The sequence below is a fragment of the Nycticebus coucang genome, chromosome 7, assembly GCF_027406575.1.
Source record: "Nycticebus coucang isolate mNycCou1 chromosome 7, mNycCou1.pri, whole genome shotgun sequence".
Lineage (NCBI taxonomy): Eukaryota > Metazoa > Chordata > Mammalia > Primates > Lorisidae > Nycticebus > Nycticebus coucang.
The window spans coordinates 86,375,693-86,447,781 of record NC_069786.1 but is presented as its reverse complement, the minus strand read 5'-3'; the positions used below and the strand labels follow the sequence as shown (position 1 = coordinate 86,447,781).

Here is a 72,089-nt window from a genome sequence, read left to right as displayed (position 1 = left end):
TCTCAGGGTTGTTTTGATTTGCATTTCTCTAATATATAGAGATGATGAACATTTTTTCATGTGTTTGTTAGCCATTTGTCTGTCATCTTTAGAGAAGGTTCTATTCATGTCTCTTGCCCATTTGATATATGGGATTGTTGGCTTTTTTCATGTGGATTAATTTGAGTTCTCTATAGATCCTAGTTATCAAGCTTTTGTCTGATTGAAAATAGGCAAATATCCTTTCCCATTGTGTGGGTTGTCTCTTTGCTTTGGTTATTGTCTCCTTAGCTGTACAGAAGCTTTTCAGTTTAATGAAGTCCCATTTGTTTATTTTTGTTGTTGTTGCAATTGCCATGGCAGTCTTCTTCATGAAGTCTTTCCCCAGGCCAATATCTTCCAGTGTTTTTCCTATGCTTTCTTGGAGGATTTTTATTGTTTCATGCCTTAAATTTAAGTCCTGTATCCATCTTGAATCAATTTTTGTGAGTGGGGAAAAGCGTGGGTCCAGTTTCAGTCTTTTACATGTAGACATCCAGTTCTCCCAACACCATTTGTTGAATAGGGAGTCTTTCCCCCACGGTATGTTCTTGTTTCGTTTATCGAAGATTAGGTGGTTGTAAGATGTTAGTTTCATTTCTTGGTTTTCAATTCGATTTCAAGTGTCTATGTCTCTGTTTTTGTGCCAGTACCATGCTGTCTTGAGCATTATGGCTTTGTAGTACAGACTAAAATCTGGTATGCTGATGCTCCCAGCTTTATTTTTGTTACAGAGGACTGCCTTAGCTATATGGGTTTTTTTCCGGTTCCATACAAAACTCAGAATCATTTTTTCTAAATCTTGAAAGTACGATGTTGGTATTTTGATAGGAATGGCATTGAATAGGTAGATTGCTTTGGGAAGTATAGACATTTTAACAATGTTGATTCTTCCCATCCATGAGCATGGTATGTTCTTCCATTTGTTAATATCCTCTGCTATTTGCTTTCTGAGGATTTCATAGTTTTCTTTATAGACGTCCTTTACCTCCTTCGTTAGGTATATTCCTAGGTATTTCATTTTCTTCGAAATTATGGTGAAGGGAGTTGTGTCCTTAATTAGCTTCTCATCTTGACTGTTATTGGTGTATACAAAGGCTACGGACTTGTGGACATTGATTTTATATCCTGAAACATTACTGTATTTTTTGATGACTTCTAGGAGTCTTGTGGTTAAGTCACAATCTGAAATATTTTCATCAAACCATTCAACGTAGCCTTCATGGCATTTTCTTAGTTGTTGTATGTAGACATTTGTATTCTGCATTTAGTAGGTTTCACCTGTACCCATTCTAAGATGCACCGAAGGTGTGGCCCCACCCATTACCCTTCCTCCACACTGACTTTCCTCCTCCCTTCCCCTCCCTTGGCCCTTTCCCCATATTCTTGTGCTATAGTTGGGTTATAGCCTTCTTATGAAAGCTATAAATTAGCTTCATAGTAGGGCTGAGTGCATTGGATACTTTTTCTTCCATTCTTGAGATACTTTGCTAAGAAGAATATGTTCCAGCTCCATCTATGTAAGCATGAAAGAGGTAAAGTCTCCATCTTTCTTTAAGGCTGCATATTATTCCATGGTATACATATACCACAATTTGCTAGTCCATTTGTGGGTCGATGGGCACTTGGGCTTCTTCCATGACTTAGCAATTATGAATTGGGCTGCAATAAACATTTGGTACAGATGTCTTTGTTATATTGTGATTTTTGGTCTTCTGTGTATATACCTAGTAAAGGAATTATAGGATCGAATGGCAGGTCTATTTTTAGGTCTCTAATTATTCTCCAAACATCCTTCCAAAAGGAACGTATTAGTGTGCATTCCCACCAGCAGTGTAGAAGTGTGCCCTTTTCTCCACATCCATGCCAACATCTCTGGTTTTGGGATTTTGTTCTTTGGGCTACTCTTACTGGGGTTAGGTGATATCTCAAAGTAGTTTTGATTTGCATTTCTCTGATGATTATGGGTGATGAGCTTTTTTTCATGTGTCTGTAGATTGGGTGTCTGTCTTCTTTAGAGAAGTTTCTCTTCAAGTCCTTTGCCCACCCTGAGATGGGATCACTTGTTCATTTGTTGCTAATACGTTTGAGTTCTCTGTGGATTCTGGTTATTAAACCTTTATCGGAGGTTTAACTTGCAAATATTTTCTCGCATTCTGAGGGCTATCTTCTTGCTTTACTTACTATGTTCTTGGCTATGCAGAAGCTTTTTAGTTTGATCAGGTCCAAGTAATGTATTTTTGATACTGCTTCAATTGCCTGGGGAGTCCTCCTCATAAAATATTCACCCAGGCCGATTCCTTCAAGAGTTTTCCCTGCACTTTCTTCAAGTATTTTTATAGTTTCATATCTTAAGTTTAAATCTTTAATCCAGTGAGAGTCTGTCTTAGTTAATGGTGAAAGGTGTGGGTCCAGTTTCAGTCTTTTACAGGTCTCCAGCCAGTTCAACCAGCACCATTTGTTAAATAGGGAATCTTTTCCCCACTTAAAGTTTTTAATTGGTTTGTCAAAGATCAAATAATGGTAAGTACCTGGATTCATCTCTTGGTTCTCTATTCTGTTCCAGACATCTCCTTCTCTGTTTTTGTGCCAGTACCATGCTGTTTTGATCACTATTGATTTATAGTACAGTCTCAGGTCTGGTAGCATGATTCCTCCTGCTTTGTTTTTATTGCTGAGTAATGTTTTTCCTAATCGAGGTTTTTTTCTGATTCCATATAAAACGAAGATTTTTTCAAGATCTTTAAAATATGACAATGGAGGTTTGATAGGAATTGCATTAAAATTATATATTGCTTTGGGTAGTATAGACATTTTAACAATGTTGATTCTTCCCAGCCATGAGCATGGTATGTTTTTCCATTTGTTAACATCTTCAGCTATTTCTTTTCTTAGAGTTTCATAGTTCTCTTTATAGAGATCCTTCATGTCCTTTGTTAGATAAACTCCCAAATATTTCATCTTCTTTGGCATTACTGTGAAAGGAAATTTCCTTGACTGTTTTTTCAGCTTGGCTATTGTTGGTATATATAAAGGCTACAGATTTATGGGTGTTGATTTTGTAGCCTGAAACATTGCTGTATTCCTTGATCACTTCTAAAAGTTTTGTAGTAGAATCCCTAGTGTTTTCCAGATATACGATCATGTCATCTATGAAGAGTGAAAGTTTGATCTCTTCTGACCCTATGTGGATATCCTTGATCGCCTTTTCTTCCCTAATTGCAATGGCCAAAACTTCCATTACAATGTTAAAGAGCAGTGGAGACATGGGCAACCTTGCCTGGTTCCTGATCTAAGTGGAAATGATTTCAATTTAACTCCATTCAATATGATATTGCTTGTGGGTTTGCTGTAGATGGCCTCTATTAGTTTAAGAAATGTCCCTTCTATACCATTTTCTTAAGTGTTCTGATCATGAAGGGTTTTTGCATATTATCAAAAGCTTTTTCTGCATCAATTTGAGAATCATATGGTCTTTATTTTTTAGTTTGTTTATGTGCTGAATTACATTTATAGATTTACATATCTTGAACCAGCCTTGAGACCCTGGGATAAATCCCACTTATTCGTGGTGTATAATTTTTTTGATGTGTTGTTGGGTTCTGTTTGTTAGGATCTTATTGAGTATTTTTGTATCAATATTCATTAGTGATATTGGCCTATAATTTTCTTTTCTTGTTGAGTGTTTCCCTGGTTTTGAGATCATGGTGATGTTTGCATCATGGAATGTGTTGGTAAGTATTCCTTCTTTTTTTGTATTTTGTAATATAATTTTTGTAATATATATTTTGTTTAGTAATATAGGTACTAGTTCTTCTTTAAAGGTTTGGTAGAATTCTGATGTAAAGCCATCTGGTACCGGGCTTTTCTTTTTAGGGAGATTTTGTATAGTTGGTGCTATTTCAGAACTTGATATAGGCCTGTTCAACATTTGCACTTCGTTCAGGGTAAGTTTGGTAGGTGGCGTACTTCCAAGTATTGGTTGATTTCTTTCAGATTTTCATATTTCTGAAAGTAAAGTTTCATGTAATATTTGTTAAGGATTTTTTGAGTTTCTAAGGGGTCTGTTGTTATTTCATTGTTACCATTTGTGATTGATGAAATTTATGATTTTACTCTTTTTTTCCTGGTTAGGTTGTCCAAAGCTTTATCTATTTTATTGATCTTTTCAAAAAACCAACTTTTGGATTTATTGACCTGTTGTATAATTCTTTTGTTTTCAATTTCATTTAATTCTGCTCTGATTTTGGTTATTTATTTTCTCCTGCTGGGTTTGGGGTTGGAGTGTTCTTCCTTCTCCAGTTGCTTGAGATGTCCCATTAAGTTATTAACTTCCTCTCTTTCTGTTTTCTTGAGGAAGGCTTGCAGTGCTATAAATTTCCCTCTTAGGACTGCCTTTGCAGTATCCCAGAGGTTTTGGTAATTCATGTCTTGATTGTTGTTTTGTTCCAAAACTTTGGTGATTTCCTTCTTAATCTTGTCTAGAGGACAATTTACACCATTCTCCTTAATTGAGGATATTGATAAGCCTTTTGAGAGTCTGGTGGACATTTTTAATACTTTTGCAACTTTAATACTTTTGTGAAATTGGAATTTGATCAAAATTTTCTAGGTGGGTTTACATTTATGGTGGAGGATTATGCTGGTCTTTATGGAGGATAGGTCTGAGAATATCCTGGAGAGGTGGTTTAGTTGTGGCAAATTTCTTCAACATGTGAATGTCATTAAAGTATTTAATTTCTCCATTATAAATGAAACTCAATTTAGCTGGGTACAGGATCCTGAGTTGAAAGTTATTTTGTTTTAGGAGATTCGAAGTCGATGACAGGATATCATGTTCTAGCTTGAAGGTTTTAGCAGAGAGATCTGCAGTTATTTTAATATTCTTCTCCTTGAAGGTGATGGTTTTCTTTCATCTGGCTGCTTTCAGAATTTTCTCCTTCATATCAACTTCAGTGAAATTGATTATGACATGTCTAGGGGATGTCTTATTCAGGTTGAGTCGTGCTGGAGTTCTGAAACTGTCAGCTATCTTAAATTCAGAATCTCTTGGCATGTCTGGAAAGTTCTCTTTCATAATCTCATGGAGAAGAGACTCTGTGCCTTGTGAAGCCACTTCATGGCTTTCGGGGATCCCTATAGGATGAATATTGGTTTTCTTCGAATTATTCCAGAGCTCTCTAAGAGAGTGATCTGTTTTTGCCCTTCATTTCTCTTCCTCTTTGAGAGTTTGGGAGCGTTCAAAAGCTTTGTCTTCTATGTCAGAAATCCTTTCTTCTGCTTGCTGCATTGTGTTACTGAGGGATTCTACTGTGCTTTTCAGATCATTGAGGGCTGCAACTTCTTGTCTCAATGTGTCAAAATCTTTGGTCATTTGGTCTTCAAATTCATTGAATTCTTGAGATATCTTTTGGGTTACTGCTTGGAATTCTAATTCGATCTTATTGCTATCCAGATTCTGAATTCGATTTCTGACATCTCAGGTATTTGTTTGTACATGAGATCTTGTGGTGTGTCTGCCCCATTGTTCCTTGGGGGAGTTGATCTACTCTGATTATTCATATTGCCAGAGTTTTTCCTTTGATTTCATCTCATGATTGTTTTTCACCGTTGCCTCTGACCCTCCTCAGAGTTGCAGTGGTGTCTCTCCAAGATTAGACCCCCGGGGGGGATCACTCTATTGTTGCTGGATCTTTGTAGGGAGTGACCCGTGTAGCTCTTCTGGGACTACCCCAGCCAGGGAGTTCTGGTTGTGGGAGCAGCACTGGAGTGTGACACCCCTGGATCCAGAACCAGGGTAGGCGGTGGTACACATGGTTCTGGGAGTGCCTGGCACCCAGTCACTTTGGCACAGAGGGCCCAAGGCTCCAGCAGTCTCTGGCCAGGAGAAGGGTTCCAGGTAGAGGCAGGGAGGGCTCTGGAGGGCACGTGGCCAGACGAACCTGTGGTGTGGAGGCAGGGAGGGTACAGGAGGGAGGGCCCAGGGTTGCGCAGCTCCTGGAGTTCCTAGTCAGGGCGTGGGGAGGCCTTGTAGGTGGGGTAGAAGGTCCCTGCGCAGCTCTTCCGGAGGTCCAGGAGGGTGCCAATCGTGGGTCCCCGCAGCTCTTCCGGAGGTCCAGGAGGGACCCGGCACAGCTCTTATCTTGGTCTGGGAGGTGCCAATTGCGGGTCACGGTGCAGCTCTTCCGGAGGTTGGGGAGGGTGCCAATCCCAGGTCGTGGTGCAGCTCTTACTGGGGTCCAGGAGGGTGCCGATTGCAGGTCGCCGGGTAGCTCTTCTGGAGGTGGGAGGGTGCCGATCACGGTCCTGGCACAGCTCTTCCTGAGGCCTGTGTTTCACTTTTCATATGCAAGTGTGAGTTATTATAAATTGGTTTCACAGTAGTGCTGAGTACATTGGATACTTTTTTCCCCATTCCTGAGATACTTAACTAAGAGGAATATTTTCCAGCTCCATCCATGTAAAGATAAAAGAGGTAAAGTCTCCATTTTTTACTACTGCATATATTCCATGGTATATATATACCACAATTTATTAATCCATTCATGGGTTGATGGGCAATTGGGCTTCTTCCATGACTTGGCAATTATGAACTGAGCTTCAATGAACAATCTGGTGCAAACCATGATGCTTTTAGACTCTGCTATGGTTTGCAAAACAGTCTGAGGAAAATGGCACTTATGAACCAAGCAGTCACTGAAATATGTGAATAGATGAAATCAGCAGAGTTGTCATGTACTCATACTCTAAAAAGTGAACAATCTGAAAAGATAAAATATGCCAGATTTTCCCTGGAGACGGACAGCACAATCAAATTAAGAAAGATAACCAATTTTTTGGAGTTCGTGAGATTTTAGTGAGGGATTATTTTCTAAATATCTAATCACCAGCTCAGTAGAAGCTCAAAATAGGTAAACACATTTGATTTGCTATGATTATAGTCCTGTTTGAGCTGGTCGACTGCTTTTAAAATGGGGCTTTTAGTTAATTAATTAATTAATTATTATTATTTTTTGAGACAGAGTCTCACTATGTTGCCCTCGGTAGAGTGCCATGGCATCAAAACTCACAGCAACCTCATACCCCTGGGCTTAAGCAATTCTCTTGCTTCAGCCTCCCGGCTATTTTTTGTTGCAGTTGTCATTGTTGGTTAGCTGGCCAGAGCTGGGTTTGATCCCGCCAGCCTCAGTTTATGTGGCTGACACTGTAACCACTGTGCTACGAATGCCTAAAGTGGGACTTTTAATGTAAAAATCATTACAGAAGAAGCTCTTGTGATGCACATACAAACTTTTTCTTAGTTATTTTACCCTTGGGGTTTGACTTTAGTTATGGTCTACCCTGTGAAGTGCTGACCCACAATCATCATTCTACGTCAGTCCACATTTACATTAAAGTCAATAGATTACACATAAAGAGGAAAAACAAATTAGAAGCGTCTAAAGTAATTGGTACTAAGAAGAACTAAACTCATTTAATGATACCCTACCATCTTCATAAACTGAAAATTATAGTCTAAGTGTTTTTCATTTGCAGTTTTAAGTTAGTCAAAGCATTAATGTTTTCTAATGTGACTTCATAACGTTGCATTGTTTTTTCTCCAAAGGACAGATCCATGTTAATGCTGAGTAGAATGCAAAGTAGATTATACAGAAAGCACACACCTTGTGACCACAGGAAATGGATATTGAGCTTGCCACAGCATTATAATTGGTCATCACTGCATATTAGAAGGGAAGGGTGAGGATGGAAAAGGGGAACTCACAGTCACTCCTGATAGAGGATCAGGTAAACCTAAGAAAACAATCCTTAGAGAAGTTGACTGGACTTCTAAAATCTAATTAAGCTTAAAAGTTCAAGGATACATTCTTTGAACTCTAACATATATTTTCCAATAAAGTTTAGCAGCCTATTTTGTATATTTTTGGCAACTCTATAGGTGTACATTGAAAATCAATCTTCATACATAAATGCGGTGTTTTTCAGGAAGCAAAACTTCAAATATTTTTTGTTACATTGCAGGTAACATATGGACCAAACAATTCAAAAGTAATTAATTTTAGTGCAGAAACACCAAAAATAGTTACCAAACTAAAGTCCCTTACTGGGTGATATTGTTTTCCAAGTTATGAATATTTGGGTCCAGTAGATAGATACAGTACTCTGAAAATAAATAAGGATTATATGTTGCCTTAATAAGTCACCTCAAAATTCCCTAGAGGTATATAATAATGAAATTAATTCAAGTGAAAAATAAGAATAGAAAACTATCACTCATTTTTCTCTTAAATGAAATAATACCTGTACACAGTAGGAGGATATATTGAGATTGCTTTCAAAACAATGATTGCAATTCAAATTTTTAAAGTTTAATTCTAGTATTTGTGTCCTTGAAGAAAATTTGCAGTTTAGCTCTCTTGAAAGATTGAAGTGGCATAAACTGATACAAGAAGGCCTTCTTGCATTTGAAACATTACAACCTCAGAAAATTTACATTAACCTTTCTGTTTCTGTATATGTAAGTAATAAACACTCATTAAAAATAATACATGCTTATTGGATAGAAATGCATTAAGAGGAAAATAATAACTATTGTTACTGAATCACAGGCAATTTAAATGAATCTGCTCTTAGAGATCAACTAAAGCCTTCAATTACAAATGAGGAAACAGACCTTAGACAGAGCTAAAATAAATTAAATTGCCCAAAGTCACAAAACTGCTTATTAGCAAAGATGGAACTCTGTCTACTGATTTCTAATCTGAGGCTTGTTTCTGATGCACAATGCTGCCCATTCTCTTTCCAAACCTTACTCTTTTGTTCACTTGAAACTTTAGCCACTTAATTTCTCTTTATCAGTTCCCTTTCCAAACCCATAATACCCCTCATTGCTAACCCTGTCACTAAAAACCTTTCCTGTCTCCAGAAGGACACCCACACGGCCCAGGTGTGTGTGTGTGTTTGTGGATGTTTGCACGCTCACAGGCAATGAATCTCGGGTAGTTTCGATGCACAATGTCTGTGTCCAAAGACCTTGCACAGCTACTAGAGGATTAAGTGAGAAAACAGGAAAGCCCATGGAAAACTGGGGAAGCCTATGCAAATATTATTACTCTACTGAGAAGTAGAACATTTTCTAAATATGAAAGATTTTCTCAAAAATACACTTTTTCTGGTGCCATTGTAAAACCTATTGCCTATACCTCATAATAAATCTGTAATTAATGCTGCTGTATAAATAGCTTAAAAATAACCTCTTGGGCCAGGCACTGTGGCTCACACCTGTAATCCTACCACTCTGGGACGCCAGTATTTCAAAACTCTTTTGTTCTATAATAAGACCCTGTCTCTATAAAATATGGAAAAATTAGTTGGGTATCCTGGTGTGCTGTAGTCCCAGCTACTTGGGAGGCTGAGGCAGGAGGATTGCTTGAGCTCCAGAGTTTGACATTGCAGTGAGCTATGATGACACCACTGCATTCTACACAGGGAGAGACACTGTTTCTAAAAACCTTCCAAAAAAAAAAAATACCCTTTAATATTGTAAAATCTACACTGATCATGTCTCCTTTAAAAATTCTATCACTTATTTCCTTCTACAGTGCCAAGAAATTCCTTTTGAGTATTTTTGAGATAACAAAACATTTTCATAAAGCTCAACTCTCATATTTTTAAATGCTGATTACAAAATTCAGTAGTAAGCAGTTTAAAAATAAAAATGGAAAACATCCAAAATATTTTATTTTTACTTAGTCTCTCCTTTTCATATCTGAAAATATAAAATTGGGCTTTTCACAAACCTATCTTATATTATTTTATCTATTTCATAGACATACACTACTCTGAAAGAAGGCTGCACCAGACCCTGGACTTGGGCAGCAGGCTTCATACTGAAATTCTCCAACAGGTCCTAGTACTAAGTTGTTCCCACCTCACCAAAAGGTAGTGATGTCCCACCACACCTCCCAGTTTTATGCCAGCCTCCATATCAGCTTTAAGTTATTTCAAGATCCTACTGGAACCTGAGTTCCTATCATCTTAAGGGCCACAACAGGGAGAGAAAGACGTACATATGCTTCTTAGCGTTACCTGTGTTGTCCCAACCTTATTAGATTCACCAATAAGGTGAGATAACAAAGCAAAAAGAACAAATAAAGACCTTGCAATCAGACAAGGTTAGGCTTGAACCCTGGCTCTGTCCCTCTTTAGTGAGTAGCTTTGAGTGAATTATTTAACCTGAGTCTCAGTTTCTTTACGTGTACAATGGGGATAATAACATATTGCTTCATAGAGGTGTTGTGAAGATGAAGTGAGGCAACATCTGATAAGCACCCTGTTTCGTATCTTCCGCTTGTAGTCTACCATATATATGCCCTTGTTTGTTATACTTAAGTACATATGGTTCCATGTAAATAACACCGCAGTGAAGCATTTCTGACAGACATCCTTCTTACTGTGTTTTTAACTTTTCTTAAATGTTGAAATAATTAACCTGGTTAATATTTCCTGATTGCATTGAAAAAGAGTTCTTTGACCAGGTCACAAGAAAGAGGTCTTCTTTATATTACTAGGATTTCCTTACTATATTACTGGTCTAAGTGAGCACAAATGTAATTACTCAAGATGAGGGATGTTGTCTAAGGATTTTATGGCTGTGAGACACCATTATCTTTTACTACGCTGCATTCATAATCAACAGGTTATGATAATTGGGCATTTTATGAGATAAAGTAAGGGGAAAAAAATCAGTATGGAAGTGGTATTTACTGAAATAAAAAACAAAACAGAAGAGCAGGCATGATGATCACATCACTAAGAAGTTGGAGTTGGGAAGGAAGTGGAAAACAGGGATTCTTGCACTGGACACATGGACTATGACCTAAATGAAACATTAAAGAATGCTCACATTTTTGCCAATAGTGCAAAATGCAAACTTCGTCAGTACAAGTGCATGGCCAGTTTAGTAGGATTCAGCTTCAAGGTACTGCTTAGAAACAGGTATGCAAGCTGGGAGCAGTGGTGGTTTGCCTGTAATCTCAGCTACTCAAGAGGTGGAGGCAGGGGATACTTGAGCCCAGGAGTTTGAGACCAGCCTAGCAATACAGCCAGACTCCATCTTACTAAAAAGAAGAAGAAAAGAAAAAAGAAACAGGTATGCAGCTTGGAGAGTATGAGACAGAAGATGAAAATGTGAGAACACATATCAGGGCCGCTGTTTAGATGAATGAGGTCCTCTGTGCTGTCTTTTGTTAGGAGCTTGCAAGCAAACTGCAATTGAAAAGGGTACCAAGAGACCAATTAAAATGACTGAATACGGTTCGGCATCCGTGGCACAGTGGTTGCAGCACCAACCACATGCACTGAGGCTGGCAGGTTCAAACTCAGACCTGGCGGTTGGACAGAGGTGACAACTGCAACAAAGGAGTGGCCGGGTGTTGTGGTGGACGCCTGCAGTCCTGGCTGCTTGCGGGGCCGGGGCTGAGGCAGGAGAGTAGCCTGGGCCTGGGAGTTTGGGGTTGCTGTGAGCTGTGATGTCATAGCACTCTACTGGGGGCGACACGGTGGGACTCTGTCTCAAAAAAAAAAAAAAGAAAAGAAAAAAAAGAATTCTTAGCCACCGCAATCAGTCAAGAAAAGGCAATCAAGGTGATCCAAATAGGACCAGAGGAGATCAAATTGTCACTCTTCGCAGAAGATATGATCATGTATCTGGAAAACCCCAGGGAATCAACTACAAAACTCCTAGAAGTGATCAAGGAATATAGTAACGTCTCAGGATACAAAATTAACACTCATAAATCTGTAGCCTTTATATACACCAACAATAGTCAAGGGGAAAAAACAATCAAAGATTCTATTCCCTTTACAATAGTGCCAAAGAAGATGAAATATCTGGGAGTGTATCTAACTAAGGACGTGAAAGATCTCTATAAAGAGAACTATGAAACTCTGAGAAAAGAAATAGCTGAAGATGTTAACAAATGGAAAAACATACCATACTCATGGCTGGGAAGAATCAACATTGTTAAAATGTCTATACTACCTAAAGCAGTTTACAGATTTAACACGATCCCTATTAAAGCAACTCTCTCATATTTTAAAGAACTGGAAAAAATAGTACTTTGTTTTATATGGAAACAGAAAAAACCTTGAATAGCCAAAACATTACTCAGAAATAAAAACAAATTGGGAGGAATCACACTTCCAGACTTCAGACTTTATTATAAATAGATAGTGATCAAAACAGCATGGTACTGGCACAAAAACAGAGAGGTAGATGTATGGAACAGAATTGAAGACCAAGAGGTGAACCCAGACACTTATTGTCATTTGATTTTTGATAAGTCTATTAAAAATATAAATTGGGAGAAAGATTCCCTATTCAATAAATGGTGCTGGATGAATTGGCTGGCAACTTGTGGAAGACTGAAACTGGACCCACACCTTTCTCCTCTAACAAAAATTGACTCTTACTGGTTAAAGGACTTAAACTTAAGACATGAAACTATAAATATTCTTAGAGACAGTGCAGGGGAAACACTTGAGAAAATTGGCCTGGGAGAATACTTCATGAGGAAGACGCCCCGGGCAATTGAAGCAACATCAAAAATACATTACTGGGATCTGATCAAATTAAAAAGCTTCTGCACTGCCAAGAACACACTAAGTAAAGCAAATAGACAGCCCTCAGAATGGGAGAGGATTTTTGCAAGTAATGCTACCAACAAAGGTCTAATAACCAGAATCCACAGAGAACTCCAACTTATTACTAAGCAAAAAACAAGTGATCCCATTTCACTGTGGGCAACAGACATGAACAGAAGCTTCTCTGAAGAAGACAGGCACATGGCCTACAGACACATGAAAAAATGCTTATCATCTTTAATCATCAGAGAAATGCAAATCAAAACTACTCTGAGATACCATCTAACTCCAGTAAGAGTAGCCCACATCACAAAATCCCAAAACAACAGATGTTGGCATGGATGTGGAGAAAAGGGAACACTTCTATACTGCCGATGGGAATGCAAGCTAGTACGTTCCTTCTGGAAGGAAGTTTGGAGAACAATCAGGGATCTAAATGTAGACCTGCCGTTTGATCCTGCAATTCCTCTACTAGGTGTATACCCAAAAGACCAAAAATCATTTGGCAATAAAGATATTTGCACCAGATTGTTCATTGCAGCTCAATTCATAATTGCCAAGTCATGGAAGAAGCCCAAGTGCCCATCGACCCATGAATGGATTAATAAATTGTGGTATATGTACACCATGGAATATTATGCAGCAGTAAAAAAAATGGAGACTTTACCTCTTTTATGTTTACATGGATGGAGCTGGAAAATATTCTTCTTAGCAAAGTATCTCAGGAATGGAAAAAAGTATCCAATGTACTCAGCACTACTGTGAAACCAATTTATAATAACTCACACTTGCGTATGAAAAAATGAAACACAACTTTAGTCTATGATGAAGGAGGGAAGGGGAGGAGGAGGGAGGGATAGTAGGGGATAGTAGGGGGACCACAACTATGGAGCACATTGCAAGTACAAGTTGGTTCTATCACGTGTAGAACACAAATGTCCTAATGCTATAATTGGGTAAATGAGATGAAAGCTATGCTGATTAGTATGATGTAAGCACTCCAATCTGTACAAATAATCAACACACTGAAATGGGCATAAATGTATTTATGATCTATGTACAAAAGACTTAATAGAAAAAATAAAATAAAAAAATAAAAATTAGGGTGTTGTTACAATTGGAGCATAAGCTAAATTTTGTTTTATATATATACATATATCTTCAGAAATAAATCATACTTAAATATATAAAAAAAAAAAAGACCAAATAGTCGAGGAACCTATATCCCTGTCTATATAGACCAGGGAAGGCAGAGCTGAGCAACTAGAACGTGAAGGGGATATTGCTGTGGTGGTACCAAGCATCTGCCTTGCGCTTTACTGAATTGAGAATACACAAGAATGGATATTACATTGTATCATGAGGGAGTTAGGTTATATAGCAAAAGAAACCACCTATAGTAAAAGTTGAAGACTGAAACATTTATTAAATGAAAATTATCCATGTTTTAGTTTCCAGTCAATGTGACAGACAAGAATTCTCTTTCCTTCTTTCCACATTCTCTTCCTATTTGGTTAAGATCTCCTGAGACCACCTTTGGTCTACATTTATTTAGTTAATCAACCTATTAACTAAAACATGGCAAACTTTCCTTTCAAGAATGTATTTATTTTTATTTGAGGTAAAATTCACCAAACATGTAATCATTTTAAAGTGACTTTTAGTCCATTGATGATGTTGCATAACCATTGCCACAGTCTAGTTTAAGAACATTTTCAACACCCCCAAAGAAACCCCATACTCATTAAGCAGTCACTACCTGTTCTCCTCTCTGCCCAGCTCCTGAAAACAAATGATATACTTTCCATCTCCATAGATTCACCTGAGGAGTATGTTTCTTTTGGAATCTTCTGAATTCTGCATTTAATTTTTCAACGAGAAATTGTAGACTATGCTCTGCGTGTGAGAGAGAAAGAGGGAGAAAGAGAGGAAAGAGGGAGGGAGAAAAAGACAGAGGGAAGAGTTGGGGCGGCGCCTGTGGCTCAAAGGGGTAAGGCGCCGGCCCCATATGCCGGAGGTGGTGGGTTCAAACCCAGCCCCAGCCAAAAACTGCAAAAAAAAAAAGAGAGAGAAGACAGAGGGAAGAAAGAAAGAGAAATTCTCAGCAGCCAGAGTCAGCATTCATAAACGTTGCAAAGTCAAGTCTATTTGAAATATTGAAACAGATGAAGAACTGGGAGCCCAGACACATCTCTTAACCAGGTGTTTGCAACTTAAAGCCAGTATCTGAAGTTAAATTTCTCAAGGGTTCAGTCTGTCACAGGTTATAGAAATACTGCATAATTTTTGCAATTTGCCTGTAACATTAAGAAGCTTTGAATGGAAATGTGGCTTTATGGCTCCTAAGTTAGGGTAAAAAGTTTCACACTCGACAGAAGCTCTGTCCTGGATGTGAGCTCTTCCTGTAATCATTGGTGATAACTCTATTACTTTTTTCTTCAGAGCAGTGGAATTGTGACCATTCTTTATTCTGCCTTTGTCCTGGTGAGCACATCAGATACGGCAGAGGAAATTGAGGATGCCTGGCGGGTAAGTGAAAAAACAACCTAAAAATAAAGTAATAAAACCCTTTTTATTTCCCAACCATAGACACTTTTTGTCAATTTCAAATTAGAATACACATTTTATTCTGGGTAGAATTGTTAAAAAGTTGGTTAACCTGGTCAAACTTTTAAAAATGTTGAAAATGTATTGGAAAATGGTCTTCAGGCATCTATTTTTTGTTTTGTTTTGTTTTTCCAAACTGATTTAAAACTTGCATGACTTTCTTAGTTATGATTACATTGACAGGAAAGTTGTATATTCTGTATTCTGTAAAAATACATGTGACATTCGGGAAAAAAAATCTTAATTTTCAACTGGTCAAATGTTTTCTTGGAAGGAGGAAGAACCAGTATTAGTGTCTTGTGATTTAAGTGGTGTTTTGTGATCTAGAATTTCAAGGTCAGAAGAGTGCTGTTTTTTGCATTTTGCAACTATTTTAAGAATTTTTATTCTATTTTTCATTTTCAGTTCCTTTCCATTTCATGAGCCCAACTAATATATCTTGACTATACCCATTAATTAGAATTTAGGGTTCCCCTGCCAAAGCCAAACCACCCACTGGTTTTGATGTTATGGATCTTGCTTTGTTTTCTTTCCAAAGTATTTTTCCGACCTGTTCTTTGTAACATTTTTCAGTTTTGGTTTCTGGGAACTCCTTGGTGACAATAGAGACTCTATATCACGTTTTGAGGTATACCCTGCCTTAGCCACTGTTTCCACAAGTATGTTTCAGACAGGGCCAATGGGAAGGAAGTTGTTTTTAACCAACTGAACCTTTTTCAACCGACTGAACCTTTTTCAAGGCACCTGGAAGTTGGGACAGCACAATATACTCCTATGGCATACTATGATTAGTGAAACGCACTTGGTGATTCTTGTAGCTGAGACATACTACATGGCAAGTGAGCAAACTATCATTATTTATCTCTAATAAGTGATCTCCACAATGTGGAAAGGCTTTATTTACCTCCACAGTGCTCCGTCCTACGCCCCTCACCCTAGTGTACTTGGTTTACTTCTCAAGGATATATGAGCCTATTCTCCAACTTTAATAACACAACCTCCCCTGAATGAAGAGAAAAACCTGAAAGTGTGTGAAAGAAATGAAAAAAGGGTTTTAAAGGGACAAAGCAGTTAAGAGCAGTAGTTAAACTGTAAATCCCCTATCTCTACCCTCCAGACCACATCCCAACCGAATCCAGCTGCACCCACCCATAGACCTTGGGGCTCCTGATTGAGAGTCCAGATACAGGGCTTATAATCGTGCGTGGCTCCCTTCACGACTGGGTGTCAGTCCGGCCTGTGCTCAAGGTGTGGAATCTGGTTGGAGTTTCAATGTGTAGGATCCACTCTCGGGGTTTTGGAGAGATTGAGAAGGGTAAGGTAACTGGCTGGCAAAGGGGTCGGCGTGCCCCCGGGGTTTCGGCACAGTGAGACAAAAGTGGCAAAGTTACCCAAGGCTTAAGTCTGGTGTTCTTTGGTCGTTCACCTCCCCCTCCAGGAGGCTTTATTTGGACAAGGACAGACCCAGGGACACGACTGGGATAACCGGTATTCCTGGGCATTTGGAGGCTGGGTGGGGGAGGGCCGCGCGGGGGCGGGGTGAGCAGCGGTGGAGGGAGAAGCTCAGACGCCAAAGGCTTTGCCTGGGCTCCGCCGCGGTCCTGCGTTGTCCAGCACGGATTTGGAGACCCCAGTTTGGGACTGGGGGTGGGTCTCTACGTCACTGCAGAACTTCACCTAAGCCTCCGTTTACTCCTCCGAGGAGGGGTGGACTCTGATCTCTGCGCCCCCTTCCTCCCCTTTGATTCTGGTTCTTTGTGGGAAGCCCAGCTATGTAGTCCTGGGAAGGAAAAACATTCTCTGCCGCAGGCGGGCCGGAACGGGAAGGCCAGGAAAGCAGCTTCTGTGACATGAATTATATTTATTTAGATACATATACTAAGAATTATTTTCGTAAAAAAATCTCCCCACCCTTCGGGCTAGAGCATTTGCACAGTGACTGTTCTGCGCTGCCCCGTCCCCTCGGCAGCCCGGCAGCCGGTGCGAAGCGTCCCCCTCCAGCAACTGCCGCTTCGTTTTGTGCAGAACCTCTCCGCGCCGCCCGCGTCGGTCCGCGCCCTTCCTTCGCCTCCCGGGCCCCGGCCAGCCCGAGCCCCTCGGCGGCTCTCCAGGGGGCTGCAAACCCGGCTGGAGGAATCGGGCCGCGCAGGTCGTTTGCGGCCAGCTGCACTCTGGCGCCCCGGGCGGGCGACGCCTGCAGAGCAGGGCGGGGAGGCGGCGGCGCGCGGCGGGCACGGCCGGGGCTCGCGCCGCGGGCGGCCCCGAAGGAAAGGGAGCTCCGCCCCCGGCGCAGTATAAGAGCTGGGCGGGCCCACCGCGGCGGCGGCGGGGCGGCGGCGGCGAGAGCTGGGGCGTCCGGTCGGTCTCGGACGGCCTGCTGAGCCTCCCAACCCGCTTCCATAAGGCTTTCCTTTCCAACTTCAGCTACAGTGTTAGCTAAGTTTGGAAAGAAGACATAAAGAAGACCCCCGGGCCGTTTTTCTTTTGCTCTTTGCCATCGTGGTTGTAGTCTTTTTGCACAAGGTTGTTGTGTTTTTAGCGGTGCTATCTCCAGTTCCTTGCACTCCTGTTAACGAACACCTCGGAAGGGGCAGCGGCAGCAACAGTAGCAGCAGAAGAGCCAGCAGGGTCGCCTGGTGTCATGACCGGGGCAAGAGATCAAAACCGCCGGGGAGGATGCTGTGGTGAGTTGCGTTGACCCAACGCCTGTGGTGGAAACAGGTTGGGCTTTGGAGACCAACTCTGCGCAGGTTTTGGAGGAATGAAGCTCCACTGTTAAACCATAGTGCTTTGTAAAAGATCTTTTCAGTCGTATTTGGTGGACTTTAAGGAAGAAAGGATGTTCAAGGTGTGGGAAACGAGGCTTGCACTCGCAGGCGCAGATGGAGCAGGGTAGGCAGTTTGGATTGCCTTGTGGAAAAAAAATGTTGAAACAACTGTTTCTTCACTCTATGTGAAGTTAGGCGGTTATTGACCAATAGGTCATGCTGAATTTGAGGGAGTGGTATTAAATGAACTACAGGCGTCGGTTCATAGGTGACTTGATAAAATAGATGTGCACGGTTTATCATGCTTTAATGAACAAATGGATATGCATTCTAATCTCAGCTCATTCAAGCGACTACATTGACTTTTCATCTCCCTTTGTCTTTGCAGGATCTTTAGCGAAGTACATGACCTCTGCAAAGTTCCTCCTGTACCTTGGTCATTCTCTCTCTACTTGGGTAAGTGAGAATGTGTATTCTTACGACATAGTTACAAAATATTTGTTTCTTTTCATTCCGGCCAGTCATATTAAGCCAACTTCCAGTTTTGTCACGCAGTTAAAAAAATAAGCCATCCAAATACACAATCTTTTAAACAAAAAAAGTTATTTTCATGAAAGATATTTTCCCATAAGTATTAGTTAATGATATTTAATTATCAGGTTATAGTACTTTACATGGATTAATTAATTGATAGCTATCCAAAGGCAGGATTAACAAGCAAGGTGTATTTGCTTGGTTTCTAAATTGTATATTGCATTCCTAGGCTTAGTAAATGGCCGTATCTGAGACCAAGAATGGATGATCGCTCATGTGATCTTCTGTGTTCTGGAATTTTAAGATATTTCTCTGTTTTCTTTATTTGTTAAAATTTGGCTTCAGCATGCAGTTGTGTGATAATAAGGTAGAATGATGGGGTGACTGATTTAAGCCTAAATAGCATTCTAAGTTTAAGTTAAATGTAAATGACCCCAAGAACAAATTATCTGACTGACAAAAATTCTGGTCTTTAAAGATGTTTGTTGTCTGAAATTTGATCGTTGTGGGGCATTGCAGGATGTCTTAAAAATCATCATCCAATGAAAATCAGCAACTGATTCAATTTTCTCTCTAACTTTCTATGTGGTCTTAGAATCTCAGAAGAGCCCTTGTGTTTCTGTGGGCCAGGACACCCCTCTCCCCCATAAAAAAATAATCTCAGAAGGATGCTGGGTGTGGGTTTAATTAAAGATGATTAGAATTTTTAAAATCAAACAATTGTTTTATTGTTTTAATTGCAATAAATCTGCTATATTTTGTTCTTGTCACATAAGTGATATTTAATTAAAAAGAACCATAAATTTAGAGAAAGAATTTTGAGAGTGAAGTTTTAGAATGTTATTGTTATTTTTTTTTTAAGTTGAAAGCTTCTATTGCATTATCCTGAAAACATGAATGGAAATTACTGTATACTTTATGCCCTTGGGAAATTATTAAACCATGTATTGAATCTCTAAGAAATAGCAGTTCATAGATGACTTTAGAAAAATGAGCTTCCGTCTCCCCAGAGGCTTACACAGGGATGACTCTGCAAATGCATGTAAACAAAGTAGAACTAATATGAGTTTGTTTCAATTCCAGTAGCCAATGATTCTAACTAGAAACGTAATGAAACAGCCCTTAATAAATCTAAACCAATAGTAATTCCAATTTAATTTAGTAAACTTTAACTCTTAATAATAGGTGATGAAAATAGTGTCTGAAATTCTCAGCTTGGAGAATGGTCTGGACCTAGCTCTTTGAGGAAGAAGGTACCTCACTTCCAAATACTGACTAAAGTTTATGTTACCTTTGGTTAATAGGTTGGGAGGTCATACTTGTATTTATTTCTCTCTCTCTCTCTCTCTCTCTCACACACACACACACACACACACACACACACACACACACACGGAACTGCGGTTGTTCCAGGAGGACTTTTTGTCATGTTAGTTAAAAGTTCCAATAAGAAAGGTGACAGCTACTTTTCCATCTTTACAATAAATGGAGCAATGGGAGTGCTTGTGAGGAAAGTAGATTAAAAAGACAACAGCATTACAAACATTTAAGGTGTAATGGATTTTTTTTTTCTTTTGCAAAGGAATGCAAAAGAAGGATGCTGGCTGGAGGTAATTCTCCTTTTGATATTTGTCTGTCCTATGGCACCCCAATGATTTTATCACAGCAAAACTTTTATGTTTTTGTATGTATATAAGAGGGTGCCAAAAACCGTATACACATTTTAAGAAAGGAAAAAACTGTATTGAAATTATAATGCTCAAAATATACCAGTAACGTTTGTTATCTTGTATGTTATATCTTGTCATTGCAGATGTCAAACACGACTTGAGTATTACAATTTTAATACCTCTGCCAAATTATGATTTCCCCCATATTGAATGTAGGGTCATTAAGGTAGGTTATCTCAGGTTAGCCTTTTGTGGAGTTGAATGCTTTTTATTTGTGACTTCATTTCTATCTGCCAGTGGATTAATCAATTTTACTCAGTATTATCAGAATACAAAGTGTGTAAGTAGTGGGTCCTGTTGTTAAGGAGCTCATAATATGATATACTATGAGTCTTAAAAACTGTATCTAATCGCAAAAAGATAACTAACAGTGTAAAGCAGTGAAAAAGAAGGGCCAGTTGCTTCTTCCTATGTCTTACATCATCATCCTCTGGATTCTCCAGAGGATATACCTTGGTATGTCTGTGTTTCTCTAGCCCTCACTTCCTGGAAGCCTCACTTCTTTGCCCATAGACGTCTTTGTCGCCCCTTCATATAAACAGCCACCTTCCAGCCCCATCCTATTTTATTTTTCCTCGTAGTACACTTACCATCACCTGACCTGGGCTAGATTTGTGTTTGATCTCTGCTCACTGGAATGTGAGCTACATGAGAGTATGGACTGTAATTTTCGTGCACTGCAGAAGCTCTAGTGCCTATTATGGTATCAAGTACTCAAGCTCAGCACATATTAAGTGGATTTGAGACTGTGATCACATTCACTCAGAGATGTTCAGTTGGCCTTCAGCCCCACAGCCAGTGAGGGTAGATGGACATGAAAAGAAATCATCATAGTGAGAGTAGGTGGGAGGGCAGGAAAGGGAAGTGAGGAAGGAATGGGTGGGTACTTGGTCAATGTTTACATACCCAAATTCATGGGCTTTTGTGGCATAGAATCTGTTGCTTCTTGAAGTATAAACTCTTTGAAAATTAGGGTAACTAGAGCAATGTTATAGGAGGTGCCATGCCACGTAGGCATAAGCAGGAGAAAAAAACTTTCATTTAATACTGCTTGTTTTGATGGTCTGCTTTAGAGGACACTAAAATAATTTTGGGGGCAGAGAAAGATAGGAATAAGAAAAAAAGAAAGAAACAACAATATTAAATAGTATTTCTGAATTTGTACGTTAAGAAAGAGAAGATTCACTCATAGAAGCAACCTATCTTGGACATTTGTGTGATTTTGTCTTCCGAGGGATAGAGATTAAGATAAAGTATCTCCCTTTCTCCATTCCATTTTATTCTAATCAAATTGAAATTTGCTTTTGTTGTTAAAAGATTGACAACTCCACCTCCCCACCCCACCCTTGCAGTGTGACGACTCCCTAAAACTCCAGACATTGCCAAATGACTGGGGTGGGGGTGTTGTGGGAGGAAGGGTTGTGGGGGGAATAAAATTATCCCTTTTGAGAATTACTGTTCTACACAAAGTTTATTGTAAATGATTGCTAGCATGCATCAATTTAAATTTTGAATGCATAAAATTGCTGGTTTGGCCTTATTAAAAATTTTAAATCATTTGACATACAAGGATAGTACATTACTTCCAATACATGAAATTTATGATGAGGATGTTAAAAGACTTCGGGAAGAATTAGGAATGTGCTTCCACATAGAGTCAAATCCAGGACGAACCCAACCTGGGAACCTGATTTCCTGTAGTGATTGCCAAAGATAAGTTATGACAGAATCTTGTTGTCCTTAATGTTAACCACAGAAGTCAGGGCTGGAGTCTAAAAAATCTCATAATAAGGTCATTATAGATTTTTTTTTTGTACATTAAATTACCTGACTCACTTACAAGTTTTTGTTAAACTTATACCACACTTCACAGTAATGAATTCTAAAATGTCCTCTACACTCTGGAGTCTGAGTGGAGAAAAGTAGTTTTCTTTCCCTTTCAAAATTCATCTGTACCAAAAATAGTAAAATAACTATTTACTTAGGCATTTATTTCTGATGTCTTCATTTATGTGGTGCCAGAATTTGCCCTTACTGAGTTCATTTTTCTTACTACTCTACTATTTTATGACTGAAATTTGTTTTATGACTTTATGAAATAGATTATTAGAATGTTAGAGGTAGAAAAGACCTTGGCAATCATAGAATGGACTGTCCATTCCTATCATTTTATGAGTTGGGAAGCCGGCTTTTCCTTGATGTTCAGGGTATACTAAGATATGTGATTGCATTATACTGTAATTTAGTTCAGGTTCAGTAGCAAACTATCTTATGCCTCCCTGGACAGGGTAGGCAAATTCCAAGCCTGTGGAGAGATCTGGCAAACGAGAGAACAGGTTTTTTCTCAAAAATCCATCGTAGGTCTGGAAACTGCATGTTTTTCCAAAGTGATAAGGAGTATGTGTGTTTCATTAATATCAAGCTTTTTCAAGTTTACTTAATAATTGGGCAAGAATATTTTCCATTGTGCTGGGATGAATAGTTCTAACATTTGACCAGTATTCAATCCGTAGAGTGATTATTGACTTTGAAAGTCTCATGATGTAGCCAGCAGGTGCCCTTTTGATAAGAAAGCAAATTCCTGAGTGCAATTGACTAATAACTAAAAATATCTCATCAAAACATTTTCTCATCTTTTCTTATTCAAGGGAGATCGGATGTGGCACTTTGCAGTGTCTGTGTTTCTGGTAGAGCTCTATGGAAACAGCCTCCTTTTAACTGCAGTCTACGGGCTGGTGGTGGCAGGGTCTGTTCTTCTCCTGGGAGCCATCATCGGGGATTGGGTAGATAAGAATGCCAGACTGAAAGGTGAGTGTGGTAATATAATTGGTCCATTGTATTCATGAGACTGGTTCCTGAGCTACCTCTGTAACAGAGGAAACAACAAACAAGAGAGAAACCATCGGTGGCAGCCCCTCTGAATTGAAGGTCTTGGAGCTCCTACACACAATTGGGATGCCAGAACATTAACCTAATAGATTTCCTCCCCACCACCCCATCTTTGACTGTTTGTAAATTCATATGTTAATGATTAATCCTGTAGCACTTTTCTAAGAACCATGTTAAACATTAAAAGTTTGCTTAACCCTGGGCCAGTGCAGTGGCTCACACGTGTAATTCCAATGCTTTAGGAGGCCAAACAGGAGGATTGCTTGAAGCCAGGAGGGTGGCGCCTGTGGCTCAAAGGAGTAAGGCGCCAGCCCCATAAGCCAGAGGTGGTGGGTTCAAACCTACCCCCAGCCAAAAACTGCAAAAAAAAAAAAAAAAAAAGAAAAAGTTTGTTTAAATGGTTTCCTTTCTAACCCTTTAGCGTGATATTCCTGGGACAATTTTAATATCTGTCCTGTGGTTGTGGTGTTTCATATGAGAGTATGTGTAAGGGAATTGAAAACTCAATATATATTCAAGGAAGAATAACTGACCCTGGATCACAGAAAGCTGAGTTATACATTTTGGGGTGAAAAAGAAGAAATAATAAGATATTGACATTTATTCTAAGCATTATACTGGAATCATTTCATTTTATGCAAGACGGAAAGCAATTGAACAATTCAGTTTTATTTATTCAAAATATAAGGGCAATGTAGATAATCAGGGTAAAATTTTCTTGAATTGTTCAATTGATAATGCCGAGATCTGACCATGTCTGTCTTAGATGTTAGGTAAAGACTGAGATACCATTAGTTTCTCTCAGTGCAGGAGGACTGCTCCTGGACACAGAGCAAAAGGATTATCAACTTCTCCAACCTGAAACTCCTGGTACAATCATTATGATGAGCATTTTTCTGTTTTGAGAATGACTAGATCAAAGCAAAGATAGAAAAGAGTTCTGTCACCTAGGGAAAAAATTCTAGTTATTTACATCATTAAGCATAGGAACTTAGGACTATTTTGCATAGAAATATTTACCCTTATGATTGTTGAACACTACAGTCATAAGTTAGGAAAGAATAGGTTGGATGAAGAAGAGTGTGGTAGGATAGTGATCTTATCATATATAATCAACTCAGTTATATGTCATCCTTTATGAAAAATCTTCCCTGGCCATGCCTATAATTCCAGCACTTTGGTAGGCTGAGGTGGGAGGATTGCTTGAGCTCAGGAGTTCAAGACCAGCTTGGGCAATATAGCAAGATCCATCTCTACAAAAAATTAATTTAAAAAATTAGCCAGCTGTGTTTGTAGTCTCAACTACTCAGGAAGCTGAGGCAGGAAGATCACTTGAGCCAAGGAGCCGGAGGTTGCAGTGAACTGTGATTGTATTAGTGTACTCCAGCCTGCATGACAGAGCAAGACTATCTCCAGAGAAAAACGTTTTATGATGTCTCTAGCCTGGATTTAACCATGTCTTCCTCTGTGTTCTCATGAGCTTTGTTCATACCTCTCTGCTATTGTACTTACACTGATATAATTATCTGTTCACATCTCATTCCTCCTTCGGGTCTGTGAGGTCCTGAAAGCTAGGAACCTCATTCGGTTGATATTTAATCCTGTATGCATGAATGAGTTATATTAGTATATTGGAACTTTATTTCAGATTGCTTTCAGAAAGCTGTTTGTTTTGTACTGAGTCTTTGCTATGACCTTCCAAGCCAGGATGAGCTTTGTTATGCTTGAAGACAGGAGCTGTAATTAACCCTTACATATAAACTCTCTGTGTTTCTCAAAGTGCTTTCATAAGTGTTTTATTTAAGCATCATTATGACCCCATAAAATAAGGTAGGCAAGTATTACCATCCTCACCTTATAGACAAAGGTGTCAGAGACTTTAGGTATCCTGCCCTCCATCGTCTACTTAGTGAGTGGCAGAGAGATGCCTACCAGGTATCCTTACCTGTCCTCTTTCCGGTACTTTACCTCCATTGCTGCCTCTAGGAGTTTCCATTTTCTGTGATGGAAAGTGTAGCTTAGAATTTTATAACAAAGACAAATAGCATTAGTATGCCAAAAGAAACACATTGTTTCTTTATTCTTCACAAAGTTTGCATGTCTTTCCCGTTTATCTGTATCATCGTATCAAGTTTGGCCTGTTGTGTGGGAGGTTGTGGATCCCATAACTTCCTGCATATCCTTCTTTATAACCACCTACATGTTTTAGTTTAAGCAACAAATAGCTCATAGATCACATCTAAGTAATACTGGAGTTCTGTTAATGACAGTAACTTTTAGGGGAATGAACTAAATGGAAATGTAACCATTCTGAGTCTTCAACTAACAGAAAAAAATTGTCAGTATTTCATTGTTTTATTTGCAAATTTTATTGGTCTGGTGTGACCCATGGGGTCATATTGTAAATAGGTGAGGCAGGATTTACTTCTGGAGGGTTTTCTTTTATCTTGTAGTAATTATGCCTTTGCATTAGTAGTAGACCACTGAAGTATGAATATAGACAGCCGTAGGAAGACATTGTGGTGTGGTGAACACTTTGTTTCTCTCTCTGTGCAGTGGCCCAGACATCACTGGTGACACAGAATGTTTCAGTCATCCTGTGTGGAATCATCCTGATGATGGTTTTCTTACATAAAGAGGAGCTTCTGACCATGTACCATGGATGGATTCTTGTAAGTTCTCAAGAAATTTCTTGATGGAAAAAAACCGACTATCTAGTAGTGGTAAAAGGTGAAAATGCTAGGTAAAAATGCTCTCTAGGTGAAGCCAAAGTGTTGTTTTTGTAGATGTGACCTTTTGATATTGATCTGTCTACTATAATATCCCCTATAGTTTGTCTTGTTGCTATTATTGTTTTTCTCATAACAGGCACTCATTAATTACAATGTGAATTCAAATTTGTCCTATTGATTTTTCATGGTATTTCTAAGTTTATTGTATAATTCAGTTGTGAGTTTTTAGATTTTTAGTAACCAATAATTTGTTTATCCTATATGAGAAATATTACCCATAATTGGATTGATATAATAGAGCATCAAATTTGAAATCTTTGAGTCTATTCCCTTCATTTTGTTGATGAAAAATTAAGACAAAGAGGTTTTCCCATTGTCATGTACCTAGAACGTGTCAGAACCCTGACTTTTATGTGGGTCTTTTCAGTCTCCTTCAGCATCCTGTTTAAAGCAGGTATTTGTGGGAGAAATGTTAAAAACCACCACCATGTTAACATCTTATGATAACTATGTTCATATGATTATTTTAATTTTTACTATAATGTGTACTACAGGTGATACAGATTAGGACAACATTATGCCACTTAACCACTGGTATTTATTATTTCATGTATATATAATAAAATAATTTCTTACAAATTAAATTAAGCTCAAAATTTTATTATTATACCACTAAAGACCATTTTAAACTATAGTGAGGTACGGTAGGTACAGTGTGGTAAGCATATTTTAACTCAGTTTTTTTGATATAATTCTTTAGACTTCCTGCTATATCCTGATCATCACTATTGCAAACATCGCAAATTTGGCCAGTACTGCTACTGCAATCACAATCCAAAGGGACTGGATTGTTGTTGTTGCAGGAGATGACAGAGGCAAACTAGCAGGTAATTTGCTTTCTCTTTCAATTAAATAGGTATGTTGGGATTCACTTTAAATCAGTGATAATAAATGAGAAAGCCTTTCTCTTCTGAGTGTTTTTATGAGCAATAAATTAAAGCACAGTATTTTTTTCTTGCCTTATTTTCAGTTTCAGTGCTAAGATTTTCCTCACTGTTAGGAAGTTGTATGATAGTTTAATTTCTCTTTTATTCTGTGCAAACGTGGCAAATGGAAGAACATCTGTTTTGAACTTTTTTTTTTTGCAGTTTTTGGCCACTGCCGGGTTTAAACCCGCTACCTCCTTTAGACCCTATGTCTAAAATATGGGGCTGGCGCCCTACTCCTTTGAGCCACAGGCGCCGCCCTTTTTGTTTTCTTTTTTAAGAAAATACTGTTAAATGTTTCTAAATGTTTACTTGATATTTAGAATCTGACATGGTTAGTAAAAATCCCATAGATGTTATTTCTGGTATTTAATAATCATATTATGGACATTCGTTTTCTCCAGAGCAAATGGAAACAACTCAATTATAGGAGAGATCCTAGAAGTTAATTTCTTCTACTTTAAACGTACAGTCTATAACTTTTATTACATTATGTCCGACGTAATATAATTTCTGTTACAGATATTGAAGAAATAGAAATAGAGGCACAATACAGTTTTTAAGAAGCTTATACTCTTAGTTGTTCAATGGAAATAAGTATCCAAAGAAAAAGTAAAGAACGCTTACAAAGCAACATGTCCTATGCCATCAGTGTTGCTTCAGATCAGAATAACCCCCTCACTCCATATTTCCTTCTGCCCTCCAATGTGACACCCAGACACAAATTGGATTAATAGTTACACAAGGCAAAGGAGGAGGGTTCATCTACATACCTGTCAGATCACCTGAATCAACTCTGCTAGTTACTGAGATAACAGGTATCACAAACACGTTGCTCAACCATCCTGCCACACAAGAAAACTATTTTTGGTGTTTTAGATGGCTTATCCTAAGACACAGAAGGCAAGATTACATGTTGGGATTAGCAAGCAGTTTTGTTTCACTGGACCATGCGGTTAAAATAAAAAGTTAGAAAGGAGGTGTCAATTGGAAAAGACTAAAGTCTGTGGAAGGTTTGCCTGACTCATCACTTTGTGGTAGAAGTATTTTAACTGAGATATATTCTATAGTGATTTTAGGGGATTGTGTATGTGTGTGTGGGATGAATTTAGCACATGTGAATCTATACTACAGGAAATTCCTTGTGGAGTTAAAGTGGTGATTCTCACTGACTTTTCTTCTTATGATCATTTATAATAAGAAATAACTCCATGTCTCTTCTTGCCATGTTGAACTAGAAGATAAGGCTTCGTCCTTTTGTTGTTTATCTTTTTAATGTGCTATTTTAAGCATGTAAAATATGTCCATGTTTTAAAATTCAAAGAGTGAAAAGGTATATACTGTATTTTGAAAATAGATCATATATATATTTATTAGAGTATATTTGAGGGAGAAAGTTGGCTTTTGAAATTATTTTCTTTCACTTATTTATTTTAACTGAACTTATTTTGACTCTGTGAAGTCTGTAAAATATAAAAGAGAAAGTCATTCAGAATCTTAACTTGTCCAAAAGTATGAGGGCTGTTTGGAAAGTATCCAGCCATGTATGTCTCTATTTTTCATGTTAGTTGGTTGAATACTTTTTGGACAGCCCCTGTATATAAATAAGTAATAAATACACAGATTTCAAATAACTTGTGAAATCTTTTCTTTCAAAAAAAAATTTTTTTTTGGCAGGTACAGTGACTCATGCATGTAATCCTAGCACTCGGGGACCATGGTAGGTGGATCACCTGAGCTCATAGGTTAGAAACCAGCCCAAGCAAGAGCAAGACCCATGTCTAAAAATAGCCAGGTGTTGTGGCAGGTGCCTGTAGTCCCAGCTACTTGGGAGACTGAGGCGAGGGAATAGCTTAAGCCCAAGACTTTGAGGTTTATGTGAGCTATGATGCCACAACATTCTACTGAGGGTAACAAAGTGAGACTGTCTCAAAAAAAAAAAAAAAAAAGAAAAAGGAAAAAAATTTTTTTTCCCCTCCAAGAAAAATGCTGATTGATGAGGACTCTTTCTGACTATGAAGTGGTGTCCAAGAACAATAATAAAAATATGACTTGTCATATCTCAGCTGTCCCTCTTTAAAATAGTTTTACATTGTAAATAGCACACAAACTTTATGGACATCCTGTATTATGAATTATTGCAGAGTGGAAAAATCTAGTCTATTTTCTAGCCTTCTGGAGTTTCTCAAGTGTAAGAAAGGAAGTAAGCTGGCTGTCAAATTCTTGTCTACTCTAAGTTATCTTTTAGTATGTGGTGCTCCTGCAGTGTGAGTTAGTAGACTAGTGAAGGGAAACCTACTATATGTTTCAAAACAGGACACGTAGGCGGTGCCTGTAGCTCAGTGGGTAGGGCAAGGCTGGTGGGTTTGAACCCAGCCCAGACCAGCTAAAACAGCAATGATGACTGCAACAACAACAAAATAGCCAGGCGTTGTGGCGGGCGCCTGTAGTCCCAGCTACTTGGGAGGCTGAGGGAAGAGAATCACGTAAGCTCAAGAGTTTGAGGTTGCTGTGAGCTGTGACGCCATGGCACTCTATCCAGGGCCACAGCTTGAAACTCTGTCTCAAAAACAAAAACCAAACAAAGAAACAAAATACAGGACACATAAACTTCACTAGTTCTGAAGGTCAGCAAGTATCTAACCATGGATTTTTGTTGCTATTTCTGCCATGGCAGAGTTAAAGGAGAACAGAGGAAAAGGAAGAGGATAGAGGAAAAATGGAAGAGAGAGGGGAGAAAGTACACTTAGAGGGGCCTCCCGCTGCTGGCCTGGGTTCCTGGGAGGTCGTGTCTCTGTACATACAGACATGCCTACTCCAGTCAGGAATAATTTGTGTTTATGCAGGTTGAGTTTTGAGATTGCTGGCAAAGGCTGTTACAAACGCAGGTTGGGGACTGGGCTGAGAAGGCGTCATCTGAGTGCACTGTGTGTACGTTCATGTATGTGTGTGGACAGTGCAGGGGAGGGGTGTGCATGTGAAAAGGGAAGGCTGGGAGCTGGATGCTCGCTGCGCTCATTTCCTCATCCCAGTGTAACAGGCAAAATATAAGTGTTGCCATATCTAGTTTAGAAAGGTCCAGAAAAGGCATTGTTTTTCATGTAGATATTATTAACTAATTTGTTAACTAATTTCCAGGTAACACTGTACTAAAACATTCTCTCTATCATGATCCTTAGCCTATCTAACCTGTTTGAAATTCACATCCATTTTCCAGACCTTTTACTATATCTATTGCTTTATTTCTTTCCTTATTTCCTTTGTGGGTCACTCTTTATTAATATCTTATGAGATTTTTCTTGCCCATCATTCTAAAAAACTAAAATCTACTGGCTAGCTCAATCAAGTATGGCAGATACATTTTCAAGTTTGAGCTCTATTGACTAAACATTGATTTCATATTTGAGGTTGACAAACCTGCTAGTTGCTCAGCAAATTTTTTTAAAAAGTTGTCTTTTCATGAGATGTAATGTACCATTTAAAATAAAAGAAGTTGTTTAATGCCATGTGCTGTGTGCCAGCTATTGCTGAAAAGTTAAATTAGAATCAAGTACACCTAAGTTTATATAAGAATAAACATAAATTTGTAAAGAGTGTATGTTTGCATGTTCAGAAAACTGATTCTTCTCTAGCCTGTTACTGGTAAAATGATAAAAATGATTAGGTGTTTAAAAAAATGTTTAATTCATTTTGCTTCAGAAAAATAAAAGCTTTTTTCTGACATCTAAATATTATTAACTTCCAAAGTGTAATATGAAAGAATTTGATGACACTGGGAAATTCTATGAGCACTTGAAAACTGAAGTAGTGAAACAGTAAAAATTTTAACCAAAATAATTTTTTCTTGTTCTGGGGCTTTTAGATGTATATTTTCTCTAGTTATTTGGGTTTTGGATTCAGATTATTGGGTGATTTGGATTGGTTCCATAATTCTCTGTTGGCATATTAGTTGGGGATTTTCTAGTGAGGGACAGATGGGAGTTAGTGAAGTTTCTGAAAATAAGGTTGACTACAAGCTCAATGAAAGCTGCCTTTGCCTCTCAAGTGCAGGGTGACAGATATCAAAGTTCTCCTGTTATCATTAAGTATTATACACCCATAGGACTAACTGGAAAATAATGGAAGACCAAGAAGCATTAGAGAAGGAAGAAAGGCAATTTTCTGTTCATTAGCTTATCAGTCACATATTGCTTTTACCTTGAGGTGACCCAAGTAATTGTTAAAGACTTGTCTCATTAATTTTCTCTTTGTTCTGTGCAATGGGGAATGAGAAAATAGGTCATTCTCTTTCTTTTTAAAAAAGTTTGGGTTTTATTTATTTTTTATTGACTCATAATAATTGTACATATTTATAGGGTACATAGTGATGTTATAATACTAATACAGTGTGTAACAGATGGGGGTAGCATATCATTATTTCAAACATTTATTATTTCTTTGTGTTGGCCATTTTCTTAACTTCTTCTCTTATCCATCTTGTCCTCCACTCTGACTCTGGTTTATATTTCCATGGTCAAACACTAGACCTTGTCATCATCACTAAAGACTCCCCTTCCATAATCTCAATCTTAGGCATCTGTATTTTGAACAACCACCTTCTGTCTTCCAGCCACTGTCTCACTATTGCGGCCTCAATAATCCTCCAACCTGTTTGGTACCTACAAGTCATTAATTCCACTGCCTTTTCACTGTCCATGACTCCTCTTTTGTGTCTGTTTTTCTTTTTCTTTCTTTCTTTTTTTTTTTTTTTATGGAACAGAATAAAGAACCTGTTTAAGGTTGGGCCGGGTGGCTCACACCTGTAATCCTAGCACTCTGGGAGGCCAAGGCGGGTGGATTGCTTGAGCTCATGAGTTAGAGACCAGCCTGAGCAAAAGCGAGATCCATTTTTTGGATCTCTACCAAAAATAGAAAAACTGAGGCAAGAGGAACACTTGAGCCCAAGAGTTGGAGGCTGCTGTGAGCTGTAATGCCACCGCACTTTACCCAGGGCGACAGCTTGAGACTCTGTCTCAAAAAAAAAAAAAAAATTATACATGAGAAGTTGTTTTATAGTAGAGCTTGACATTATAAGTCAGTGGGATAAAGATATGCCATTTATTTATTTATTTAATTTTTTTTGTCTCTGTTTTTCACTCAGCTTAAATTCCAAGGTCAGTCACGTTTATGGGATCCCTCCTAGCATATATCCCCAGCTCACTTGGCTCCCTTTCCTTTCTCCACCTTTCCTTGGTTAGACTATGGCTGCATAAAACCACATGACCTTGCTCCATGTTGTTGCTTAAGGTCCAGGACCACTGGACTCAAGTTGACCCTTTCATGTGGTCAAATGATTGTGCTGTTTTCTTCTGATTCCTTCCTTCTTTTCCTCTCTTCTCACACATTCAACCCCCTGCCCTCATCTTGACACTTACCAGTGGCCTTGCTTTGTATTTTACTGAGAAAGTGGAAGCAATGAGAGGAGAATGGCCATGTGATCCCACCATCACATCTCTGTTCCTACCTGTACCATTAGTAGTAATTGATGAATTGCTTGCTCCTGTTTGAAAGCAACTATTCCAGTTATGCAGTAAATTCAGATCCTACCCCGTCAACTGCTTCATCATTGCACGCAGCACAAACACATGCTCTAGTTTTGCTGTTCTTAAAAATCCCTGTCTCTATCACCCTTCACTCTCTGCCACTCCATTTCCTTGTTCCTCATTTTAGCAAAATGTATCAAAAAGAGTTGCCCATTTTTAATTCCTTTCCGTGGTTAAGACCTTGATTCCAGGAGGCCATGGAACAAGGGGGAGAGACTCAAAAAATACCGTAAATGGTATCCCTTGAAGTCTCTTACACCAGCTTTAATCAGGCATGGCCTGCGCTGCTCTCGTCTCTTCAAGGTCCCCAGCATCTTTCGTGTGGACCCATCTGGTGTTTCTTCTCAAGGCTCCTCTCTCTTGACCTGTTGGCAGCACTTGACGTAGTTGACTGCTCTCACCTCTTTGAAACACTGTCACCTCTTGGCTTCAAGGAGGTGCTAGTTTCTTCTTACCTTCTTGACCTCTAAACATTTGTGTGCTCATGCTCAGTTCTCAGACCTGTCCCTTCTCAATCTACACACACCCCCTTGGTGATCTTATCTAGTCTCAATGCTTTAAAAAACCAACCAGCTGATAACCCCCAAGTCTGGCATGCTTGATGTGGTATCTTAAATTTCAGTAAGTCTATAGGAATCAGCATCTTAGAAACCAAACACTTGTTCTTTTTTGCTAAATCTGATTCTTCTGCTTTGCAATAAATGATAACTTCCTTTTCCAAATCAGTTGCTCATGGGGAAAAAAAAAAACAAAACACTTTGGAGTCTCTTACAACTCATATCTAATGTTACAAGTCCTCCACACTCTACATTTAAAGTATACACAGTATCTGTTTCTCCCATCACTATTACTGTCCTGGTTATGCCTCTGGTTTTGACTGTGAACTCCCTTACTCTCACTCTATAGTCTCTGCTCAACAGAGCAGCCAAAAGGAACCTTTACAAGTATGTCAGAGTATGCAGTCTCTGTGTTTAAAACCTTCCAAAGTCAAAGTCCATCATTACAAGACCTTACGTGGTTGGACCAGAATCCCCTCACTGTCGGACCTCATCTCTTCTGTCCTTTCCCTCCAGCTCTGCTCCAGCCCTGCTCATCTCTTTGCTGTTCCTCTAACCCCCGGGGCCTGCTCTTGCCACCCTGGGACATGCACATTACCTTGGTCTGGCATTCTCTTTTCACTGGCACCCACATGGCCCACTCTTTGCCTTCTTCCACTGTAGGTCTTTGCTGTGGTACTCTTTTTTTTCTCAGTGAGTCCTTCTCTGATCTCCTTAATTTAGAACGTCCCCTGAGCATTTTCTGTGTTTTCTTCTGCATTGTTTTTCACCATAGTATTTAATGAACATATAATATATGCTGTACACACATACACTTGTTGATGCATTGTCTTTTTTTGTGTGTGTGAGACAGAGTATCACTATGTCACCCTTGGTAGAGTGCTGTGGCATCACAGCTCACAGCAACCTCAAACTCTTGGGCTTAAGCGATTCTCTTGCCTTACCCTCCCTAGTAGCTGGACTACAGGCACCTGCCACAACACCTGGCTACTTTTGGTTGCAGTTGTCGTTGTTGTTTAGCAGGCCCAGGTCAGGCTCGAGCCCACCAGCTTTGGTGTATGAGGCTGGTGCCCTACTCACTGAGCTACAGGTGCCAAGCCACATTGTTTTTTTTTTTATATACGAGAATGTAAACTCCATGAAGACAGGGAAGGGTATTACTTATCTTCTTTATAGTGTTAAGAATGGTGCCTAGCTTATAATAGGCATTTAACAAATATTTGTTAAAAAAATGAATATAGCATTACTAATATTCATTTTAAAATCTGATGTTAGACTAAATTATATAATACCAAGGAAATTAGGATTTTGGGGGTAACTTTAGTGTGATTTGATCCAAACAAGAAGTATTTTTCTAATAGAATGGTTTGCTCACAGGTTGGTTTTAGAAATTCACTTCGTAGGAATCTGTACTCTTGGTTTATGACTTTGTTTTACATAAACGGGTGGTCTCTCTTTGATGGATATGTACACTTATCTGCCTCTTTTACCCATCTGTGTAGACATGAATGCTACAATTCGAAGGATTGACCAGTTAACCAACATCTTGGCCCCCATGGTTGTTGGCCAGATCATGACCTTTGGCTCCCCAGTTATTGGCTGTGGTTTCATTTCGGGATGGAATTTGGTATCCATGTGTGTGGAGTACTTTCTGCTCTGGAAGGTTTACCAGAAAACCCCTGCTCTAGCTGTGAAAGCTGCTCCTAAAGTAGAGGAGTCTGAATTGAAACAGCTGAATTTACGCAAAGGTAAACTGAACACAATGATTAGTACTTTCGTTCTGATGTTCAGACCGTAAATGTTGGTGATCAAGACAAGACTATTTTGAATTTATATCAGGTTTTGTTAGCGGTGAAGGCCTGTATGAGGTTAAATGTATCACTTGGTAGATGAGGCAAAATTGGCTTTTGGGGGTCTGAGGAACAACTCTGGTTGTATCTAATGGGACTGGAACAGAGGTCCCTGGCCCTTTTCCTTGATGTGAGCAGTAGACCCAGAGAGACAATTAACTGAGAGATGACTGGGCATAGCTGAGTTATAGGAGTGGTAAAAAAGAGAGTAAGAGAATCCCTTAGAGTCGATAAAGAGGGAATTGCCTGGCTGTTTGTAGGAGAATGGAGGGAAGTGAGAACATAAAGATGGGCCTATCTCAGGAGCAGATCAAGTTGGGCTTCTGGGTATATGGAATCTTAACAGGGTTCCACGAAATAAAATGATGTGTTTTCCTGGACAATTTTTATATTTTATCTGATGAGTTTTCCTCATATTTACTTTGGTGGGAGTACAATTTCTAAGAGAAAGAGCAAAAAGAGACAGATCAATAGTATTTCATTTAACAAAAATGGTCCTTGGAGATTGTTCCTTGGCTGGAATTCTTAGATTATTAGTAAAAGAAAATACATATCATAAAGTGGTAATAACCAAGATGTAAAGTAGAAGAAACCATGGGGGAGGGGACTAGGAAAAGAAAAAGGTAATCAGCTTTTGTCCACTCATGCCCTCTCCTCAAAATGATCATGTTCTATTAACAGATACTGAGCCAAAATACCTGGAGGGAACTCATCTCATGGATGAGAAAGACCGTAATGTCCACGAGCTTGAACATGAGCAAGAGCCCTCCTGTGCCTCCCAGATGGCTGAGCCCTTCCGCACCTTCCGAGATGGATGGGTCTCCTACTACAACCAGCCCGTGTTCTTGGCTGGCCTGGGTCTTGCTTTCCTTTACATGACTGTCCTGGGCTTTGACTGCATCACTACAGGGTACGCCTACACTCAGGGGCTGAGTGGTTCTGTCCTCAGCATTTTGATGGGAGCATCAGCTATAACTGGAATAATGGGAACTGTGGCTTTTACCTGGCTACGTCGAAAATGTGGTCTGGTTCGGACTGGTCTGATCTCAGGATGGGCACAGCTTTCTTGTCTAATCTTGTGCGTGATCTCTGTGTTCATGCCTGGAAGCCCCTTGGACTTGTCTGTTTCTCCTTTTGAAGATATCCGCTCAAGGTTCATTCAAGGAGAGCCAATCATACCTGCCAAAATACCTGAAACCAACCTTACAACTGAAATACACAAGGCAAATGTGTCTGATCCTGCTAATGTCATTCCAGAGATCAATCCTGAACCTGTGCCTATAATCTCTGTCAGTCTGCTCTTTGCAGGCGTCATTGCTGCTAGAGTGGGTAAGAAATATCTTTTTGTATATTAATAAAGTATCTTTTTGTAGTGTGGGTACAAAGAATCTATCAATAAATGGTCTGAGATATTTCTGAAATATTAATTTAAGCAAAATTCATGATTTATCTTTATGTATATAACCTGGTCTTTTATTATGAATTTTTTATTTTATAGTTTAAAGACATTTGTGTATTTGTGTATGCATATACATATACTTAAAACATGAGTTGGGCTAGAAAATTTTTTTCTAAGTGAATATTTTAAGTGTTACTCCTTTAATGTATTTTAATTTTTAAAAGATATTAGCTATAATAATTATCAAATAATTTAGGATCTTTATAATAACTCTAACCAAAAGAACTATAATTTAGAGAATATTTCCATGGAACAAAATAAAAAAGGTAGTTTTTTTTTTTTTCTTTAAAGGTGTGGTAGTTAAAAAAAAAAAAAAATCCTTCAGAAGTCCTCCCCTAGCTGATATATATTTATTATATACTTGACTATACAAATGGATTTTATCACCCTAGAAAGAAACACAGTGTGAAGACTTCTTACAAAGCAAAATTGAAGTAATCATTAATAGGGTACCAATGAATTATCTCTGAATTCATTCTAGAAATGAAACCATATTTATCTTGTGGTACAAAGAAGTTCATTAATTTATTGAAGACATTAATATTCAAGCAAGACAGCTTTATTGTAGGGGTGTTACATCTCAAGCAATAAATGTAACAATGGTTTAAAGTTTCCTTATACTTTAATCTAACCAGGTATTAGGTCATTATAAACTTTAAAAATACTAGTACTTACACTGTAATAGGATTTATGATGTATCTGATTTAAAAGTTTTGCTTTTTAGTATGAATAATCACAGAAAAACAGAACTAATAAGTTTGTAGATTGGACTTGTTTTTATTTGGTGACTATAAAAGTTATCTCTCAGATCTACTAATATTTATTAATGAAAAATAATTCTCTATGGCCAAGCTATGATAAATTTACAGTAAGTAGGTGACTTAGAGGTAGTAGAGCTAAATGTGGATTCTGCATAGGTCAACAAATTTGTATCTATAATTCTGAAATATATGGCTATCAACTAAAATCCTCAAAAAATCTTTTATTATAGGTCTTTGGTCCTTTGATTTAACTGTGACGCAGTTGCTGCAAGAAAATGTAATTGAATCTGAAAGAGGCATTATAAATGGTGTACAGAACTCCATGAACTATCTTCTTGATCTTCTGCACTTCATCATGGTCATTCTGGCTCCAAATCCTGAAGCTTTTGGCTTACTCGTATTGATCTCCGTCTCTTTCGTGGCCATGGGCCACATCATGTATTTCCGATTCGCCCAAAAAACTCTGGGGAACCAGTTCTTTGTTTGTTGCCGGGATGAAGTTAGGAACGAAAATCAAATGGATACGTCTGTTGTTTAAAACAGTTTTAACTGTTGCTGTCCCTGTTACTAGATGATACAGAACACACATGCTCATTTCATACTGCAGAATTCCAATAAATGGCTGGGTTTTTCGCTCTGTTTTTACCACAGCTGTGCCTTGAGGACTAAAAGCTATTTAGGAAACCTATGTCAGCAGAAATGAGCTGGTTACTTTCCCTTATGTTTAGACATGGAAAAAAAAAATAGAAAAAGAAAAACCCAGTTATGGAGATTATAACACTGAATTCATAAAATTTGCATGAGAGAGTGGTTAGTCGTGTGCACTAAGTTGTTCTTTTGAAGATGCTTATTGCTTGTGCTAGACTTCAGATATTCAGTTTTCCTTAAAACTCACTCAGGTCTGTTAAAATCTGGGTAATTTACTTTTTTCATATCTTATTGTCGGTTATATTATAAAAACAAATTCCTCTCCAGGTCTGAAGATTAAAGCTTGACAAGCAGTGTTATCCTTATTGATCATTTTGATCTTAAGGGATTTACATGTATGTGGAAAAAGAAAACACTTAACTATACTTCTCTAATAAGGTTCATGGTTTAACTCGAAAGAGCACCTTTGTATTTTTATTAACAGATAGGGCAACATATTGTATTCAGCATATGTAGCACGGCATAAAATGGCTCTCATGTAAGCTACAGATAGAAGCAAAGCTATAAAGTAGATTTACAACACAGTGAATGCACAAGGTCTTTAACTATGTCAAACGTTTGGCCACAGCAAGTAGAAGCCAGAGGTGACATGGAAAGACGAGTCCTAATTTAACTCATGCCACTAGCATTAACAAGCTCTGTTATAGAATATGAGGGACTAAGCCGTCAACCTGGCAAGTTACATATAGAAAGAAAGCCCGCACTCGTAAAGGTTTTGTTTTAGAAATCAATTGATTCACTTGTAACACACTCAGGTAGAACATTTTTACTTTTACTCTACATTATTATCAGGAGTTATCTCTACATTGTTCTGGACAGAGCAAGAATGTTCATAAAAGTATCAATTTCAAATGTGTTTGATAAGAATAGAGGAAAAAAAGTTCGTATGTATTTTTAAAAACTGTTTTACAAGTCCTTTTGCAACATGTCAGTACCAACAGAATACTTTGCCTTACCTGTCTATGCACTTTCATGGAGACTGCAATATGTTGCCATGAGCACTTTCTTTATCCTTGGGGTTTAATCTTTTTTCTTCATCTTTCTACAGTATGACATAATGATTTGCTATGTTGTAAAATCTTTGTAAAAATATTTCTATATAAAAATATTTTTAAAATCTTCATTTTTTTCTGAATTGTGTTTCCTAATTATTTAACATCCCTTTCGTTTCAAAATATGTTTTGAATAATGTGTTTTTCTCTATAAAAGAGCTACAGTTTCATCATCTCCAGTGTTATCTCCCTATTCATATTTCTAGCTTACGGTGGCCTGGATAAAAATGTGGTAATCATGAGGCCCAGGACTCATGTTTTGAGCTTGAATATGTCACATTAAGCACTTTAAGTTCTAGTTTCTCTTTTGTGAAATGGGGATACTGTTAAACCAGTCCTACCCACCTTGCAACTTTCATGATTGAATCAAAAAGAGAAGCCATGTGGAAGCACCTTTTGGACTATACAGTGAGATAGTATTAATACTGAAGGTTGGACCTAAGTAATGACATGGGAGTCGAGGATAAATGCCTATTGATACTCCAGGGAGAACAGAGCCACATCCTGTATTAAGCAAACATTTACTGAGGAATTTCTCTATGCCTCAAGACTTTGATCATTCCCTAAAATTGGGAGCTTGAGAACTTCTGACATCACCCTGTAGCTACTCATCTGCTTCTGGCATTCGTGCTGATTAGGGGTTTGGCGGCTGTCTTGAACAGGTTCTCTGTTGCTTCCCATGGGGTTGAGCTGATGTTGGAGAACTGCCCTGAGTGTTTGCAGCTGTAACTCTAGGCCTAGGACCTGGTGAAATGAATAGAGCCATGTTAGCTGAAAGGCCTCAGGACTGAATATGAGCATGTTGCCAGTAGGGCCCTAGAGAGGCCTAGTGAGAAGGAAGGAGCATGGATTTAGAGAGTTAATAGAAATTTTTATAGCTGCCACCCTTATCTTTGCAGCCTAGGAAGAGGGAAGTAGAGGAAATCACTGCTGGTCTGGACAGCCTTTGCTGTTTACTGTCCCAGGGTGTAGAAGTAGGACAGGAGTAGCTAACGTGTGTGACTGTGTCTGGGTGTGTTTCTAAATAGGTGGTCAAACTCAGATACCTTCAGGGTCAACTGGCTCGTATGAGTATAAATAAGTGAAGTGGATTAGAACTAGGGAAATATTCTTCTATTTATTTATTATTAAATCATAGCTGTGCACATTAATGCAATCATGGGGTACAAGGTGCTGGTTTTATATACGATTTGAACTGTTTTCATCAAACTGGTTACCATAGCCTTCACGGCATTTTCTTATTGTGTTAAGACATTTATATTCTACACTTAGTAAATTTAGCATGTACCCTTGTAAAATGCACTGTAGGTGTGGTCCCACCAATCACCCTCTCTCCACCCATTCCTCCTCCCCTTCCCTCTCTCTCCTTCCCTTCTTCTTGGACTATAGTTGGGTTATAGCAACTTGGTTTCATAGTAGGGCTGAGTACATTGCATACTTCTTCCATTCCTGAGATACTTTACTAAGAAGAATATGTTCCAGCTCCATCCATGTAAACATGAAAGGGGTAAAGTCTCCATCTTTTTTAAGGCTGCATAATATTCCATGGTGTACATATACCACAATTATTAATTCATTCATGGGTGGATGGACACTTGGGCTTCTTCCATGACTTAGCAATTATGAATTGGGCTGCAATAAACATTTTGGTGCAAATAATCTTTGTTATAAAGTGATTTTTGGTCTTCTGGATATATACCTGGTAGAGGAATTGAAGGATAGAATGGCAGGTTTATTTTTAGATCCCTAAGTGATCTAGAAACATCTTTCCAAAAGGAACGTATTAGTGTTTTCTTCTATTTAATATGTAATTGCATTTTATGAAAGTATTATTTATTTTGTTTCCTCTTGAAAACAAATTTCTTACATTTTTTTCACTTTTCTCTATGCACACAGGCTTTTATTGAGGTTCTTTCAGCAAAATGCATACTCAACAATAAAAAAGTCATCTTCGTTTCCACAAAGAAATATGCCAATTCTCCCCCTTTTTGAAAATACCTGGTTTGCTTGATACTTTTTTCATTGTCCCCCAGCCTTTAAGAAAAAAAAAGTATAAAATAAGAGTATAAGCAGACAAGAAATTACTTTCCTATTTCCTATAAGACGAAAAACAGCACAAGGCATGCTAAATGGTGCAGGGCTTTGGAGAGGTAACAGGGTGTGAGCAGGGCTCTGATGAGCTGGAGAGGGAGCTCAGTGTGAGCAGTCCCAGGTGCCATGCAAGAATGGGGCCCTGTATTGTCAGATCTTATGATCTTTCAAGAGAAGCTGGGAATCTGGAATTTTATGTGAAATCTCCACATTCTTGAATACTGAGAATTTATTTGGAAGGGCTAAAAATATTTTGCTAGTCAAATGAAATATATCTGTGGGGTACATATGAACCATCCGTGGGCTGCCATTTTTTAAGTCTTTCTCTTAGGGGATGATTTGTGAGCAAGAATGTGGTGTTTAAATAAAACTAGTAAGTCTGAGAAGAGAGACAATACGTGTACAAGAATCGCAATATAAGGAGAATAAGAAAGAGCTGGGTTAATATTTATGGTAAATAATATTAAGTGTTTAGGTATCCTTTACTGGAGATAACTTAAAGTCAAATAATCTATCCATTTATTGCCGCCATATTGATGTCAGTTAGAATTCTGCCATATAGTTCCTTTATTTCATGTACTGTTTCCACTGCTGGGTTATAGGATAATGATGATTAAAAAAGAAAAAAAAAAAAACTTCTAAAGTTTGCCTGAATTTAAACATAGTACACTCCTGTTTAAAAAAAAAAAAAAAATAAAATCACAGAATTTTAAAGAGTAAATGTCCCCTCTTCCCCACCCTACTATCTCTGAATCCTCAGAAGTAAAGTTTAGGGCTTATTCTTATAATTTCTCTTTAATGAAGTTAAAAAACCTTTTTATATCATTTGGTTTATTTACCAAGACTATATCTCTAGCAGTTGACTTTATGTATTTTTTCCTCAAAATTTTAAAGAAGGTTAAAATAAAAGTCATGCTTGCATTAAGACTGATAGAGTAATTAAAAACTAAAGAGGGAAGTAGGTGTGTGAATTATCTAGTCTAATATATTTATTGTGATTAAGAAATAAATTTAGTGCAGCGTTCTTTCCAGCCAAGACACAAGAGCACTGAGTTTTACTTTTCTTCATCAAATGATACTTCAAACTCTATAACTTCAGTTAAACATTGCTCCTTTTTATAATGTCTTCTTTTTTCCTTTTGATCCACCTTTCAGAATGATCTTTGCTATCAGAACATTTTTGTTTTACCAGACAGCAATTCAAGAAAAGAGTTGAAACAAAGGACTTTGTGAAGGCACCTGCACATTCAGCATGTGGCTACATTTAGTCACACTTTGAAAGTTAAATAACTTCTTTCCTTATTTGGAGACTTGTTTACATTTTCTAAGTACAAAAGGGAGCAAGTATTTTATCTAAAGAATAGACAAATGGGAGATCAAAGTACAAGTTAGTGCTTTTTTCCATGTTCTTCACCTTGGCCTCTGTGATTTAGTACATACTTATTTCAACATTTTCCTTACTGCATTTTTACTAGGAGAAAAGTACACTGCAAAATTTCTTAAGTAAATATGTTCAAAATTGTCTTAGATGGGGGCTGTCCTTAATTAATGTATACAGTTGTAATAATAATAGAACTAAGTGAATAGATACATTTTATAGTAACTAAAACACTTCAAGAGAAACCCATGTTTTGAAGAACTACTTTGTGAAGACTTTATAATAAATGATAGCTAGTAAGCAGGATATGGTCACATATTAAATAACACCTAAGGTAATATTTGAGCCTAATGTGTATATAATCAAGAAAGAACTGTCCAATGAAAGATTTAACTTTTTATTTGGTACTATCTGTTGACCAAATAGATGCATATCTTCTTACCTATGAAATCTAAGCTATTTAGGTAAAAGACATTATGTGGAAAGGAGCTACCATTTGAATATACTTTGTCAGCACTTTATTCATTTAATTCTCACAGCAACTCTGTAGAAAAGATAGTATCTGTGCATTATAGATGAGAAAACAGTCTTCGAATAAATGTCATGTACTTACACTGCTAATAGGTAGCACAACAGAATCTAAAACCATTTCTTTAAAGGCTGTTTTCTTTCCTTCATACTATACAACCCTAGCATGTGCTTTTTCTAATGAGAAGTGCCAGAAAATCTTTAATATCCCAAGGAATCTGTTTATGGCAAATGATTCCTAGAGTGAACTAAATTACTTATCTGTCATAATGATCATTGGGAGATAATTGTTATGGTTTGCTAAATCAAGAAATAAGATATATTAGTAGTACTGAGAATTAGATGTGGCCACTCTAGCAGATTCTAATCTTTACCTAAGTCTTTTGTCTATACATTTATAAACAAGCTTTTTCTTCTCAAATGCAAATTTTAATGTTCCCAAAGGTTGAATTATACAAGAGAACAACTTATACTGTTCATTTGGAATTATAGATTTAGGAAGGTATGAGCAGATTTTTTCAAAAGTCTGTTACTGTCTTGTGTTAATGGTCATTGAAATGACTAAAAATGTAACAAATTTCCTTCTTTATCAGAGTGAAAAGTATACTGGCTCAGCTAATTGCTTACGTCCAAGAGTTGGAAGTTGTGAGCTGTGATGCCAATGGCACTCTACTCAGGGCGACATAGTGAGACTCTGTCTGAAAAAAAAAAAAAAAGTGAAAAGTATATTTGTGTAAAGAGAAAGGAAGAGATGATGTGGTCTTAGAACTATGTCTGTATTAATTGAAGTACAGTATAAATATGTCATGGTGCATTATAAATTGTTTTATTATTATCATGTGCAAATACATTGCCTATAGCTTATAAGTTATTTGCATCTATACATCTTTTTCACAATTCTAATGATTTTTTTTCTCTTTTCTGGCAGTATTTTCATATTCTCCAATGTTTTGTATTTCTTAAAACTTTAAGAACTTTGATTTTAAGCAAATAAATGCATAGCAATGTACACAGGTCTTATACACAGTTTTATGCAATATGATAATTTTGAAATGGTGACATGTGTTTAATGTAACACATTGTAGCAATCCTAAGCTTAATTTCCAAAAGATTAAACACTCAGACACAAACTGATCCATCAGTGTTAATATTTGTCAAGCAAGAGAAAGAGTCAAGCCAATGAAAGAGTGTGTGAAAATCACACCCACCCAAACACAGGGAAACAAACTAATAATCAGATAACGAACTGAAAACCTAAGGATGGAAATAATGCCAAGTGCTTATCCTTCGTTGGTATGATGAGGGTTGATGCTGTGATTTTCATTTAATACCAGTCTGTCCTCTGCAGCATTAGAATCATCCACGCCACAAAACCAACACTATCTCCTAAAATATGTTCACATTACTAGGGCTACTAACTAGTTAGAGACCATCTCTACCTACAATTTATGTCTGTTACTATAATGGGACAGCATCAACCCCCAGAATATAATTTGTGATCTAGCTATAAGGAAAACATCACATGGTGAACTGATAAGAAGAGCTTATTGTGAAACATTCTGAGTATAGCTTAGTGCCAAAATGTTGTTTTTCTATGTCAAAATACAGAGGTCACCGGAAAATTTGGAGCTGAAGTGAAGCATAGCTAAAGTAGACCCCTTAGTCGAACACTCTTAGGTTTCCCTCCTCACCAGTGTTACTGGAGGTAAACTGTTGCTGGATGAATTATTCTCGCTTATAGTCTGCAGGTGCAGGAAGTGAGAGTTCCAGAAACATAGACAAATTCCTAGTAATAGATCAGTGTTATTTTTCAAGACCAGACTTAAGCAGCAGTAATCCCAAGAAGGATTCTGAGGGACATTAATTTAATGAGACCTTGTATCTTGCTTAAAGGCAAACACAGACATAAAGAGGTCATTACTTTGTGTTTCTACACAATCATCTTACAAAAATCATTGGGGGAGAAAAAAAAACACATTGCAATCTTATAAAGATCTTACTCTCATAAAAAAAAAAAATACCTCACATCTACTTCCCCCTACAATATATCATTTTAGAGGACATTAGGTTGAATTCCCAACCACTTTGAATCATTGGTTGCCTGCTATGTGTCAGTCACTAAGCTTGGCACAGGAAAAACCAAATTAATAGGGTAACAGAGATACTCACTGATGTTGAAGAAGGGCAAAAAAAATACTGATAGATATCTTTATTTTTATAATGTGGAATTGCTGTGGCTGGAATGAGTATAAGGTGCCGTGGGAGATCAGAGGGAATTACTTAGACCAACCTGGAGTTAGAGAAGGTTTCCTGAATAAAACAATGCTTCAACTGTGTCTGTTCTGAAAAGTCCAAATATACATGAAAATATAAAGGAGAGAGTCAGGCTCACCCAAAATATCTTCAGAGATACTTGCAGCTGACCTTTTGGTGGAGACCTTTCCAGGCATGCATGTGTATGTGTGTGTTTGCACACACCAGCGGTTCTCAGCCTGTGGGTCGCAACCCACAGGAACTGTATGAAAGGGCTATGGTGTTAGGAAGGTTGAGAACCACTGGAATACACTAAAAGTGTGGCCTTACTCCACATGCCATTCAATATCTCAATTATGTTTCATTCAACAATATAACCCGGACAAAACTCCACATCAATGTATTTAAAATTATTTAGAAATTTTTCATGACCACATACTATTTTATTTTATTCTGTGCCTTTATTTAACTAGTCCCTTGTCAGAGAGGATAGTTAACTTGTTTCTTGTTTTCCTTTGATTTTTTTTCTGTTTTAAATAATGCTGTAATTATCATCATTGTGTACATAGCTTCAGGTACTTGAGCAATGATATCCACAGATAAGATCTAGCAATTCTTCCTGGAACTTAAATTATACACATTTGAAATTTGGATTTATAAATGCTGAACTGCTCTCCAGAAAAGCTGTGCCAATTCAAATCCCCATATTTTCCTACACTTTTGTCAACATTGGATTTTGTCACTTCATCATCCTTGCCAATATGATAAATGAATTTTTTTTATTTCAATGTGTATTTCTTTAATCAACAGTTAAGTTCAAACATCTTTTTATAGTTTTTTGCCTATTTTTCTTAATTTTATAATTAATTATACATTGTTTTCATCGACATGTTTGTCTTCATCTGATTGATTTATTAAAGACCTCTGTGTGCTGGGGATGTTAATGTCTGCCTGTCATGTGTCCTATGATTATTTCACCTCTTTGTACTTTTAAAATTATTATGAGTCAGGTCTATTGGTCTGTTCTACTTTGACTCTGACTTTTGAGTGGGCTTTACAGAAGTCTTTCTACACAGAGATTGTTTTTAAGTTTATATTTTTTCCAGTACTTTTATATCACAGGGAAAGTACTTTTACTTTTAAAGCCAATCTTTTGTAGGCATGTGCCAAGCATAACTGACTACTGACAGCTAGAGATGCAATTTTTTTTCTCCCTCTGGCTTATTCTCATTCATCTTTCAAGACTTAGCTCAGAATATTTGGTATCAAGAAAAGAAGGCCTATGAATAAAACCATAAATGTTTTTTTTCCCTTTGAGACAGGGTCATGCTGTGTTGCCAGGTTGGAGTTCAGTGGCATGGTCATAGCTCACTGCAGCCTTGAACTTCTGGGCTCAAGAGATCCTCCTGACTCAGACTCATGAGTAGCTGGGACAGTTTATTATTTAAGCCATCTAGAATTAGCTGTGATATATTAGTAAAAAAGCAAGGCAGGGTTTCCATTAGTCATTTATGGTGAATAATCTTTTCCCTTGTTGATTTTTAAAAATACTATATAGTATCTTTAAAAGTTCTTGGAGTTAGGCTCCTGGTATCTTTAAAAGTTCTTGGAGTTAGGCTTCCTGTATCCAAATTCTGGCTCCATTGCTTCCTAACTGATTAAATCTGTTTTCTTATACATAAAATGGAACTAATAACAGTACCTATCTCTTGGAGTTTTCCGGAGCTATATGTTAGTGTGTGTAAAAGGGCTTTAGAAAAATATATAGCACATAAAAGTTCACTCAATGGTAGTTGTTATCAAATTCATATTCATATGGACTATTTATAGACAATTATTGTACTCACTGGAGTCTAGAAATTCATAGCTCAATACCATTCTAATTTTATAAAATGTGTGGACAAGTTCTCATGTTTTCAGAATTTTCCTTATTCTTCCAGCATTTATTTTTCTAGATGAACATTAGAGTCATTATTTTAACTCCTGACAAGCTCATTCACGTTTTGATTGGCATTACAGATGACGCTTGTGATCCTGTTAGAAAAATTGACTTTTCCATAACTTTGATTTTCCTTTCCATTAAACAGTATATCACCCAATTATTAAACCTTTGAATCACTTAAGGTCTTATATTTTTGGCTGTGTGTGGTGCCTCATGCCTGTAATCTCAGCACCGTGGAAGGCCGAGGCAGGAGGATTTCTTGGGGCCAGGAGTTTGAGAGAAGCCTGGGCAACACAGGGAGACTCCATTTCTACAAATAATTAAAAACTTACCTGGCCATGGTGGCATGTGCCTGTAGTCCCAGCTACTCAAGAGGCTGAGCCAGGAGTTCAAGGCTACAGTGAGCTATTATCATGCCTCTGACCTCTGACCCAGAGCAAGACCCTGACTCAGAAGGAACAAAAAAAGTTTATGGTTTTATTTATAGGTCCGTTTGCTTGATTCTGAATGTTCTAGCTAAGTATTGAAGGCTGAATGGGAATAAGCCAGACAGAAGAGAAAAATAATGTCTCTAGCTGCCAGAAGTCATAGTTATGCTTGGAGCATTTCTAGTTTTAGAAATAATATTCTTCAGTCAAACCACATGAGATACAAGCAGTGAACTAAACTGGAAAAAAAATGTGGTCTTTTCTGCAAAGAAGTGGAGTGGAACAGTCAGCCAACGCAAGAAATATTTATGCAGCTGTTGCCTGAACTAGTCCAAAGAATCTTCTGGTGACTGTTAATAATAAGCATGTTTAGCTTGTCATGAGCCTATTGACTTATAGAAGAAAAAGCCAAAGTCCAGTATGTTTTCAATCTGTGTCTAGGAACCAAGACATTTGAATGTGGGTGGACATATGTTGGTGGGTGGTTAGGACAGGATTGGATCTGGGCATATTTGTGAAGTTTTCCTTTGTTTGCCATTTGATTTCATTTTCACTTTATTCTGCCTCAAGTTCAGAACTATGGCCTTGGAAAACCATCCTAGGGTTTAATTTCCTGCCCAGGTACTCAAATTCTGTGTCCTGTCCTAGCTAACACTAAGTGGAACCTTTTTCCTTAAATACTGAGTCATACATTAGTAAATCTATGCTTATCCAGGGATGAATAAACATCAATATACACCTCTATCCTCATAAAATTTATCTTAAAGCACTTTTAATTTTTTTTTTTTGGCCAGGGCTGGGTTTGAACCCGCAACCTCCAGCATATAGGGCTGGCGCCCTACCCTTTGAGCCACAGGTACTGCCCCACTTTTAATTTTTTTAACCTTAAAACACTTTTTAATTTAGAGTTCTCCTTCAGATGTCCAAATTTTAAAGATATTCATGATCTCCCAAATTTAGGGAATGGAGGAACCAATTGTGTTTTCAGTTGAACTTTTGGAAAGTTGAAGTGGATGAATAAAGGTATAATTTAGAATGCAACAGATGGAGGCTCAGATGACAGGGAGCAGTTTCAGCCACCGAGGTGAAAAGTAATGAGGCCTTTGGACTAGGAAAAGCCAGGAAAAGGTGATTTACACACTAGAACTGGAGACAACAGGATTTCCATGGAGACTGGCTCAAAGAGGAATGAAACGTGTGATGAGCACAAGATTCCAAGCCTGGCTGAATATAGGAATAAGTTAGCAGAAACAATGGAATGGAGAGGAGATGGCTCAGGGAGGATGATGCACTTTCAGTTTTAGTCGTACTGCAGTTCCGGTACAAACAACTGGAAACATGAGTTTGTAGAAACGCCAAGCCTAGGAATAGCAACTTACAGTCAGCTGCCTAATGGTGATCATTGGAGCCAAGGATTAAATTTAGTCACAAGGGATAGAGCAGGGAAAATGGACAGGGTTAGAGCAGAATATGGAGGAAAGTCAACATGTAGTAGCTGAAAAGAGAAGATTGGGTGACATAGCCAAAGCCAGAGAATGCCCATGGCTGTCGGCAAGTCCCTGGAAGCCAGGAGAGAGGCATGGAACTAATCTACTTTGCTTCCAGAGCCCCCCTCCATGCTGGTCCAGGGGACCAGCATGCCCACACCTTGACCTTGAACTTCTAGCCTCCAGAATTGAGAGATAATCGGTTTCTTTAATAAGCTACTCCGTTTGTGGGACTTCTTTATGGCAGCCCTAACAAACTGATACAGGTCCCAGACTAAATAGGTTAACGGTGTGTTTCCCCAGATGGTGCACATTGTAACTTTATGTGTCACAGAGAGAACAGAATGACTTCGTTCACGCTTCGAAAAAATGTATTCACATAAGCAGTTTAGGATGACTCCATTTTCCAAACACACTTCATTTCCCCGAGAGGGCAGTTCTTTGACTAGAGCTTACATTGCAAGAGAACAGCCAATTTTGGAGCATAAATCTCTGTCACCATTCTGGACTGCTTACTCTTATAAACCAACCTAATAATAGAACTGGCCTGCTCACTGTGATTGGTCCATTACGGTGTTAAATCGTCAGAGGTGTTATAAAAACAAAGCAAAGACAGGTGAGGTTGCCTATTAACAAGTGAAGGCTCTGAGTAGGTGTTTTTAACCGAGGAAGCGATTATGATTTCTGGAAATGTACTGGTGGCGCTGTCTTTAATATTCAGTTATTCAACTCTGATATTCAGAGTTATTGAGGGAAAAGAAAATACCAACTACCATTTCATAAAGTGGTCTTTTGTATAACGGCAGATGTTTATAGCTCACCACTGGTGTTCCTGGCTTGGCAAAAGATTCTGTCTATATAGTGGAAATATTTTTTTAGTGATCAAGTTGCTGAGTGGGTGGCTTCCTTGGCAGAAATACTTCACTTTGGGCATTCTTTAAGTATATTCAGCATTATGTATTTCTATTTTCAAGACTTTTAGAAGGTCGTTCTGTGGTCAAAACTTTTTTCCCCCAGATAAAACAACCCAGATTCTACCTAACATCCACATGATTTAAAATATGATTTTATAAGATACACAATAAATTAATCAAATACCAAATACTGCTAAAATCGAATTTAGGTTCCTCTTCTCTCAAATTAAAAAGAAAAAAAAAGTCCAGGATTTCAAATAATAGCAACAACCTGTGGAATCCTCCCCTTTCCCGAGGACACATGTCCATCTCTGTGGTTCATTCCAGTTCTCTGTCCAGGGTTTTTCAGATCTGAAGATAATAGTAGAAACCTTCCATCGGCAGAGTTTTAAACTTGAAATGGTTGGCCATTTGGGCTACTGTTTGTCTAGGTAGACTGTACAGGAAAAAATGGTGTGATCGCTTGTAATAACAAACTTTGGGTGGAGCAGGCCAGCCACAACTGCACAGGTCAAGTTGATAATAATCCTTACCTGGCTCCGAGCCCCCAGGATTTGGGAACACATGGAAGGTGGGAACAGAGATCTGTAAACCCCGTTCTTTTTCTAAAAGAGGCAGATGTTCCTCAGCCAATTTCTGCCCTGGAATGTGAGCCAAGCGTGGACAGATTTCCTGATTTTCAAGAGAGGTCTGAAAGCTTTTTCTTAAAAAGTTAAACCTGCTGACTTTTAAATGTTGCAAGCTATATCAACTTCCTATTGCTGCTATGACACATTACCACAGACAGTGGCTCAAGCAATACAAATGCACGATCTTACGGTTCTGGAGGTCAGGTGTCTGTAATGGGTTTCCCCTGTGCTGAAGGCAGGGTCGGTAGGGCCTTGCTCCTCTTAGAGCCTCTAGTGGAGAATCCGTTTCCTTACCGTTTCTATTTTTTAGATGCTGCCTGCATTCTTGGTCACCTTCACAAGCCAGCAGGATGGCATCTTCAAATCTCTCTGACTCTGATCTGCTGCTGGTTTGGTCACCTCTCCTCTCACTCTGATGCTCCTGTCACCTTCTTTCCCTTGTAAGGACCTTTGGGATAATGTTGGGCTCACCGTAATAAGCCAGGATACTCTCCCCATCTCAAGACCCTTAACTTAATCACATCTGCAAAGTCTCTTTTGCTTTGGAAATTAATATAATCATGAGTTCTGGGGATTAGAATATGGATATCTTGGGAAGCTGTTATTCTGTTTACTCCAGAAATTGATTCCTTTATTTTTTTCTAAAGTACAGGGCCAAATACAATGTGCTGTGGCCACCGTTTTGTGGTTATCTCTGGCTATACCATCTCTGAGAGTGGATGTTTATCTTTTAGACATACATGTATCTGAGCCAACAGTTATTCACTGGATATCTGAAGAAAGAGGAATGTTTGTAGCTTATGGTGATAGAAAATTCCCATGACATGAGCAGGATGGCATTGCGTGATGGAGAATTCGTGTTTTTTTGTTTGTTTGTTTTTGTTTTTGTTTTTTTTGATACAGAGTCTCACTCTGTTGCCCTGGGTAGAATGCCCTGGCATCATAGTTCACAGAAATGTCAAGCAATCATCTTGCCTCAGTTTTCCGAATAGCTGGGACTACAGGCACCTGCCACAATGCCCAGCTAGTTTTTCTGTTTTTACTAGACACAGGTTCTCACTCTTGCTCAGGCTGGTGTCAAGCTCCTGAACTCAGGCAATCTACCTGCCTCAGCCTCTCAGAGTGTTAGGATTACAGGCGTGAGCCACGGTAACTTGATGGAGAATTCGACAAACCATTCTTAACTGTCCAGCTGGAGGACCTGAGGGATTTATTCCATGTAGGGAGTTTGCTGCAGGCCCTGACCTGGATTGGAAGTCAACAGGGGAGACTACACTGGGGGAAATAAGGAGAGTCCACAGGAGCTTACTCTGTAGAGCCTGAAAGCTGGAGAAGGGCTTCCACTGACTCGCAGGCCCCTGGCCAGATTGAGACAATGCAGCAACTTTCTGACTTCTCAGAAAACTTGTACCGACCTCTAACACCAAGCGTATATGCAAAATGTAAAGGTGACAAATCCTTTAATAGGATTAGAAGAACCTCAACCCTCCAGGAAGACTGGGTAAAGAGGAAACGCTGGGTTATCAGAAGTACAGGGTAGTGAGTTGTCAGCAATGGCTGACAACATATGTAAGAAAAGGGGGAGGGGAAACAGGCTTCCTTCCCGCAGGGCAAGCCGGCCAGGTTCCCTAAACTGCTGATCAGGAGTTCAAGGGATTCAGCCCTGCGAATGGGCTTAGTCCCGCCAGCCTGCTGACTCATTGCCCAGGGATGGTCTCAGCAACTTTGCCCGTCTGGGGCACCTCTGGGCTCCTTTCATCTTCGGTGGTCTTGACAGGTCCCCAGGGGTGTGTGCCTGCATGGACTGAGGTGAGGCACCCCACTGAGGAATCAGTCTATCCACCTCCCACAATTCCAGATGGAATGACTTGAGGGGACTAAACCGTGAGAAAAAGGCAACCACTGTGGTTAAGGGTGAAGGTTCTCGAAGGTGGAGATTTGCATGTCAGAGATGCCCGAAAGTGCAGAGATTACACCAGAAAGGGGGCAGACAGGGCAGCAGGGATAGGAGTCAGGGAGGGTGGCTGTAGGAACTGCTTTAAGGGCTTCCACTTGGCAGGTGCTTTGCTCCCAGACTACTTCTCTTGAACTAATCTATTCCTTTCTCTGCCAGTTCCTCAGCAACCATAACCACTTTGTGGGGTGGCACTGTGGGAAAAATGGTGTCCAAAAAAAAAAAAAGAACAGCTTGTCCTGTATGCTGGTCTGAGGTGAAGGAGGGGCTGTTTCCATCAAAAAGAACTCTGGCTGCAAGTTCTATGATTCCCAGTTGTAAAGTGAGCCATGCCTATGCCCGAGCCCAAAGAGTTGGAAGGAGCAATTCCTTGGGTATAAAATTTAGGAAAGATATGTGGACAAAGATATGTGGACAAAGATATGTTGCCACATGTGTTAGAGGGAGGTGTCTCAGTACAGAGAGACGGACAGGGATGGAGCAGACACAGGTTGGAGTCATTTCTAGCAGTTTACATGCCTGCTAAGATAACTCTCCACTCACCAGACCATTACCATTTGCCTTTGGTCAACAGTTTGAAAGATTTACCTAGTGATTTTCTGACAATGTATCAGTGGAATTTAGAGGACATCAGAGTAACACTAGCCCATGTCATCAGGCTCCATTTCGTGTATCAGCAGAATAATTTTTTGCTCAGATCTAACTGATCTGTGGTCACAGGTGACCTCTTTTGGGTCACAGTTTTCTCTTATTTACTGCAACTTCAAGAATTGCCTCTGCATTTTCCCAGGGAGGAGGTTGGGTGTGGATGCAACTTGGCACAATGAATGCAACATTAGCTATCCTTCTAACAATAATCTGATAAATCAGTTCTTGGGCAACTCGTCTAAGTCTGGCAGAGAGGGAATTGGCACAATGACTGGGCAATCTTTTCACCATGATTTGTGATTTTCCCAGGTCTAAGCCAAAGAAGGTCAGGTAGACTGAACTGAAATCATGCCTGGCTGGAGGTTTCTTGTCTGCTGGCAAAGAAACAGCTCTCCAGCTCATTTCAATGAGTATTAGACATTTTACTGGGAACATGTATGCACACTGCAAACACAATGTGAAGAAAGACACTGTCTTATTCATTGTTGTAATCCCAGAAACTCATTTAGAAGGAGCACCAAGTTTTCCCTCTGTGAAGGAATACATAAATGGAGTTGGCTTCAGTCCGTCGTAAACGGAGTTGGCTTTAACTCAACCTGTTAAATAATAAGATAACATCTATCTTGCAAGAATCTCATAAGGACGAAATGCAGCCATGGACATGACGGTGTTCTGTGATTCTTGTGTGTCATATCAATGTCATGAGCTTTCATTTTAAATTTGTGCACTTTTTTTTTTTAGGCGAAAACACTAATAATCTCATTCATTACCTGGCCTACGTGCTTTTTAAATGATTGTAATTCTTATCTAAGGGCATCTCAGCTAACTAAGATGCACAGGTCCCAAATACAGTTTTAAAAACATTGTTTTGAACTTTTTTCTTGGAAAAAAAGTACAGAATGGAGTCCACATCTGTATCAAATACATTTGTGATATACAGTAAGAAAAACTCTAAGTATCTGTTGGAATCCCAGGCAGAGGATAGGAATTAAAAATTTTTTAAATACATTGTTGATATTATAGATGGATAGATTTTATTAAACTCATTAAAGAAATTATGCATAAGCCTCCCCTTAGTAAAACAGAGTTAATTGGTTTGAAGGAAACATGTTGAGATATTTTGGAAGGGGAAGCAGATTCAGTCATTGACTAAATATTGCCCATACACAAAGGCACTGATTTACTGGTTGTTGAAAGCAGTGGGAATGCTTCAAGTTTCCTTTGATTATGAACCAGAACAATAGAGTTGGATAAAAACCTCTCTAACTTAGTACGAAGCTGGTGAACCATGGGCTTCTTGAGTCCTCGACTTGATCTGAGTTTGACAGAACTTAGACTATTGTTTCTTAACTCAATTTTGGTTTATTTGTCAAATTGTTATAATTAATTCATGTTCTCTCCAGGTCACACATCTCTACTTATTATAAAATTGAATGATTCAGTTGAGTGATTTGTGTTTACTCCTCTCATGCTGTTGGTTGTCAGGAGGAAATTAGCTTTGTAACAAAGCCTCATTGTCACTAGACTGACCTTGGAGGAATCCTCCAACATCCTGAAACATTCTCCACTGCTAGGAGAGGTGCACCCTCCCAGGTGGGGCCTCAGATTTGTGGACCTTCCATCCCCAGCCTTAGAGGAAGTTCAGTAGATAAGACAAGGAAGAACATGAATTTTCGAGACCAGAGAAATGGTCTTAAATCCCAGTTTGCCCTGTTTTTCCTGGGTGAACATTGTTATGTCACTTAATCTTTAAATTATAATAGACCTTGAAATAATTGACAGCTAGTCTTGAGACATGGAAATGCTTAAATGTGAGAACTGGAGCATTTCTGGAGAGCTACAATAGAGAAGCAAGAACAATAAACTCAAACTGAAATAGGGATGCTCAGAATCCTTCTATCTTGCTCACTGATTCTTCTTCTTCTTCTTCTTCTTTTTTTTTGAGACAAGGTCTCAAGCTGTTACCTGGGTAGAGTGCTGTGGTGTCACAGCTCACAGCAACCTCAAACTCTTCGGCTTAAGCAGTTCTGTTGCCTCAGCCTCCCAAGTAGCTGGGACTATAGGCGCCCACCAACAATGACCAGCTATTTTTTTTTGTTGTTGTTGCAGTTGTATTATTATTATTATTTTTTGCATTGTTGTGTTTAGCTGGCTGGGGCTGGGTTTGAACCCGTCACCCTAGGTGTATGTGGCCAGCGCCCTGCTGATGAGCTATGTATGGGTGCTGCCTTGCTCGCTGATTCTTGATTTGCTTAACATTAGTCTCTAAATCAGCATCAGCCTCAAATGAATACTTTTGAAAAATTACAAGTCTTATACTTTGGGGGTCACCGGCAAATAGCCCAAATCTCCAATACATTCAAATGACAATAGTCTACTGGAATACCCATATCTTAGATTTGTTGTAACTATTAGAAAATGTAACGTAGGTAGAAAAGTTAGAATATGGTATAATCAGTAAATGCGAGACTGCTTTCTTCTAAAATAATGCTTGTAGGGTGAGTGAATATTGGTAAATGGATTTCTTCTCTTCAGGTAGAAGTGTGATAAGTGTAGGTGGTCTTTGGGCATTTTATCTAGAATTTTTTAGTCTCCTTTCCTTTGGAACATATTGGTTTGATCAATACATTGGCTGTACGGCCATGTACGGAGGAAGCCAGGTCACAGATACCCATCCATGCCTCTTCCTTCTCCCCTCTTCTTGATTCTCTATGAGGTAGACTTTGTGCTCTTCCATAGAATGTGTATGTGGAAGGGAGGGCAGTTTTATTTTTAACATGTAATTGCTTATTTTTAACTGCATTTTGGTAAAATAAACAATTTAATGTGGCTTAAAAGATGCATCACAAAATTAACATAAAGCTCAGAAATAAATCAAAAATAACAAAGGTTAAGAGAATTAACACTAACATATTGAATACAGTTGACCCTTGAACAACTCAGGGATTAAAAGTGCCAAATTCCATGCATAACTTTCAACTCCTCCCCAACTGAACTACCAATAACATAAACTGTCCATTAACACGTATTGTGTATGTCGTATGTATTCTGTGCTGCATTCTTACGATAATAAAGTAAGCTAGAGAAAACTTTAAAACATAATTTTATTAAGAAAATCTTAAGGGAGAGACAATGTATTTACTATCCATTAAATGGAAGTGGATTATCGTAAAGGTCTTCATCCTCACTGTCTCCCCCTGGGGCCTACTAAGAAAGAGGAAGATGAAGAGGGGCTGGTCTGGCCGTCTCAGGGATGGCAGAGACGGAAGTGGTGAAGAGGTGGAAGGGGAGCAGGAGAGGCAGGCGCCCTCAGTGTAACTTTTATTGAAAAAAATCCATGTAGAAATGGATACAAACAGTTCAAGCTTGGGTTATTTGGGGGTCAGCTGTATCTTACAGTTCATGTGGGAAGTCATGGTCAGAGAAAGAAAGGCAAGAAGTTGTCTGTAACAAATCACCTGTATCTCATAATTTCTTTCCATACACACAAATTAAATAAAGCATTTAAAAAATTGTTTCTAACGCTTTGATTCCAGACATCAGATTAAGCACAACCTTTCATTTTAATATATACTAAAATAAAAGTAGAGAAACGCAAGGAAAAATAAACTAATAGCATTAGTTATGAGATTGGAAATGAACAAAATCAATAAATGATTTTAATATACTTCTGGAAGATTAAAAATTAATGGGAATATCTTGGTGAATGAAACTGGTTAAGGAAGTCATAGATTTGTAGATGATAAGAAGCTACAGGATATAAGAGCCAATCTGCTCTGCAGAGTCCCAGAAAGTCTCCAGCCTCAGAGTCCATAACAAAGGAATGAGAACTGGAGTTGAAATCAGGGGATTTGCTTGAGATCTGCAATGAAGCTGCTGCAACCAGTGAGTACCTCAGTCCCTCTCCCCCAAACCAACATAGAGCCAGAACAGCAGATGGCTCTTGCCTAAAACTGAACGATGTTTGGGAAAAGCAAAGACTTTTAGCCCTAAGTCACCTATACACAAAATATAGAAGATTTTGCTGCGCTTACAGGACAATATGTAAATATGAGTCAACTTACACTGTGAAAAAGTGTAGCGGACAGGAGTAGAAAGAGAACCTGCCAAAGAAAGGGTAAGGATGCTAACACACTGATATCATTAAGGTAAGGATTCGTTAATTTACCCAATGGAGAACCTGCTGGATGCAAGCACTGGTCTAGGACTTGGGATACAAAAAAAGGAAAAGAAATGAGAAAACCTCTTCCTCATGGAGCTTGTGTTGCATTATGCTTTTAGTAAGTGGGGCTGCAAGAGATAGTGAAAAAGCTGGTGAAATAAGAAACAGAGATTTGAATACATTATTTAAAGATATAAAGAGAACCAATACAACTATTAATGATGATAAACATACAATGAAAATATATGGGATTCATTAGATACCATCTAAAGTGAGCAAATCAAAACAGAGATAAAATCATAATATCTAAAATTAGAGACGTAACCACCAAAACTAAAAACAGGAACAGTAGAAAGAGCTTGCCTCTGGGATATGGGATTGAGGGTAAGAAGACCAGAGTGAATGTTATTTTTGCTTTTCATCGTAAGTGCTATTTGCTTTGTTACCATGTATGTGTATATTGATTGAAATATATATTTAAACTAGGTCACTTCTAAGAACACTTGCTATCAAAGAAGGAGACCAATTTTTCATCTGCCAAATATCCTGGATTAGACATGAAATCATTAGAAATGGATTTTCCTTTCTGCATCTTTTACTAAGTGTTTGAAAGTAGATACCATTTCAGTGTCTTAGCAGTAGAGAATGGTGGGGTCAAAATAGTGAGTTTGAAGGCAAGTGCTAAAAATAAAAGATAGTAAGGAGTTTGTAGAGTGTATCATCAGAACAGCTGGGATGCAGGTCACTTGGACAAAATGCTGCTGTTATTTTCCCATTGTTTACTTGTGCTTAGCCAGCACGGTTTAAGAAAGTGAAGCTAACATTTGTTGAATGCTTATTTCGCATAAATTATTTTGCATAGGGTAAGTCAATTAGCCTACTCAACAACCTTATGAAATTAGCATTAATTTTCACATTGAATAGATGAGGAAACTGAAAATCAGACACGTGACAAAGCTTGCTAAAGGCAACCTAGTTTTTAAGGAGAAAGCTAGATTTATAACCTAGGTCTATTTGACTCCAAAAGCTGTGATTTTCTTCTCTTTCTCTTGGTTTTTCTAATGCAGACTTTCTTAGAGAAAGATCAAATTTTGGTAAAATCCCATTAGAAGTTTTCTGTCAATGTTTTCTATGATATAAATGTCCCATAAGTATCCTTTTCTCCAAGATGCCTGAGATTTTAGCTAATATGGCAAATATTTCAGTATCAAATTGATAGTAAAAGTACATGTTTATTAGTTTGCTCATACTTGAACAACAACAAAAACTTTGTAAAGTTCTATTATTTTTACTCTCGACCAAGAAGAGTGTTCTTATTGCCTTATGCTGTACTAAAAAATATTCCTCCAAGTTTGTCCCTGAGAAACTGTTTTGGTTCATCTTATGACCAATTTTATATACATGCTCTTACTTGTGTTGCTTTTATGACTGGCAACAGTCCTTCTTTGTGCCATGATTTATCAAAAGAGATACACAGTAAGATAACAAGTTAGATGAACATAGATTTTGGAAAAACAAAAAATAAGTTAGTTCTTGTTTTGCAGGGGTATTAGGTGCCAGAAGCTTCTGATGTGTCATTTCAATTAATTCTTCCTACAGTTATATGGGGCAGATACTATGATCAATGTTTTGCAAATGAGAACTATACCCCAGAGAGCCTAAGCAACTTGCCCAAGATTACCAAACTAGGAGGTGCTAGAAGTAGGATTTGAACACTAGGTTTAAGAGTATGGTTGCCAAGTGGAACACATTATTCTTAGTAAAGCATCACAAGAGTGAAGAAGCATGAATCCTATGTACTCAATTTTGATATGAGGACAATTAAGGACATAGTGGGGGTGGGGGAAGGGGAGAGCAGAGTGAGAAAGAAGGAGGGAGGGATGGGGGAAAGGAAGAGCAGAGAGAGGGAAGGAGGGAGGGGGTGGGGTCTTGGTGTGTGCCACAACTTTTGGGGGCAAGACCTGATTGTAAGAGGGACTTTACCTAACAAATGCAATCAGTGTAGCCTGGTTTCTTGTACCCTCAATGAATTTCCAACCACAACAACAAAAAAAAAAAAAAAAAGAAAAGAAAGAAACTTCTCTAAAGAAGACAGATGAATGGCTAGCAAACATGTGAAAAAAATGCTCATTGTCCCTAATTATCGGAGAAAAACAAATCAAAACCACCCTAAGCTGCAGATGCTGGCATGGATGTGGAGAGACGGGAACACTCTTACGCTGCTGGTGGGACTACAAACTAATACAACCTTTTTGGAAGGAAGTATGGAGAATCCTCAAAGTACTCAAATTAGACCTCACATTTGATCCTGCAATCCCATTACTAGGTATCTACCCAGAAGAAAAAAATCCTTTTGTCATAAGGACATTTGCCCTGGACTGTTTATTGCAGCTCGATTTACAATCACCAGAATGTGGAAACTGCCTAAATGCCCACCAATCCATTACTAGGATTAACAAGCTGTGGTATACATATACCATGGAATACTATTCAGCCACTAAAAAAGATGGAGACTTTATATCTTTTGTATTAATCTGGATGGAGTTGAAACACATTCTTCTTAGTAAAGCATCATAAGAATGGAGAAGCAAGAATCCTATGTACTCAATCCTGATATGAGGACAATTGATGACCTAGGACATGGTGGGGGGCAGGAGAATGTGGGAATGGAGAGAGGATAGGAGGGAGAGGGCTTGGGGGTCACAGTGCATGGCATACCTCTTGGAGGCATGATGCGATTACAAGAGACTTCACCTAACAAATGCAATCAGTGCAACCTGGTTCTCTGTATCCTCACCGAATCCTAAACAGTTAAAAAAAAAAAAAAAAAAGAGTATGGTTGCTGTGTCTCTGAAGTTGCCTGACATAAATCATCTTACAAGTTCCCCTGTGCTATTCTTATCAGACAACAGGGACTGCTGAATAGTAAAATTGGACATACTTTTAACTGTTGCTATAACTGATCTGAAGTGGGCTTGCCTCTATCAATGCCACCCTGGAGAGGGGTCCCAAGTAGGGCATTGCAATGCAGTGATCCGATCTGGACAGGCTGAAGAGGAACTTAGGAACTGAGGGCAGGTGCAACATGTCTTTCTTCAGTTCGTGGTGGCAGATGAGCAAGCACGGGGAAATTCACCCACATGGAAGGTCCTGTACAATTATATACCGAAGGGACCAATAGTGGCAAAGTGACAAGCAGAAGGCACATAATCATGACATCACTGTGTACAGTTATGGGCATCTAAGAAAAATGTAGCGTCTTCCCGTGGAACTGTGGCTGAGAAAGCCTGGACAACTTTGTCTTGCCCCATAGGCACTAAGAGCACCATTCTCTACCTTGCCCTATAGGCACTAAGCGTCCCAGGTTGTTCTTTTTTTTTTTTTAGACAGGGTCTTACCATGTCACCCTTGGTAGAGGGCTGTGGTGTCACAGCTCACAGCAACCTCCAACTCTTGGGTTTAAGTGATTCTCTTGCCTTAGCCTCACAAGTAGCTGGGACTACAGGCGCCCGCCACAATGCCCGGCTATGTATTTTTGTTGTTGTTGTCGTCATTGTTGTTCAGCAGGCCCATGTGGGTTCTTAATGGTTTGGTTACAGACATTGATGCCAAGCTGATAATTTTTCTCCCCAGATCATACAAAGCCAGAAAGAGGAAAAGGAAAATAGATGATAATAAACATCTAAATTTGCAACAGATGTCAGTAATCATCTGACTCTCTAATATGAAAAAGGAACAAAATTATATTCATGTGTTTTTTTTTTTTTAAGAGAGAGTCTTACTTTGTCACCCTCGGTAGAGTGCTGTGGCATCACAGCTCACAGCAACCTCCAACTCTTGGACTTAGGTGATTCTATTGCCTCAGCCTCCCAAGTAGTGGGGACTACAGGCGCCTGCCATAATACCTGGTATTCATGTATTCTCATCATAAAAGTTACCTGTGTGAGTACAGAATTGGAAAATGTGGCTTAGCAGGAACCCATGCAAAAATTTGCCTGTCTCAGCTGTCTCAAGGTTTCATATCATCTTTCCAATCATAGACTGCGCATACACGTTTCCAGTCTAAGTGCCTACTCATAGCTTCAGTTCTATGTGAACAACAGCTCAACCAACTCCTCTTTTTAAAGTTGGATATCTGAAAGGCTCCTCTGACTCAACATGTCCAGAATTAAACTCTTAAATCATCTCTTCTAAGCTTGGTCATCTTCCAATTTCCCCCAGTTAGGAAACATTATTACCAGCTGTTGTGTTAGCAAATTTAGGTATCATTGTTGACACCTCTTTCTCCCTTCCCTCACTACCATCATCTCTAATCCTGCTCCAGACCCTCCAGATCCATTTTAACTCCTAGAATCTGAGAATTTGCCACTCTTTATCTCCTCCATGACGTCATCAGCCTGTAGAAACTGTACTGTTGCTGTGGTCTCACTGGTCTCAATATTTCCACCATGGCCCTCTTCAACCCAATGCACATACAGAATGAGTGATATTTTCAAAACACAAACATGGTTGGGTTATACACACATCCACCCCCAGATTACATTCCTTCTAATATTTTTCGATTCCTCTCACTGTATAGATCAAAATCACGTCTCTGTGTCCCTCCCCTACCTTGTCCCTTAGCTATCTCTTCCTTTCTTTCTGTACTGAGCAATCTCCTCCTTTCTTTCATGTGGGCTTCCTTTCAGTTTCTCGAACACACTGCAGGTCTCTCACTGCAAAGCCTTTCTGTGTGTTGTTCCTTCTGTCTGAAATGTTCTTCCCACCTCTTCATCTGGTTATTGCCTACTCATCCTTCAGGTCCTGTTAAAATGTCATTTCCAGGGAAAAGCCTTTGTTAACTCTGCAGATTAAGTTATATGTGATTATAGAAACCTGTTCCTTCCTTTTGGAGCTATCTCAGTTTATAACTCATTCATTGGTTTATGTAATAAGTATTTGTAGAATATTGATGATGTGTTAGGCTGTCTTCAAAGTGCAGGGATATAGTGATGAATAAAACAATAACATTTCCCTTCTGAGGGTCAGTGATGAAGGAGATGGAGAATAATCAAATGAAAAATATATGGTGTGTCTGTTGGTGGTCATTGCTACAGAGAAAAGCACATCAGGGCCAGAGGTTAGGGAGTGCCTGTGCACATGCTCATGCATGTGCTATTTCAAATAGTCAGGGAAGAACTGGTAAGGTAACATTGGAACTAGATGAGAAGGTGAATGCTGCAGATCCCTGAGGGGAGATTGCTCCAGGGAAGGGGAAGTGTGAGGGCAAGAGCTGGAGCTAGAAGTATGTTCCCCATGTTTAAAGAGCAACTAGAAGGGCAGAATGCTTGGAGCAGAGTAAATGGGAAGGAAAATAGCGGGAGGTGAGGACAGAAAGGGGGCTCAGGTCGGGCAGGGTCTGGAAGAGCCATGTAAGAGGCTTTAAGTCCAAGTGATGGGAAACGAATGTGCAATTTAAGGAAAGGATGTGATCTGACTTAAGCTTTTAAAAGAATTGCACTGGTTGATCTGTGGGGAATAAACTCTGTGTGAATGTGTGTGAGGGTAGAAGCAGGACTATCGTAAGAGCTCATCTGCACAAATCCAGCGAAGACTCAATGGTGTCTGGATCGGTGTGGTGACAGCAGAAATGGGAAGAAGTGGTCAGACTGTGGATATTTTTGAAGGATTGCCAACAGAATATACTGATAGATTGGGTATGTATTGCAAAAGAAAGAAACAGATCAAGTATTATATCAAGGTTAATGGCATGTGTAACTGGAAGAATGGCATTTTCATTTACTGAAATGGGCAAGTCCATGAGAGAAGTCTATTTGGAAGGAAAGATGAGGGGTCAGTCTAAGGGTTATATGCTAAGCAGAGTTAGAGCAGACAGTTGGATTTACTTATCTGGAGTTTAGAGGAGAGGTTAGGGTAGGATGACAAATGATCTTGATTTTTCCAGAACAGAGGAGGTTCCTAGGACGTGCTAACACCAAGACAGTCCCAGGCAAACTGGGACGAGTTGATCATCTCATGGGTTTGAGCTACAGCTATACATTTGTGAGTCTTTGGTGCACAAATATCATTTAAAGTCATGATATCAGGTGAGATCACCCCGAGTGATTGAATTAGGGAAGGAAATTTGTTCAAGATGACTAAACATTTAGAGATGAGGAAGTTCAGGAAGAATCAGTGGAAGAGAGCAGGAGTTCAGTGAAGTAAGAGGAAAACCAGGACAGTATGACACCCTGGAAATGAAGGGAATAAAGTATTTCAAGTAGGAGGTAGGATCAACCATGCCAAACATCCATGATAAGTAAAATGAGATGAGGACTACCCTGACCATCAAATTTAGCAATGTGAACATTGGACTAGTTTCAAAAAGGAGAACAACTAGATAAGAGTATGTATAGCACACAGGAAGGTGGAGAAAGGGGAAGTGTCTCGGTGGGGAAGGAGAGTCCACAGGGTTTTAAGATGGTAAAAAGTATAACCTTTAGAACAGGCGTCCTCAAACTTTTTAAACATGGGGCCAGTTCACTGTCTCTCACACCGTTGGAGGCCGGACTATAGTTAAAAAAAAAACAACAACAATACTATGAACAAATTCCTGTGCACACTGCACATATCTTATTTTGAAGTAAAAAAGCAAAATGGAAACAAATACAATCACACCGCCTCATGTGGCCTGCGGGCCGCACTTTGAGAACCCCTGCTTTAGAAGCTGCTGGGAAATAGCCCCAGAATGAATGCTGTGGGAGAGCAACGAAAGAATTGCTGAAGCAAAGCACCTGAGCAGACATTTAAGTAGCTTTAGGGAAGGAGCACACGAATCATTCATCAGCTGTCAAAAAACATACAGATCCTGGCTTAGATGTGATTAGGCAAGTAGACATGAAAAGCTTATTTCACTTTTCTTCTGATTGCTCTCATTTTCTTAGTGAAAAGGGGAACTGTGGCATATTCCAGGGGTGGCAGGTGAGGGGTGGTGGTGAAGGTGTTGGCAGAAGTTTACAGGGGAGAGGAAAAGGTTGGATGAGCAGATACTCCTATAAGAGGGGTAATGGATAGTGTGGTCCGATGACATGAGATTCAAAGCTGGTGTGTGTGTGTGTGTGTGTGTGTGTGTGTGTGTGTGTGTGTGTATGTAGGGTTAGGAGGAGAGAGGAGGACAGAGACCTAGAAAAGAAGCAAGGAAAACACATTTCCCACCTCTGAGATCAAAGAAGTGGGATGCTCAATACCTGAGAGGGCTGGAGTAGATATAGTCTTCAGGGAGGAAGCAGCTTCCAGCTGGAGCCCAAGGTGACAGCAGCATTCGTGGACATTTTGAGGACATAGAGAACTTCGGTGATGATGCACTGAGATTCTTCAGGGGACAGCAGAAGGGTTGCAGGAGTTGGAGATGGGGTGGGAGCTGAAGTCATGGCCTCATGGCGATTGGGGTTTTGGTATGTGGGATCTCCGGAGAGGCCTGGGCTTTTGCGGTGACTGAAGTAAACAGGGATAAAGTGTAGAAAGTGGTAGAGGGACTGAGTCTCTCTTGGGAGGGATCTTGGAGCCTTCTCTTCTTTCCTACCAGTGGAGCAGTGGAGGAAGAGGGAGGTAGTTGTGGCAAGCATGGGTGGTTCTGGGACCATCTTCTTTCTCACGTGCAATGAATCAAAACTTTCATGAGTGTGATTATTTGCTCAATGTACATTTCCCCCACTAGATGTAAGCTCCAGGAGGGCAGGGACTGTGTCTACTTTTGCTCACTTTTGCATCTCCAGTGCCTGAAACATTTGAGGAACCCAACAAATAGATGCTGAATGAACAAAAGGTATTGAATTTTAGCTGACAAAATGGTAAGCAGCAGTGTGGCAGGCTGCCCATAAGAGGGAACAATGTCCAGAATGGAGAGTGTGATAATCTCTCTGTCCTCTTCAGCAGGCAGCACATACCTGTAGAATGTCATCCACGTATGGCCACTAAACTGTGAGAAGGAAATAACACACGAAGGTGTGTTAGGCAGTTTGGGCTGCCAGAAAAAAGAGGTAACAGTTTATGTCAGACTCCCACAAGTACAGAAAGATTTATAATTGTAAAGATAATTTGTAGAAATAAGGCCCTATGAATTTCATGGAAACACAGGAATAAGCCTTTGTGGGGCCACATGGGGTATGAAACACACTTGAGTAACTGGGTTATTTCATGGCTGTCTCAGTCTCAGAAGATTGAGATTCAATGCTCCATGTTAACGTGACTCAGCTCCTATGGCTTTCCTCTGACCAACTGACCAACTATGTTACCCTTTACCCTAAATGGCTTTTTTGTACTTCATGCTTGCCAAGAGTTTCTGCTTAGTCATTGTTTCTGCTTAGTTGCCCAATATGCTCTGAGCACTTGAGGCTGATCTTCCTCATCTTCCCCTATCGCATTCGTCCAGATATTCTGTAAATACTTTATATACCTCTCTCAATATTTATAAATACCCAATTGATTTGAACTATATTAGTAGCTTTAAAAAAATGTTTCTCTCCCCAACAATAATAAAAAAAAATGTTTCTCGATAGTTTTCTTCCTTCCCAGATCATGTCTCTTCTCCTCTCTTACAAGAGGTCACAATTTCTTATTTGGCAGTAACTGACCCATCTTCCTCTTTTCTAAAACAAACAGAAAGTGCAGGTGGACTTGGGGATTTTTCCTTTCATGTCAGTGTCTGCTGGCCTTTAAGATCACTCACTTGTCCATTAAGATCTCAATCTTTTGTATTGCAAAATTTCTCTCATTCCTTAGGTCAATCAGCCTGTCTTCTCCAATTTTGTTTCCAATCTTCTTCTGGTCCTCTTTTGATAAGATGGAAATATATTTTGTAAACCCTACTGTGCCTACCTGTTTTCCAAAGCAAATCTGACTTTTAGAGACAGAGAATGCTATGCACAATTTTTTTATTGCCTTCTTAGCATTCAGGTTCATATTGATCTTTCTCAGTTCTTTCTTTCCTTCAGCTTAAGATCCATGTGCTTACCTAAGTATGTATTGGATAGCAGCAAGTTGGTTTCCTATAGGAAGCTCAAAATAATCGTCCCCCTTGTGTGCTTCCATGTTTCTACTTCAGCTAATATCCCCACCACCTACCAAGGAGCTAAGGCCCCAAGCTGGTATTTCTCTCCACTACTTCTTGCTTGTCCTTATTCTAAATACTTGATAAGTTGTCCAATGTTAAATATTTCTCAATTATGCCTTTTCTCCCCCATGCCCATTGCCACCTTCACTCACTTGAACTAACGCAGTGACCTGCTCACGAGAAATCCTGCACCCCTTAATCCCCTCTCCTGACTGTTAAATAAAATACCTTTTATTAATTTTAATTATGTCAAAATGTTATAGGGGTACAAAAGGTTTTGGTTACCTGGATCACTTTTGTCACATTTGAACCAGCATTGTAAGTGTTCATGGTCCTCACTAGGTAGGTTTCTGCCCATTCCCCTTCTCCCTTCCCCTCCCTGATTTCCACTGAGTTTTACTTCCCTCTGCACATATGTACTAGTCAGTTAGTCCCAACCTAGTAGCAAATACTTGTGGTGTTTGTGTTTGCATTCTTTAGGTACTTAGGAGAATGGTCCCCAGTTCTGTCCAAATTGTTGTAAAAGGCCTTAATTAATTCATCCTTCCTCATGGCTGTGTAGTATTCCATAAATATACATATACTATATTTTGTTAATCCATTCATGAATTCATGGGCACTTGGGTTGATTCCACATCTTAGCTATTGGAGGATGACCTTTCAAAAGTGTAAGTCTAATTATTCACTTCATGGATTAATACCTTTCTGTGGCTCTATCTTCAGGATAAAGTTAAAACCCTTTATCATGGCATATAAAACTCTTCATAATTTAGCCTAGGACCTCTTCTCTGGTCTCCTCTCCCAGGTCCTTCTCTATTGGATCCTCACTTTATCTACAGAAAGAGATTAGCAGATGCAAAATTCATCACATCCTTTCTTACTCCTTGTGTTTGCCCTGTTTTTACACCTGCCATTATGCTTTTTTCTCTGTGGTTACCTGGAAAAATCTTGTTCCTCCATCTTGACTCAGTTTAAAATAGCTCTCATTCATAAATGTTTTCTTGGTCTGTGTCTAGGTGGAGCAAGACCCTTTTAACCCATGCTTGCTGTTTTATTGCACTTGTCACATTGCAGTGCAATGACTAGTGCTCACGTCATGTCTGTCTCCCTGCTGGGCTCAGAGAACCCTGCGGGCAAAACTCTATGTCTTACTATCTTTGTGACTCATGTACCTAGCAAAGCACCTGACCCATGGTAGGTGTGCAATAAATGGTCGAAAAGTGAGTGAAAGTCAACTGTATTTCCTCATTTCTTCTCATAAAATTCTCTTAAACAGAAAAAGGCAGATGGAGTTTAAGAGTGATTTCATTTTGGCCTCATATAGCCTATGATACGAGGGCTTAGAAGATTGTAGAATGGGAAAGGTGAAGAGAAAGGAGCTTACTCTGCCTGTTTTTGATTTGCCGATTCAGTGGAAAGTATGCGTGTTAGCAAATGCCCAGGGCAGAGAAGTTAGCAGATTTCAGGGAAGGAAAGAAGCAAAATGAAACATGGCTCAAAAGCCTCATGTACACCTGCCGATGGCTTATTCTGTCAAGACCCCTGCTTTCTGCACCAGAGAGTTAAATATACCAAGTCATGTGAAGATTACAGAACTAGTTCCATGGCTACTTCAAATCTATCTTTATGCTTTCTTCCTTAAAGGTCATGTGGTTAAAGAAAAGTGCTTAGTCATTCTGTCTTTTCATGTTAGAGTGAGCTCAAAATAGTTTTCAAGTGACAGCTGTTAATAATTACAGAGAAAGCATTTTATGTCTGCCCAGTCAAAGCATTTTTATGTTCAAAATGATTCCTTGGTGGACAGTTTCTTTCCCTACTTCACCAAATTTTAATTTTCTTACCTTCAGTTGCATTTATTTCTATGACAAATGCCACACCTGCCTCATAAACTCATCACATGTCCCTTTCTTGTTAGCTAAAGGCACTGCCAAGTCCAGTTCAGACTCTGATCTTTGCACTATTGACCAATCTGACATTAGCTGTCTAGGACTTACTATATCAGTCTGGAATCCCGAAGACACTGGCCTATATAATAGTTTACTGTCCACTTCTGGGTTCTCTGGGGTGTCTTGAGAATAAATTATCTGGGTGTATGTCAGTAAGCATACCCAACTTGGGTCTGTGGTGGTCTGCCCTGTATTTTAGAAAGGATAAAAAAAAGTTTAGGTGCCTCCTGTGTGTAGGGTAATATGTTAGGTGTGCTCATATGTTCACATACGCTAATTATTGGCATTTTAGAAGTCAGTAAGGCATTGTTTTCAGATTTTGCTGATACAGAAAATAGCTGACTCAAGTCACACGACTAGTAAATGGCAGGACAGGGATGTGAACCTGGCCTGGATTCTGTCAAAACCACCCCTTTTGCAACATCCTGTAAACATACCACACTGTGAGCCCACGTGATTCGTACCAGGAGAAAAGTGGTATCTGGAGGTATAGCCGCCATATCTCACCTCTTGTTGTTCATCATTAGAAAATGGCATTTTTACTGGTCCTTTGACATTGAACAACCTATTCTCTGCTTGCTTTTCACTTTTTGGTTGCTTCAGCCTTTTATTTAACTCCCAGAAGAAAGTAACATCAGATAATAGAACTTAGTTTTGCTCTAGATACTACTGCTTCTTCGAGGTATGAGTTTGGGTAAATGATCAGTTTCCTTGGGATTCAGTTTCCTTGTATGCAGAATGACTAGGTTGGATGAAACTGTCCCAGGATGCTTCCTGTTCTGATATGTATATATATTTTTTCAGAGACAGAGTCTGACTTTATTGCCCTCGGTAGAGTTATTGAGGAAACTGAAGCTCAGGAAGTTTAAATCACTCAAAGTGACAGCTAACACTGGTTGATCTTGTATTTGAACCCAGGTAGTTAAGTAAAATGTCATATCCTTCTAACATGGCACACAAATTCTCCATGCGCTTGGTCTTTCTACCTCTTCAGACTTAACTCTTGTACTCCAGCTATACAGTCTAGTAACCTGTGTGTTTGTAGATTCCCTGAGCAAATCATGGGCAAAGTATACAAGGATTTTAATTTTGTTTCATGTCTCTTGGCTTTTCCCTATGCCTTCAAGTTCCCTTCATAGTGCATCTTTACTTGATATCTCCCCCTGGGTAAGTCTTATTTGTTCTTTTACAGCTTAGTTCATCTGTCTTTTCCTAAGATCTTACAAACTTCCTGGCTGGGGTAAATGCCCTCTCCATTGCTCCCTTAGCATAGCATATGTACTTTCATTTTTTAAATTGCCATATTTTCTTAAATTTCATAATTTCTTAAATTCTATCTTTCTTATTAAATTTTAAGCTGTTGGAAAGAATGCACCTTGTCCCAGTTACCTTTTTGTTATAGGATCTAACACGTGCACAATAAATCTTATTCAAACTTAACTGAATGGAATAATGCCAAGAACAGGGCTTTACCCTTGTATTTCTCAAGTTATTTTCTGAGTAGGGTTGTATTCACATCCTCATTTCACAAATGGAGAAATGTGGGCTACATAACCCAGGATAGACCCTCAAATCTTGCCCATGATTGAGCTTCTAGAAAGAGTTGTCAGTGCACATTTCCCCTCTCATAGTGAAGCCCTATTTAGTCCAGCATGACATGCTAAATGTTCTGGCTAAGGTCTTAATGGTGGCTGCTCTGCAAAATTTAATATGTGCCCTCTACCGACGCCTTAGTTGATTTCTCCAGTGATTATTCTCTCTATTTGATTTTCTTTCTTTCCATGTCTTCTATAACACACAACTTACCATAACACACAATCTAGTGTTCTTGCTACCTCATCTGGTCAATCCTTCTCTTTCCACTTTGGGATATCTTTTCTACTTAGCAACTGACATTCTTCAAAGATCAGTCTTGGACCTGTTTTTCTTTTTGGACCCATTTTTCTTTCTCATCCCACATTCTTTATGTTTTTAGAGACAGGGTCTGCTCTGTCACACAGACTAGAGTGCAGTGGCATGATCATAACTCACTGTAATCTCAGACTCCTGAAATCAAGGGATCCTCTCACCTCAGCTTCCTGAATAGCTGGGACTACAGGAATGTGCCACACAGATGGCTAATTAAAAAAAAATTTTTTTAAGAGACAGTGTCTTGCTATGTTGCCTAGGCTGGTCTTAAACTCCTGGCTTCAAGCAATCTTCCTGTCTTGGCCTCCCAAAACACCGGGATTATGGCATGAGCCGCTGTGCTCAGTCCTTCACCCCACATTCTTCTCTAAAGTCTCATCCACTCCCACAGCTTATTAAAGTTATTATGCATACTAATGAGTTAGAGATTGATTTCTTCAACACATCTTCCTGTGTTGTATACCTACAACATTTACTCAGTATTCCCTCTTGGACACCTTTCATATATCTAAATGTTGACATCTAAATCTGAATTCATCTTCTTGGCCCTCAAATCTCAGTTTCCCTATCCAGATTACCCTTGACTCTTGTCTCTTTTTAAAATATTTGTGGCTACTGCTATTTTGGAGGTATGTCTGCTTAACTTTTTCTGCTACATGTTCTTTACACTGTTTAGGTTGCAATGCCCTTTTAGTCTGCATGTGCTCTAAGTGCTACTGATGATTACTGAACGTGAGTCCATTCCACTGTGATGAATTCTAAGGAATTAGTCCAATCCTTTTAGAAAAGTGTTGTCATGTTGGTTATTGTCTTCAGCTTAGATATCTTGGCTATCTCTTACAGACTTTTCCTTAGCTGTAAGCCCTGCCTAATAGTATAAGAAATAGGACTGGTATTTTTGTGAGTCCAGTTGTTTTCTCATGCCAGACGCAAGTTGCCTTGTACAACTCAACTAAAGAAGCGAGTAGAAGATAGACAATATTAGCAGTGAACCAAAGTCCATATTGTCCGTTATTTAGCTAACCATCATTGAGCTTTCTTCAGTAGGTAATCCTAAGCAAGAGAGTGTGTAAGCATCTCACATCATTGTAATTCAGCATTTTCAGTGTATGCATCTTACAATATTGAAAATAAGTGACCAGGGAGGAAAAAATTCAAGATATGTGTATTTAACAAAAAATGCTCCAATGTTAAAAATGTTGAAAGTATCAGGAATTTACAGGTTTGGGCTATTATTAGTATGCTTTTGTTTTTTAATCCCTAGCACATTAATATTCAAATTAGTACTGAGGAGCTAACAAATGACATGTGAAAAAATATCTGGGGCTATATGTTTGCTTATAATTTCATTTATTATAATTACCAAATCTCTTGTAACCAGGAAATCAGTAAAGTTTGTTCTTGAATAAGTGAAAACACGTAATGTTAGCCCAGTGTTGTTTTATTGTACTAAGAATATTTACCAAGAAAAAGTTGACTCCCTTGAACTTCCATAACCATTGTGGGTTATTGTAGGGTGAACAAAATCTGTCACTTTAAAGTACTGCAAATTCCTAAACTAAAATCTAAGGCAAAGTTCAAATCCCTTCATCTTTTCTTTTTTTCCCTGTAAACTGTGCGTGCTGATCCTGCCCAGGACTCAATCTTGAATGCTTCTTTATTAAAATCTTTACTTAAATCTGATTTAAACTGTTAGAAGCTTTCTTCTGGGAGGAAAATTAAGGGACATAACACATTTTGATCATTTTTCTGAATCACCAGTTAGTATTAATTAATCCAGAAAAATCATGATAACTAAAATATTTGGTGACTTGAGATAGTGTCCAGAAGAGACTTCTAAGTACTATAGTTC

The 72,089-nt window shown here is 38.8% G+C and overlaps 1 protein-coding gene across 1 annotated transcript; it reads left to right on the top strand.

Moving 5' to 3' along the window:
- Positions 1-16,470: 16,470 nt before the first annotated feature.
- Positions 16,471-38,947, top strand: SLC40A1 (solute carrier family 40 member 1). The gene is made up of 10 exons (XM_053597116.1): positions 16,471-16,585; positions 17,810-17,954; positions 18,427-18,494; positions 20,386-20,468; positions 22,951-23,110; positions 25,748-25,863; positions 26,684-26,810; positions 34,551-34,796; positions 35,580-36,227; positions 37,349-38,947. The coding sequence occupies exons 1-10, from the start codon at positions 16,543-16,545 to the stop codon at positions 37,654-37,656; spliced, it is 1,944 nt and encodes a 647-aa protein (XP_053453091.1). The 5' UTR covers positions 16,471-16,542; the 3' UTR covers positions 37,657-38,947.
- The last annotated feature ends 33,142 nt before the right edge of the window (positions 38,948-72,089 follow it).

Bases quoted from the DNA above. Each gene is read 5' to 3' on its own strand.
- SLC40A1 (XM_053597116.1), top strand. From the start codon at position 16,543: ATGTGTAGGATCCACTCTCGGGGTTTTGGAGAGATTGAGAAGG. The intron at 16,586-17,809 runs GTAAGGTAACTG...TTGTGTTTTTAG, and splicing joins TTTTGGAGAGATTGAGAAGG to CGGTGCTATCTCCAGTTCCT. The intron at 34,797-35,579 runs GTAAACTGAACA...TTCTATTAACAG, and splicing joins ACAGCTGAATTTACGCAAAG to ATACTGAGCCAAAATACCTG.